This window comes from Capsicum annuum, chromosome 1 (genome assembly GCF_002878395.1).
Source record: "Capsicum annuum cultivar UCD-10X-F1 chromosome 1, UCD10Xv1.1, whole genome shotgun sequence".
Lineage (NCBI taxonomy): Eukaryota > Viridiplantae > Streptophyta > Magnoliopsida > Solanales > Solanaceae > Capsicum > Capsicum annuum.
The window spans coordinates 196166614-196220249 of NC_061111.1; the positions used below are offsets into that span (position 1 = coordinate 196166614).

Genomic DNA, 53636 nt, shown 5'->3' on the forward strand with positions numbered 1-53636 from the left:
CATTGTTCCAAGATTTCTTCTTCAACCATTGGTTACCCTAATTTCCACCTTGATGTTGATTGGTATTCTAATCTGCAAACCTAGCTCTTTTTTTCTACCTTTCTCTCTCCTCTACCCCATCCAGCCTCTTTCCTCTTCTACCTGCTACATATGAACCAATAATCTAGAAAAATCTATGTCTCTATTCAACATATACCCCTTGCATTCTAGAACCAAATCATCTGAGAGAATTTGCAAACTTCCTCATGCGAGCCCTCATGTTTCCCACTAACTCTGGAGCATAACGAGACAGTTGAGTGAACTTTAATGCATACTCCTTAACCCTCATCTTGCCTTGTTTCAGATTCATAAATTCTTCAGCCGTTGCCTCTCTCAGCTCCTGGAGAAAGAAATGGTCCAAAACATCTTCTACAAACTCACCCCAGATAGAAGGTTTATCATCACCATCCTTCAAATCCTCCCACTCATTATACCACTGGTTAGTTACATCCTTCAACTGATAAGCTGTCAACTCAACCCCTTCAACTTCATTAGCATGCATAACTCTAAAAGTTTTCATTTTATCAATGAACCCTTAAGGTTCCTCCTCAACATTTGCGCCAGTAAAGGTGTGTCATGACCCAACTTTTTAGTTCATGATGGCGCCTACCATAACCCACCAGTAGGCAAGCCAACTTGTAGTCTGGAATGACTAGTAACAGACTACTCAATAACATAAGGAAAAGAATACGGAATATATGAAATAAAGATCAAATACATAGACGAATCCCAAAACCTGGTGGTATCAGTACAAGAACTTCTAAACATAATAAGAGTACAAAAGTGATATATCAAAGAGAAATACACTGATTCAACTTACCTCTGGATACAACTTAGAGGCTAGTCTAATACATTGGAGAGAAATAAGTAATACTCTAAATGTCAGGATCTCACTCTAAGTCTCTGAATCAGGGCTACTCCACACGATGCACACATTAACGGTGATAACCCGTACTCTAATCTGCAGGCTGCAGAGGTGTAGTATGAGTACCAAACGAACGGTACTCAGTAGGCAACTGCCAATTGAGCTCCAAAGATAAAGTAAATATGTACAGCATATAAACAAAATGGAAACTACGACCAAGAGTCCATAAATCATGTAATAAGTCAATGAGAATAACAAGGGATAACTATCTTTTTCATTTCCAAGAGTCTAACATAATAAGACTAAGGAAGTATGAAGGTGAACTATCCTATTCCAGCTACATTCAATATATGCCAATGCTATACAGTATTTCCCAAGTCAATATACAAATAAAGAGCGAAAGAAAGATATATTGTAATATACAAGGCGAAGGAATGACTACATATTATGAACAATGAAGGAAGGGATATCCGATAGTACCATGGCTTCATATAGCTAGATATATATATAATACATGTAAACTGGGGGTCATCTCAAACATAACCTAGATCATCATGTTCTCATTTTAAGACCGCATTATAATACTATCAGGAATCAATAGTAACATACTCAGGATTTCTAATCCATATGGTTAGACATAGAATAATAGTGCATAGTAATTCAATCATAAGATAGCAAAGGCCGAAGACATACCTCAATCCCAATACCGGATCAATGACTAATCTATCATAGGATAGCCATAATAATAATCATAACAATATCAATAACATCATAAATAATCGGTTACTCCAGATAACCAAATACTTAGCCGAGCCTATGCGTACTCCCACTGCCCCAAACTTGGAAGGTTCAATCAGCATACAACAACACAAGGCATATTCTTCACCCATATATAAGCAACCTTCCCATACTGGCTAATAAATATAGGTGCATACTGGTGATAGGCAATGCACATATAGGAATGAATGCAAAGTGCACAATCAATATTGTAACTTATCATAATTATCCTCATTAGGACCATCATCATCATAATCAACCTCAGGCCTTGTCGGGTATCAACACATCAACAATAGTACCTCCAGCCTTGCCGGGTATCAACACATCATCAATCGTACCTCCATCCTTACCGGGTATCAATATCATCACAATAGTATCCCCCGACCTTGTCGCTATCAATCTCATCACAACAGTATCCTCCGACCTTTCCAGGTATCAATATCATAGCAATAGTATTCCCCGGCCTTGACGGGTATCAATATATCATCATAGTATCCTCCGACCTTGCTGGGTATTAATATATCATAAAAGTATCCTCCATCCTTGCCGGACATCAATATATCATTCTAGTCATCAATGCATAAATATAGGTATATAATAGGTGCGCAGACTCAAACCAATATCTCTTAACCATAATCATAATATCTCAAAGATAACTATCTTATCATTATATTCTATCTGCTCATTCTTAACTAGACAAGACTCATTATTATACCGCTAGTTTACTAGTTATCACATGATCTCTAGTTATCAATCTAACCGATTCTTCACATAATCATTAAGCATGGAATAACAACTAACCATTAATCAATAATTAGCCAAACATAACGTCTAGTCAAGGTTCACCATTAAACCATAATTGCCATCTATTCACTATTCATCATTTATCAACTAAACATCTTTTATTAACTAACACCAATCAATATCTAATATTGTTTACCAACTAATCCTTATTATTAACTATTCCTCGTTATTAGTTAGTCAGCATTATTAACTAGGCAACATTATCACTAGCATCCCTTAACACCTAGCAATGTTGACCACATTATCCTCACGTAATAACTAATCGGCATTATAACTTGTTATCAATAACCATATATCACTACCATCGATAAACCCAACTTTATAGCCATGTATCAACTCTAGTCATTAGCTACCATATTACTAAGAAAGGCTCATTGACTAATGTATTTAGAATTCTAAGCATCAAGAACTATAGTCACGTAATAGACAACTAGTTACCACGTAGCTTATACCATAATTAGGAAGGACAGTCATAAGATCGCATTCAGCTAAAATCACATTAATAACCGATATAATAATCATGAATGTATCAAATCTATGCATGCCATCACCAGTATTCAATCAGTGAAATCATAAGCGTCATACCAAACCTTTCTCCATCTTATACCGGAGAGATATGTATACGCACACACACATATATATATTCATGAACTGTAGCCGCATCCTAAACAAGGATAAACACTTTACAAATATCCAATCAATATCATCTATAGACCCTCGTCCCAATAATATATTCGGAATAAACACAATATCATTATCACGGCCTTCGGCCAATATACATATCTGGAACTCATCTCTATAATCATATTTCTATGTCATAGCATATCTCTCTAATTATCTTACATCTAGGAGGAATCTCACATAAATGAGGTATAATATCAATAAGCATATAATCATCTCTCACATAGGGGGCATAATATCAATAAGCATGACGCTACTATAAGTCATTTCCTATATAAAAGTCATTCATCATGACGCTGAGGAATATCACCTCTCTAGGCTAACTATCATATCTAAACAGAGGTAGCATCTCTATAGGCCCAACATTGCATCTAAGAGAAAAATCATCTCTAAGGACCCAATATCATGTCTAAGAGGAAACAACATCTCTATGGGCCAAATATCAAGCCTAAGAGGAAATGGCATCTCTATGGGCCAAGTATCAAGTCTTAGAGGAGATAACATCTTTATGGGCCAAGTATCAAGTCTAAGAGGAAATAACATCACTATACGCCCATTTTATCACATCATTTCTATAAGAAACAACATAGCTATAACTCATAAGTCACAATCCGAGGAACATCATTACAATATACCGAGTCACAAAGTAACCCTATACTAAGGTTTACTAGTCTCAACTATGTCTAACATCTGTAGCTAATTCCACAATGACTAACACAAGTCTAGGCCTAAGTGGGCCGGACAATCCCACTTCTAAACCTCAATTTCCTTAATTAGGTACACTATGCCCCAAATTAGGCTAAGATATCTAGTTCAACTTCTAGATGTCAGGTAATCCACATACAAACCTAAGATAGGAACTTCAACTAGAAATAAGGGCACTTAAGTCAATTCTATCCAAATTACGATTCCAAAAATACCACACTGGACCAATAAGATCAAATATACAAATCATACTTCCAATAATAAAACCACATCCATAATCTAGCAATGTATCAAATCCATGCTACAATTCAATATAAACTAGGGAGAAGGCAATAGGAGTCTACAAGGTTATAAACATACTATCTTACAGGTCCAAGACCACTATCTAATTTCCCAAAACATCAATAATAAAGGATAAGCTATCTTACTCATAATCAATCCTAACATTCATATCCACACGCAATACATATCATACATCATCTATGAAGGAAAGTGGACAGGAGCCTACCTCAAGGCTAAACCACAAAATCACACTTCAAGCACCACATGGAAGTCTTCACTTCACAATCCCCAATTGCCATCACACTATCAAAAATATAATCTACTCATCAATACGAGTCTAACGATACCCATATTGCACTATTGTGCTTCGAGTCCAAAAATGACACCAAAAACCTTAAGTGGGTCCCACGTACGAAAATCGCATTTTCGAGGTCAACCCAATGCTCATACATCACCAAGGAATCATAATCCTCAATTAATGGGTGAAAACAAATCAAATTTAGGACTAAAACAAGTCCTAAGCTAAATTGAGGTTTTGGGTCAAGAACTAAGAAATTCACCAATAAAGTGATAAAATCTTACCTTAATCCGGATGATAATCATGATAAAAGATGTTTACCAAGCTCCCTAGACACCCACAAGACTTAATTTTGAGTTATCATACCCATTTAGGTTTTAGGCTCTAAAAAATAAGTCAAAATGGTGAAAAACACGGCCTATAGGGTGCTTAAATGCCCCTACCAGCTTTGGAGATGCCGCAGTCGCTGTCTGGGCCACCAGCAAAGTCAAAAACTTATTTTTGACCCTTGGAACTCATTCGGAATCCAAAATAGATGATCCAATAGTAAAATTTGAGTGTAAACCATATTTCAAATTCATTGGAATCATCAAAATTTTCTTCTGAGATCGTTTAGGCAAAAAGTGAGGCCCAAACCTATAGTTTCATTTTTCATAAAATCCGCTCAATAGCCCAAAATAATTTCAGAAGCCTTGGGACCTAAAACAAGGGTCCCAATCCTAAAATCGATGTTTCATACACGATGAAGAAGTCGTATTTTTAATCTGAGGTCGTTTCGATCAAATGTGGGTCCCACACCCATATTTTGATTTTCCAACTTTCTGACCAATAGGTTGAAAAGAGCTCGAGTGCATTGGAACCCAAACCAAAGGTCTATCTAAATTAAATTTAATATTTAAAATCTGCTAGCACAGTCAAAATTCGCATCCGAGATCGTTTCACTAAAGTTTTCGCTCGGTGGATATTTGGTACTAGCGAAGACTTCAAAACAAAGAATTGTCTCTAAAAAACAAACTGCCAGTAATCGAACCGTCCGGTCCCAGCAAGTCATAAATAACTTGGGGCAGCTATGGAGAAGCTCAAACGGTCAAGATAAGCATAAATATGAAAAATGAGCTGAAGGGTCATTACAATATCCACTACTAAAAAGACTTTCATCCTCGAAAGTCAACGGATAAAAGAATTTCAAAAGCTCGACAAGATGAAGTACTGGGCCCACATGATCCAACCATGACTTCCCAGATAACCTCCGTAGGGAGAAGACACTTTTAAGGGATTTTGCCACAAGTATCCCTTTTTCAACAAGCACTCTCATTCTACTTCCAAAATAGCCAAAACTCAACCTAATCGCTAACTGGCCTCAAACTGAACCAAGAAGGCTGATGCACGCACATCTGAATCACAACACCCTGATACCATCTCTATACCCCCATAAATCAACAAAGTCTCATCCAAGACAAAATAAAACCAAGACATGAGTCATAAAACTGACTCCAAATCCCAAAAATAACCTTCCTTTACCATTTTACACATGCTACCTACTCCAAGCTAGGAGGAAAATCACGTGAGTCTTGTCCACAAGTTGCATCATAGAGAACTCAGAGAACTTAAATTGATCCGCTGAAAGTCCATACGAGAAACATGAGAATAAACTCATAAGATGCTATCTGGCACTCAAATGGAGATAATCAAGGAATGTAATCTATGTCAATACTACAATCAGTTAGAATGAAAATCAAACTAAAATCCAAAAGTCCAAGACTAAATATTTCACTCCAGGATGTCCCATCAATCGATAATAATACTAAATCCAAATCAAGTATATTACTCCCACCGAGTAAATCATACAAAATTCTTAAAGAAAACTGAAACTCAAGGTCAAAACTGAAATAACCAATATGGGGCCCATGGGCTATCATCTGAACACTTATCAACTATAATACAACCGACGTTAAGAAGACCGAATAGACAACCATAGAGTAGGCTCAACCAGCCTATAAATGAAATTTGAACAAGGATAAGTCTAAAACAAAAGCTGCACACAAGCTCTACAACACCAAGCTGAAATATCAATACCAGGGCTGAATCGATCGATCTCAAATATCTAAACAAAAACTAAGAATGGATATGCACTAATGATCCAAATTTATCATATTTCCAAATCGCCATTCCAAAGCGTCAGGTCAAAACTGAACCAATAAACCTATATCATTACCAACCATTTAAATTGACTTTAATATCCAAATCTAACCTATCCGAGATAAATCATACCAAGCCACAATATAGAAATCATGTAAAAGGGGAAATCATCGACTGAAAATGCAAATAACGCACCCATATCTGTTGGAGGGCATGAGCTATCAAAACATACTAAAAAAGAACTCCCCAAGACAGCAAACCATACCAGCAAGGGAAACAAATTCTAGCAACTTGGAGAAATGTAACTTAAGCTGGAACTAAATAGTTCAATACTCTATCTCAATAAAAAGTAGTCATAGGCACATATTATCAAGAAGAAACACTCCACCAGGCCTCATTAGGCCGAACAAACTCTAGAATGGGGATTTCCTGAATCCACCCAAGAATCATATCATCAAAGGAACAAAAAATATACCAATCCCAAAATCAAGGTCAAAGTTAAGACCACCACCAGAAAATCAACAATTCAAGATAACGAATTTCCAATTTGCCAACTTAAGAAGCTATCACAATAAAGCTCACCTGCCTCAAACTTTCCAACTCCACTTAAGACAAAACCGTATCACAACAAGAAGGGAGTATCTAATCCCTACACTAATAATAAGGGCAAACTATCATAAAGAAACGAACCCATCAAATCTAAGAGATGAATCCACGACACCTCAATATCGATGTCGAAGCCACTATCGGGCGATGAAATAGTCACAACCAAAGAATGGACCTCAAACTAATTAATCTCACAAATGGGTTATATTGGAAGGGATAGCCAAAACAAAAGCCTTCACAATCCAGGAAGCAAATCTAAGAATCTCAAACACAATAACAAGTAATATAACTAAATTGCCAACTTAAATACCACACAGAACCATGGAAGGTCAACTTTTCTTTTATACCACAATATACTCCGAAATCAGTCTAGCGCAGCTAACAAGAGGGAAAAAATCAACCTTACCGTGCTATGGAAAAAAAATCATCAAATCAAGTTATATCTGCTCAAACCACCAAATAAGATCACAAAATGAAATTCTAACTAGATAACATGAGTCTAAACAGCTACCCAGCAAGGATCAATTACTGCAAGCAATAATATCAATAATCTCACACAACAGTAGCAATAGCAACAACAATATTAATATCAATATCAATATACCAAATAGGCGATGCCAAAATAAACATCAATATCATGTACTACTCAAAGACCACAATAGGGCTAATGTGCCAAGATAAATAGGACTCGAACCCAAATGCTATACTCATAATGAGAAATTTTAGTACAGATCTACTTTATCCACAACTAAAAGAAATAAACCACGAGAGTAGTCATATAATCATGAATTCAATAACAAGGCACATAATAATCAATATGAACTCATCAAGGAATATAATCATCAATAGGTATGAAAAAATAATACACATAATAAAAGATAAATACGGAAAAAAAAGCACACCAATCATGGTGACATCTGCAATCACCTGCCTGACTAGCACAGGGAATATGAATCTAAATGGGTCCAACTCGAACCAACTGACTGAGGCACCACGCACACTATCTCTACTGAAGATTCCACAACATCACGGGGTTGATCTGAATAAGCTGAATGACTAGAATCTCATGTCAGGGACACTCCCTAGACTAGTAGTCAGTCTCTCTACAGTCGTAGCAACTCCTGAAGCATGAATATGGAGAGAACACAAACTGATCCTAAATGGCAGAACAACTAGCGCTAGGACAAATCTCTAGAATTACGTCCATTCTTCCACAACCATAGCCTATCTCAAGAACTCTAGGATGATGAGGAATATATGTTAACTCTGTCTGATCAACTATCACATAGTCCAAAATACTAACTGCGTGACTGAAATCTATCGGAAGGATCCTCACACCCGAATACAATACCAATAGCACTACACTAATAGCATGGCCTCTTGCCTCCACTTCCGAAAGCCTCAATACATGTGCTCTCTATGGTCCTCTCATAATTGACAACCTGAGGGAAGAAAGACTCAGCTGCTATCAAGTGCACCGATGCTAAATGGAGTGACAATACTAATCCTCTAATGCATCTATACACCAATGTCCGACTCAGAAAGATATAGCATATAAATAAGTCTGGCCCACTCTAGAAATCCAATCTCATACTCAAAAATGGTAAGAAACCCTAATGAACATAAATAGACCCAACTTTGGTCTAAGAACTTCTCGATGAATCGAATGTCATACATGACTGGGAGGAATTTACAATATGACTCCGATTCCCAATGCTGAACCTCAAAAACTGAAGTAGTCACGAGCTCAACTGGATCCTAAATTAGTCCTAAATCCTATGGCTGGTGCTAAAGATCTTTGACATCTATCTCTGAATCTCTAGTTCGATGTTGCGCTGAAACACTAGAAATATGTATTAAAGTTTCTTTCGCATCTGTTGACAATGTTGCATCGTCCTTCAGGGATAGAATAAGGTCAAAGAATATGTTTGAGGTTCATAGGAATGTGAGCACACAATGAGAAGTTAAGAAGTGAATTTCCTAAAATATCACTGTAGCCTCCAAAAGATAGGTTACAGATGTCTCCGCACCGATCTGCAGGACTCTACTAAACACTTAACTCTTGTACTGATATACCATTGAAACCTAGCTCTAATACCAATTTATCACGACCCAACTTTTCAGGTCATGATGACGCCTACCATAACCCACCAGTAGGCAAGCCAACTTGTAGTCTGGAACGGCTAGTAACAGACTACTCAATAACATAAGGATAAGAATGCGGAATATATGAAATAAAGATGAATACATAGATGAATCCCAAAATCTGGTGGTATTAGTACAAGAACTTCTAAACATAATAAGAGTACAAAAGTGATATATCTAGGATAAATACACTGATTCAACTTACCTCTGGATACAATTTAGAGGCTAGTCTAATACATAGGAGAGAAATGAGTAATACTCCAAACATCAGGAGCTCGCTTTAAGTCTCTGAATTATGGTTACTCCGCATGATGCACACATCAATGGTGATAACCCATACTATGATCTGCAGGCTGCAGAGATGTAGTATGAGTACCAAACGAATGGTACTCAGTAGAAAACTACCAACTAAGCTCCAAAGATAAAGTAGATATATACAGCATATAAACAGAATGGAAACTACAACCAAGAGTCCATAAATCATGTAATAAGTCAATGAGAATAACAAGGGACAAGTATCCTTTTCATGTCCAAAAGTCTAACATAATAAGACTAAGGAAGTATCAAGGTAAACTATCCTATTCCAGCTACATTCAATATATGCCAATGCTATACAGTATATCCCAGGTCAATATACAAATAAAGAGCAAAAGAAAGATATATTGTAATATACAAGGCGAAAGAATGACTATATATTATGAACAATGAAGGAAGGGATATCCGATAGTACCATGACTTCAAATAGCTAGATATATATATATATATAATATATATATATATAAATAAGAGGTCATCTCAAACATAACCTAGATCATCATATTCTCATTTTAAGACCTCATTATAATACTATCAGGATTCAATACTAACATACTCAGGATTTCTAATCCATATGGCTAGACATAGAATAATCGTGCATAGTAATGCAATCATAAGATAGCAAAGGCCGAAGACATACCTCAATCCCAATACCGGATCAATGATCAATCTGTCATAGGCTAGCCATAATAATGATCATAACAATGATTATAACAATATCAATAACATCATAAATAATCGGTTACTCCGGATAACCAAATACCTAGTCGAGCCTATGTGTACTCCCACCGCCCTAAACTCAGAAGGGTCAATTAATATACAACAACACAAGGCATATTTTTAACCCATATATATGCAAACGTCCCATATAGGTACATACTGGTGATAGGCGATGCATATGCAGGAATGAATGCAAAGTACACAATCAATATTGCAACTCATCATAATTGTCCTCATTAGGACCATTATCATCGTAATCAACCTCCATCCTTGTCGGGTATCAACACATCAACAATAGTACCTCCGGCCTTGTCGGGTATCAACACATCATCAATAGTAACTCCAGCCTTATCGGGTATCAATATCATCACAACAGTATTCTCCGACCTTGCCGAGTATCAACATTATCACAACACTATCCTTCGGCCTTGCCGGGTATCAATATCATAACAATAATATTCTCCGACCTTACCGGGTATTAATATCATAACAATAATATTCACCGGGCTTGCCGAGTATCAATATATAATCATAGTATCCTCTGGCCTTGTCGAGTATTAATATATCATAAAAGTATCCTCCGGCCTTGTCAGAAATCAATATATCATCCTAGTCATCAATGCATAAATATAGGTATATAACAGGTGCACAGTCTCAAGCCAATATACTCTCAACCATAATCATAATATCGCAAAGATGACTATCTTATCATTATATTTTATCTGGTCATTATTAACTAGCCAAGACTCATTACTGTACTTCTAGTTTACTAGTCATCACATGATCTCTAGTTATCAATCTAACCGATTCTTTACATAATCATTAATCATGGAATAACAACTAACCATTAATCAATAATTAGCAAAACCTAACGTCTAGTCAAGGTTCACCATTAAACCATAATCACCAACTATTCACTATTAATAATTTATCAACTAAATATCTTTTATTAACTAACACCAATCAATATCTAATACTATTTACCAACTAATCCTCATTATTAACTAGTTCTCATTATTAGCTAGTCAGCATCAATAACTAGGCATCATTATCACTAGCATCCCTTAACACCTAGCAAAGTTGACCACATTATCCTCACTTAACAACTAATCGGCATTATAACTTGTTATCAATAGCCACATATCACTACCATCGATAAACCCAACTTCATAGCCACGTATCAACCCTAGTCATTAGCTACCATATTACTAAGCAAGGCTCATCAACTAATGTATTTAGAATTCTAAGCATCAAGTACTATAGTCACCTAATAGGCAACTAGTTACCGCGTAGCTTATACCATAATTAGGAAGGACAGTCATAAGATCACATTCAGCTAGAGTCACATCAATAATCGATATAATAATCATGAATATATCAAAACTATGCATGCCATTATCAGTATTCAATCAGTAAAATCATAAGCGTCATGCTATATTTTCTCCGTCCCATACTGGAGAGATGTGTATATGCACACACACATATATATTCATGAATTGTTGTTGCATCCTCAACAAGGATAAACACTTCCTGGATGTCTAATCGATATCATATATAGACCCTCGATCCAATAATGTCTGGAATAATCATAATACCATCATTATGGCCTTCATCCCATATACATATTTGAAACTCATCTCTATAATCATATTTCTAAGTCATAGCATATTGATCTCAAATTATCTCACATCTAGGAGGCATCTCGTATATATGAGGCATAATATCAATAGGCATATAATCATCTCTCATATAGAGGGCATAATATCAATACGCAGGACGCGACTATAAGTCATTTCATATATAAAGGTCATTCATCATGACAATGAGGAATATCACCTCTCTAGGCCAACTATCAAATCTAAATAGAGGTAGCATCTCTATAGGCCCAATATTTCATCTGAGAGGAAAATCATCTCTAAGGACCCAACGTCATGTCTAAGACGAAACAACATCTCTATGGGCCAAATATCAAGTGTAAGAGGAAATAGCATCTCTATGGGCCAAGTATCAAGTCTTAGAGGAGATAATATCTCTATGGGCCAAGTATCAAGTCTAAGAGGAAATAACATCTCTATGGGCCCATTTTATCACATTATTTCTATAAGAAACAACATAGCTATAACTCATAATTCACAATTCGAGGAACATCATTATAATATACCGAGTCACAAAGTAACCTTATACTAAGGTTTACTAGTCTCAACTATGTCTAACATCTGTAGCTAATTCCATAATGACTAACACAAGTGTAGGCCTAAATGGGACGGACAATCCCACTTCTAAACCTCAATTTCCTTAATTAGGTACACTATGCCCCAAACTAGGTTAAGATATCTAGTTCAACTTCTAGATGTCAGGTAAGTCACATACAAGCCTAAGATAGAAACTTCAACTAGAAATAAGGGCACTTAAGTCAATTCTATCCAAATTATGATTCCAAGAATACCACACATACCAATAAGATAAAATATACTAATCATACTTCTAACACTGAAACCATATCAATAATCTAGCAATGTATCAAATCCATGCTACAATTCAATTTAAACTAGGGAGAAGGCAATAGGAGTCCACAAGGTTATAAAAATACTATCTTATGGGTCTAAGACCATCATCTAATTTCCCAAACACATCAATAAGGAAGGCTAAGTCATCTTACTCATAATCATTCCTAACATTCATATCCACCCACAATACATATCATACATCATCTATTAAGGAAAGTGGACAGGCGTCTACCTCAAGGCTAAACCGCAAAATCATACTTCAAGCACCATATGCTCGTCTTCACTTCACAATCCCCAAGATGCCATCACACTATCAAAAATATAATCTAATCATCAATACGAGTCTAATGATACACATATTGCGCTATTGTGTTTCGAGTTCAAAAATGACACCAAAAATCCTAAGTAGGTCCCACATACAAAAATCGTATTTTCGAGGTCAACCCAATGCTCATACATTACCAAGGAATCATAACCCTCAATTAATGGGTAAAAATAAACCAAATTTAGGGTTAAATCAAGAACTAAGCTAAATTGGGGTTTTGGGTCAAGAACTAAGAAATTCACCAATAAAGTGATAAAATCTTACCTTAATTCTGATAATAATCATGATAAAAGATGTTTACCAAGCTCCCTAGACACCCACAAGACTCAATTTTGAGTCCATTTAGATTTTATGCTCTCAAAAATGAGTCAAAAATAGTGAAAAACGCAGCCTATAGGGTGCTTAAATACCCCTACCAGCTTTGGAGATGTCGCAGTCGTTGTCTGGGCCACCAGCAAAGTCTAAAGCTTATTTTTGACCCTCAAAACTATTCAAAATCAAAAATATATGATCCAATAGTAAAATTTGAGTGTAAGCCACATTTCAAATTCATTGGAATCATCAAAACTATCATCCAAGATTGTTTAGCTAAAAAATGGGGCCCACACCTATAGTTTTATTTTTATAAAATCTGCTTAATATCACAAAATAAGTTCGGAAGCCTTGGGACCTAAACCAAGGGTCGCCCATCCTAAAATCAATGTTCCAGACGCGAAGGAGAAGTCAAATTTTTAATCTGAGGTCGTTTCAATCAAATATGGGTCCCACACCCATATTTCAATTTTCTAACTTTCTGACCAATAGTTCGAAAGGAGCTCAAGTGTATTGAAACCTAAACCAAAGGTCTATCTAGATTAAATTTTATATTTAGAATTTGTTGACACAGTCGTAATTCACATCCGAGATCGTTTCACTGAAGTTTTTGCTCGGAGGACATTTGAAACTAGCGAAGACTTCAAAACAGGAAATTGGCTCTAAAAATCAAACAAACTGCCCGGTAACCAAATCGTTGGTCCTAGCAAGTTATAAATGACTTGGGGTAACTATGGAAAAGCTCAAACGGTAAAGATAAACATAAATATGAAAATGACCTGAAGGGTCATTACAAGGTGGGTGGGTTTAGCCTTATGAATTGGCCAACCCAAGTAAGTTCAAATGATCCAGACACAAAACCAACATCTTCATACCTACAAGTCTGAGAGGACGATAGCTGAGCAATCATAAGAATGGATTGTCAGAACTCGGCATTCGAAACTTCTCTCTGGGGAGGCTTAGGACGGTTAACACTAGTCCACGAAGCTCGAGGTGGACTAGTCAGGGATGGAGAAACTCCAAGAGTGGCAACAAACTCTGGAGTTCAAGCTCTATTATGGGTTCGCATCCCATGAGTAAGGCGGACATCCTCAGCTTGGGCATTCTGTTCGTTGGATCTAAGAGGATGCATGATCAATTTTTGAAATATAGGAAATCATTGATTAGAGAATATTCAGAATCTGTTGTACGAACTAAATTATAAAAGAAAGAAAGACATTCCAAGACACCTAGTAGCTTCCTAATTATAAGTGTGGAGCGCTACACACCCATAACTAATACACACCCATAACCAAGACTCTACCCGACATGAATTCGCAAACACCCTGGACCATGAACCATGCTCTGATACCAAGTTTTTCATGACCCAAATCGAAGCCCTTGTTGCGATGGGGATCCCAAACTATGAAGGCCTAAGCGCCTCATTCTAACTGGTAATCATATACACAATTCATATACTAAGAGGAAATATGGAAATACATAACAAAACGGAATCATGGTCAACTTTTATTTCAAATTACCCAATACTGAAATGAGTTCATAAAGATCAAAAATATTTCACACTAGTCTGTGAAATCTCTAACCATATTGAAATCAACATCTGTTTGAAGACTGGGAAAAGGCCCCCGGCCAGACGATTAACTAAAGACCAAATGAAACATCACTTGAGACAAGGCCTACTGAAACAAGGGAGCTCACCAACTTCAAACATCTGAGAATGATCTACTACTTAGCAGGATCCCAGGACTGAGCCTCAGATCCTGAAATATAGGGGGTCAATACAAAATGTACTAGTACGCAAATAATCCAAAAACAAAAATATAATTTTTATACAACATAGGTGAGAGAATTTCATAAACCATGTCAGTATAACACATTTTAAATACATGGGCAGTTTCAATAGAGTTCAAAACACTTATGTAAAACTCAACTCTTTATCTTACTTCTAAGCTAGGTGGTACACCTTACAATTCTACAATCCCACGGGCTATATGGAATTCGCCCTTGACTCGAGGGCCAAGCCCCCAACCTAAGTTTTCCGCAAGGGTTGGAGTTTTTGATTGTAATACGCCACAAGGCACTATGCCTCCGTATAATCCCTCTTTGAGACATAAGAAACCCATATCGACAAAACACAGTTTCGGGCAATGAGTTACCTGAACTCGTGCCTTCTTCGAGTAACCACCTAACTCTCTTTAAGCCCATTTTTAGTCTTTTCTAAACATGCATCTTTCTAAACTTTAATTCTGAAAATCTGAGTAAAAATTTGTATGTTGTTCTATTCTGAGACTATCATGGCATTTTTTATTTCGGTATCGTCATCCCAAGACTTGAAAGTCATACGTCTAAGCTATGTAATGTTCTGCTATAGATTTTTCAATAGATTTTTCAATCAACTCAATCATTTGACCACTAAAAATATTTAAATAATGCAAGGGAGTCCTTATTTCAAAACATGTGCAAACTTAGGCAAAGATTCTCCCTTTTCAATAATTCAACACGTGATGGTTAATTTCTCAAAACAATTCATGCAATTCTTTTGATTAACTCATTGAATATTTATAAACAAGGACACACCCTCTCTTCAATTAATAACAAGTATCAACTTCGAAAATAATCTAAAAACCTTTATCTCGTGTTTATAAACATGCCATTACATAATCCACAACATGTGAAATAAGAGGACATCATAACGAGAGAGGGGAATTAAATTGTTCATGCTCTCAATTCAACTTTACAAACTGAAAATACCTACATGCAAGCTAACATAATTCAATTCCTTCGCAAATACATGATTTCATAGTTTTAAAACTTTCTAAAAATGATTTCAATATGCCCAAGAAGTTTAGGATAGCCCTACGTACCTCAGATTACTTAGTTCAAAGAATAGAACTCGAATCTTGACTCGTTTCTTGGAAATCTTGGACTTAAAGGTTGAAGTTATAATCCTTGGGGGAGGGTTAGCATTTTGTTTATAAGAAAAACTGATTAATTTTGAGCATATAACGCCTCGTAGATGTTTTAATCTTCTGTTATCACGACTTAGGGCTATAGAAAAAAGATGACACTGCCCTTTGAAATTAAAAATCACAGATATATCCCACTTGGAAGGAACACCACGTCGCGATGGATATCTCATCGCTATAGTCACCACAACACGGTGCAATCGCGGTGACATTCTATTTTTGAAATCCAAACACATCCTGAACCTCGTTCGAAAAATCCAAAACTTCCCTGAGACATCTCCCTTAAATCCCTGAACATGAATCAACCCAAAAAATCTACGTCTCAGGGTCGGGAAGATCGATTTAAAAATCGTTGAAGTTTAGGAGCTCAAAATATGGCTAAGTCTTATTAACTCTTAGAATAATTTTAGGTTGTAAGTCCTCTTACATGCTACTAAGGGCAGTATCAAGTCGAGAATGCTACGGGGTGTTACATAAAAAATCTTATCAGTCGGAGTAGACATATAAAACAAAGAATTATCCATCATACCCCGAGAATCCTAGTGAAGTGAGAGAATCAGTAAGTCATTTATTCCACATCCGAGGAGCTTGTTTGAAACCATACAAGGATCTTTTGAGAATATACACATTATTTACGTGACAGGGATCTACAAAACCAGGAGGTTGAGACATATAAACAACTCTATCCAAGTTACCATAAAGAAAAGCATTGGAGATGTCCAACTTTATGATATGTCAACCATTAGTCACGGCCAAGGATAACAATAACCAAATCATGGATGGCTTAACTACAGGACTAAATGTATCCACAAAATTAATCCCAAGTCGTTATGATACCCTTTGGTGACAAGTTGTGCCTTGTAATGTTATAAAGAACCATCGGCCTTCATTTTTGTCTTAAACTGCCGTCAACAACCAATGATATTTTGAGTTGGGGATGAAGGAACAAACTGTCAAGTTCCATTGCGTATTAACGCATTGTATTTTTCAGTCATAGCACGATGCCAATGCTCATGCTTAACAGCCCGAGAGTAGAAAAAAGGTTCCGTAAAGGCTGGAGTAACAACAGACATAGAAAATGGTTGCTTGGGCTTAAGGCTGGGCATATTTTTGTTTAAACCGAAAAAATAAAAAAACTAAACCGAAATTTAATTTTGGTTTGGTTTTTTATTTTTTTGAATTAATTTCGGTTTCAAATTTTAGAAATTTTGTTAAACAGTTTGATTTCGAATTTTAAAAAAAATCAGATAAACCGAAAAACCAAAATTATATAAATAATATATTATAATTTTTATATATATATTTTATTATAGATGTAAATATACTAAAAATATAATATAATCTGATATAACATATAAATATATAAATTACAATCATGTAGTAACCCTAAATCCTAATATTCTTCTTTGTTTTAAACCATACCATTAACGTGAAGGCTGCGGCAGAGCTCAACCATCCTCACTTTGTTGGTTCATTTAAAATTTCAACATCGCCAACGATAGTCCGTAGTCGTTTGCTCAGTTTGTCACTATCGTCGGCAGTCGCTGCCGACTGCGGCCACTGCCATCACGCCAACAGTGAGGTCGATATTTTTGGTTATTTCATGTGTGTTGAATTAATTATATTTGGAAATGAAAAATAAGTTTGGAAAAAAGGTTATTTTTCTAGAAAAATCACCAATTTTAAATGGTCACTACTCTAATCTTTAAAACCAAAATAAAAATTTGAAATAACCAAATCGAATTTGTAAAAACCGAACCAAACCGAAATAATTTTAATTTGATTATGGTTTTCATTTTCGTCAATTCAAAAATCAAAAAACCGAACCGATATTCAACTCAGGTGATGAGTGTGGCAACTCAGGTGGTGGTGACTCATGTGGTCGACCAAATTTAAAGGCGGAACATCAACAGGAAAAGGATGTGAAGGTGTCAGGGATACAGGCAGCTCGGCTACTGGCGATGTAAGGGACTAATCTGGTTCTGACTGATCTGGTAAAAGGACTGGTCTGGAAGGTTTAGAAAGAGAATTATTTGGAGATAGAGGTATTGTAGGAGAAAGAGACACTTGTAGCGTGAGAGGATCTGTGGTATTATTGGTTGATTTCATAGGCACAACATATCTTGTGAAGAAAATGGAAACACATATTCATCAAAACTACATGACGTGATACAAAAAATTTTGAAGAAAAAGGAACATAACATTTATATTCTTTATGAATTTTACTGTATCCCAAGAACACACATGGTTTAGGTCGAGGTGATAATTTGTTCTTGGTGTAGGGACGAAGCCAAGGGAAACACATTCAACCAAAAACATACAATAAAGAATAATCTGGATCCTTTTGAAAAAGTGCATTAAAAGGTTATCTATTTTTCAACCGTGGTGTGGGTAATCTGTTAATAGTATACACGATAGTTTCAAATGCATTTGTCAAAAAATGAGAAGGAACATTAGCATGGCAAAATAATGCTCTACCAGTCTAGACAATATGCCTATGTTTGCATTCTGCACAACCATTTTGTTCGAAAGTGTAAGGACAGGAAACACGTTGTGTAATTCCATTAGTATGTAAATAATTGGTCAATGCTTGAAACTCCCCTACCCAGTCAGCTTGAAAATATTTAATAAGGCGACCAAAGTATTTTTCAACTAGAGTGCGAAACTGAATAAAAACGAACAAAACTTCAGATTTAAAGCGAAGAAAATAAAACCAAGTATATTTACTAAAATGATCAAAAAAAGATCCCATAATAACGATAACATCATTAGAAACAACTGGGACAGGTCCCCAAACATTCGAACAAATTAAATCAAGAGAGCTAGAAGCCTAAAAACTAGATTCACTAAAAGAAATCTTATGAGTTTTGCTAACAACACAAGTAGTGGACAAACTAGGGAATTTACTAGAATGGAAAACAGTAGATGGTAATGCTTAACGGACGGTGGGATAAGATGCATTCGCTAGACGAGCATGCCAAATATCAAGAGAAGCTGCAAAGGAAGCTAGAGAAGATAGTCTTGTCACAGGAAGCAAGTATAGTCCTTTGTGTAGTGGTACCCTCATTACTAAATCCTTAATCAAAAAATGGTTAGGAAAAAATTCAATAGAAACATTATTAGATGTAGTAAAAGAACTAATGGAAATTAAATTTTGAGTAGCAGTAGGAATATGAAGAATATCGTCAAGTTTGTACTTTTTGTTAGAAGTAACAATAGAGCTTGCACCTATATTAGAGATCGGTAATATAATTTCTAGTCATTACCTAGAGTTACTTCCTCAGGGGCTTGATATTCAGAGTGAATGCCAAGGTTATCAAGATCAAATGTAGATGATGTGTGGCGCCACTATCTATTAACCAATTTTGAGTATGTGAATTTTGGGTAGTTTCCAGGTTAGAAATGGGTCATCCAGACACCCGAGTCCTATTTGATGTCTTAGATGATGGGCAAACTCGTGTGATATGGCCTTTTTCTTTACAATTATGATAAATAATTTTTTACATATCGAAAGTTGAAGACGGGTTATTGAAGGATTGAGTGGTGCTCTGAAAATCATGTTGTTGATTCATTGGAGAAAAACCATGATTTTGAGAACGTTGAGTGTAGTGTAGTGTGTTGTGGGTGATATAACATTAAGATCCTCATCTCTCTTTAATTTTCGTTCTTCATTCAATAATAGTCCATATAAAGCATCAAATGATATATTCTTTTAACGCGATTCAAGCAATATTGTAAAGGGACGATAGGCTGGTCCCAATCTAGCAAGGATGAATTTGACTAAATCGTCACTATCAATAGGATGCTGCAATGCAGCCAACTTGTCTGCAATTCCTTTCACCTTTTGCACATAGGACTTTATACTGGCACTGGCACTCTGCATTGTGTGTAGTTGTGTTTTCAACTCATGAATTTGAGGTTTTGAACCTGAAGCATAGGAAGAAACCAATTTGTTCTAAGCTATTTGGGTCATCTCAACACCAACTAGTTGGGGTAATATTCCTTCAGATACGAAAGCAACGATCCAACTTAACACAAGTTGATCTTTTCTAACTCTAACCCAAATAAGATAGGCTGGGTTCGGTTGGTTATCGGACAGAAACTGATCCGGAATCACCTGACTACCATCAATATGATTGCCAAGTCCACAACCTCGAACCATCAGAAGAAACTGTGTCTTCCCCAATAAAACAATTGACGATATAAGTTTTAGAGGTAATTGATGAGCAAGACTAGGTGATGGTAAAGTGGTGGTTATGGAAGCCTGGGTTCCAACGGGTGTTCCTGTCAAGGAGGAACTTGATGAGATGGTTTTGCCCGCCATTGAAGCTATTGTAAAACCTCTGGTCGTAGGAAGAGTTTGGGTTGTTTTAACCTCTTAGGTGTTGGGTTCGAAATCGAGAGGGCGTCATACAAAAGCTTAAAGTTTGCAAACCAAGACGATGATAATTCAGATGACAAATAAAAATATAATAAAAATATATATATTATTAATATATTTGGTCAAACAACCTACATATTAAAAAACTAATATTGAAAAACACAAAACTTATTGGGAGAAATCTCCCTTAAACAAAAATCTTAAGCGACTAAATTGTGGATCCAATTATGTTATGGTATGAGAAGGGGGTCTTCTATTTATAGAGTTCCAAAACCTTTCCTCTTAAAAAGAGGTTAGCCAAATATGGAAAAGTTTTATATTTTTCTTTTAGGAAAAGTAAAAGTAATTATGGTTACTTTTATTTTCTTTCTAAGAAAAAAGTAAAACTTAATTTTGGTAAGAAAATCAGGGTAAAAACCCTAACAAATCTCCCTTTTTTGGCTTGATTTTCTTCACTTGATCCGGCTTCTTCACATCACATGCATGCATGAACTTCATTCTTGATATAATCTTCATAATTTTTGCTTGCCATGGTTAAAAATAAAGTTTAAATATAATGATTAAAAATGGGTTAAAAATTAATATTTTATTTTTATTTTTAAAGATGAAGCAACAGAAATGTTGAAAATATGGTTGAAACTTGTTCTCCACGTGTAGTTGGACAAAAATCTTCATTATCATCCAAATTGTTGCAGCTTAATTTTGAAACCGCTTTGAACCTGTTTAATCTCGTCTTACTACATCATTGGACCTTTGAACCATAGGCTCAGATACCATTTGTTGGGTTTGTAATCGAGAGGGCATCATGCGGAAGCTTAAAGTTTGCAAATCAAGACGATGATAATTCAGATGACAAATAAAATATACTAAAAACATATATATTATTAATATATTTGGTCAAACGACTTACATATTAAAAAACTAATATTGAAAAACACAAAACCTATTAGGAGAAATCTCCCCCAAACAAAACTCATAAACTACTACATTGTGGATGCAATTGTGTTATGGTATGAGAAGGGGAGTCTTCTATTTATAGAGTTTCAAAACTTTTCCTCTTGAGGTTAGCCAAAAATGAAAAAGTTTTATATTTTTCTTTTAGAAAAAGTAAAAGTAATTATGGTTACTTTTATTTTTATTTTTCAAAAAAAAGTAAAACTTAATTTTGGTAAGAAAATCAGAGCAAAAACCCTTTAATATTAGGGCCCTGATACAAGAAAGGATTTTCAATCATATTATATTAAAAATACATTGTCATATTTATATATACAGATTACATAAGTGTCCTAAACTAAAGCATTCACAGAGAGTCCTGCACTAAGTTATCTTCGGAGAATAGCAATCCTATGTAAACGATGCCAACGTTATCCTTCTTCAGTCAGCAGATTATGATGATGAATGATCAAGACTCAAGTGAGTGGGAAAAAGTGATAACGAGTTGAACATGCAAGTCTAAATTAATTTGTGTTAATCAGCAATATGATAACGATTAATGAATGATTTAGTCAAAGGGAAATTTGCTTAGAGCAAAAAATCTGGGAAGTGCTACCGTAACTTCCATGAATCTTAATTGACAGTTGACTTCCCAAGTACTTATCAATTGTCCAAATTTGCGGTGGATTTGACTTCCTATTTATATATACTTTACACACGAGACCACCTATGAAGTCAGATGCAGCTAATTGTCTTTTGTATTATTAATGTGGTGATAATGTTACTTATACTTTATACGTAAAGCTTGTGGTGATGAGCACCAGGCCTTTATCTATGAGTAAAATGTTGATACATCTAATAAGCTTTGGTGAAATATAATTAAGTTTGTTTGCTAAAGATAAATTTGATAATAAACTTTAACTTGTATGCAATGCATTGAAGGTGTATACACAAATTATTTATAGGATCATCATTTATATATATAATATAAACTATAATATGGGATATTTACATGTAAATATGGATTCTTAATGAGCAAAATGAAAGTCGACGAGCAGAATGTCGACGTCATGTCCATATCGCTGGCATTGAAAAATGCAAAGATGTTTCCCATAATTCATTTTGTTTGACCCTGCACTCTTGCCTTAAGAAAATATTTAATTTTATCCATCCCAAATTGGGATGTCAAATAATATTATCCCAAATTGGAATATCACAGTTATTAAGAAAACAATGATTGATAATATAACTTTATCATTTTGCCCCTCTTAATTGTGTCTAGTTGTTAGTTTCAATATTGATGAATGACCAATACCAAAACACCATTTATATTCTTAATGGTGTACTCTTAATGGCACTCCTCTTTATAATATTTTTCAATTACACTAAGGGTATAATAGAAAAAAAATTGTCATATCTTGATAAGTAAAATGGAACACCAAATTAGGAAATTTGAGACGGGTAAAATGGGACGGAGGGAGTATCATTTAATGATAGGAATAGAAGAAAATGTTATATTTTTTTTATTTCATAAATTAGAAAAGTACTTCCCCGGTTTCATATTAGTTTACCTCTATTGACTTGGCACACCCATTAAGAAAATATTAATTAAGAATTTATTTTATCAAATTAGCCCTATTAATTGTGCCTTGAAAATATAAATTTGAGTAAATACACTTTGTTTAGTTATTTAATATTAATGGTAGTATTGAAAAATAAAATAAAATACTCTTGATTTCATCAAAGAGACAATTAAATTGAAACAAATATTTTAAAAAAGAGGACCAACTAAAACGAAAGGAGGGAGTAATTTGAAAAATGAGATGGACAAAATACAAACGTTTGAAATCACAATTGGCTAAGTAGTTGCTACAGACGATTTACAAATTAGAAAAACCAAAGTCGTTGACGGAAATAAAGTCATTGCCAACTTTGATGAGAGGAATAAGGTGAGATATTTTAGTGGAATAAGGTGAGATATTTCAAGATTAACTTTGGGATTAAATCTCTTCGTATGGTTAACCAAATATAGTATAAATCTAATCTCAACTTTATCCTGAATATTTCATCAAACTTTGGATTATTTTATTCCACCTTCTAGTTGAGATAAATTAATTACAGGATTACAATCTCAAAATAATAATCTCGGGATAATTTAGTCAGCCAGCCAAAAGATTCACAGTACTTCCATATAGATAGAGTAGCTATAAATACGACCATACGAATAAGCAGTGTTATCATTCCCCTTCTTACGGAACACTACAACTTACAATTGAAAGTTACGGGGAAAATGGGAAGGGAGAAACATACTGCATGTGAAAGTAAACAACACTTTAGCCACCCCCACATCTTGAAACTTATCAATCCAGCTGAAAGTGCAACTCTCACTTGCAATGCTTGTGAGAAAACAAACATTACTAATAAGCCTAATTTCTATGGCTGCAATAGTTGCCAATATTTCCTTCACGAGAACTGCCTCAACGCTCCTCGTTTTGTCGATCATTCATCTCACCCTTCCCACCACTTGACCCTTCTCCCAGTTCCAACTTACTCGAGTCGTTCCTACACTTGCAATGGTTGTGGCTGTGACGGCAATGGCTTTAGCTTTAGCTGTGCCCGCTGCGACTTTGATATCCACATGCACTGTGCCCTTATCCCCCAAACTGTCCTCCTATCCAAGCAACATCATCATGAACTTAAGCTCATTTTTGAATCCCCTTTTGATAATAAAAACACTGTTTTTGTTTGTGATATCTGTGACGACAATGTAGATCTTAATTGCTGGTTCTACTATTGTGCTGGTTGTGATTTCGGGATGCACTTGCACTGTGCATCTCCTGAAGCGGATGTTTTCCCGAAATCACAGCAGCATCGCAATAATATAAATGCAAATTCAGCAGTGGAGATGATAAATTCAGTTAATGATGATCATGACCGGCTTGTAGCAGCTCAAATTAGTGCACAGATTGATGCACGAGGAAGACAGAATATACTGGATTCGATCGATGGACCATCACGAAGATACTATTACTACTAATTGCTATCATGCATTATGTTATTCGCGTTGAATTCATGTTGATTTTCTGCAAATTACATGCTTTGCAGCTGTTATGTCATTTCCTTTTGGAGTACAATTCTGTTTCTACTCTTGTATTTCTATTGTTCGTTTTGATGGACATGTGTTTGATACTACTCATTCTATTTTATTTTGCTTGATTCACTTACTAAAAAGAATTAATTTAGTTTACTTATCCAATTGATAAATCAAGAGAAAAATCATATATGTCTTTCCGTTTCTACCTTCAATATTAAAAACATAGTAAAAAAATATTAATTACTATTGATAAAAGTTTGGTTAGGTGACTGTTAGTAGGCAAACTAAATTGTAAATGACAATTTATTATTTATGAGAAATAAATATATTCTATTCATAAAAGTCTAAAACTTGTCCCCTAAGAAACATCAACTCTAAATATGGAAAAGATCCTTTCCAACAAGGAAATGTTTCCATGAAGTAAAACCCTTTTTGAAATAAAACATAATTATATTAAAATCCAAATAAGATAGGAGTATGAAAAGAGTTGTTATAAATACGACCATACGAATTAGCGAGTGCGAGCGATCATTCCCCATCTCATTGATTACCAACTTAAAAAGGGAAAAAAAAAATAATGGGAAGATGTCAAGGTAAACAACACTTCAGCCATCCCCATATGTTGAAACTAATTGTCGATCCACCGGAAACACTCACTTGCAATGCTTGTGACAAATCAAACATTAGCAGTAATTTCTATGGCTGCAATAGCTGTCAATATTTCCTTCATGAAAACTGCCTCAATGCCCCGCGTTTTCTCGATCAATCATATCATACTTCCCACCACTTGACCCTTCTTCCACTTCCAACTTACTCGAGTCGTTCCTATACTTGCGATGCTTGTGGCACTGCTGGCAATGGCTTTAGCTTTAACTGTGCCCCTTGCGAATTCGACATCCATATGCAATGTGCCCTTTTGCCCCAAATTGTGTGCCTGTGCAAGCACCATCATCATGAACTTCAGCTCATTTTTGAATCCCCTTTCGATGATGAAAACACAATTTTTGTTTGTGATATCTGTCAAGACAATGTAGATCTTAGTTACTGGTTCTATTATTGTGTGCATTGTGATTTTGGCACGCATCTCGAATGTGCCATTTCCAAATCTGTCATCCAACAAGAAGGGAAACTTGCAAGTCAAATGGATGTAGTGGATTAATTCGATGTGCAGAAAAGAGGGCATAAGCAAAGGAGATGGTCGTCAATTCAATGATCCCAAGCCTCTAAACTTCCCAGTTCTTTTTTTTTTTTCCCTCGTTAGTTTTTAATGTGTACATTCGAAATAGTGAATTCATATGTTTATTCCTTTGACAATTTAGCTTATGATAAGAAAAAAGTAATTTAGCTATAAAGTATTATCTGACATAATATATTTTGTTGCTAAATTACAATGTGCTTAATAGAAGTAATTATCCTATATTATTATTTAGTTTTCAATTGGTGTAAAGCAAAATAAAAAAGAGTTAGAATTGCGTAAGGAGTATTCTAATTTGTTATGGAGAAGAGTTTGGGATGACTTCTACTTTATATCACTCTTTTGTTTGGACTCAAATAGAAGAAAACCGACATACACATGTAAAAAGAGTCCACCGCCTATGTTGAACTATAATAGTTAACATCTTTTGAAGAAGCAAGGTCAACACATTGTCCAAAATTGTTTTGTGGTTTTTCAAGCTAAGGGTACTTTGGAAATTTGTTAGGAACCTTGTAAGGGTTTAGGGTTAGGTCTTTTGCTTTGCTAGGAAATTTTGGCTCGATGTTATTAGTGAAGTTGAGGTGAATAAGGGCGGAGGTCAATTTTTACAATCATTGAGTTGATCGTTTTCCAAATATAAATCTTTTGTGCTTTAAATTTGCTCTTTAATTTTAGACCAGCTAATGAGAAGCGATCTGTGGAACAGAGCTCATCATTGTTCTGTTAAAATCAAAAGAGTTTAGTTAGGCAAATTTAATTTGTTCTACGCCCAATGCGCCCCCCCCCCCCCCTCCTCTAATGTCTATTTATGAAGTCATTTCTATCTGTTTTGCAAAACTTCAACGTTGATACAAATTTTAACGCGTCTAAATGAATTATTAGTCAGCAGATTATGATAATGAACGATCAAAATCAAGTGCCAACGAATTGATAAGAGCAAACTAAAAGTCAACCGTGGAACTTTGCATGAACCTTAAGACAGTTAACTTCCCATGTTATCGATTTGTCGAAATTGGTGATTTAAGTTTCGCACAATCAGGGCGGCTTAGTATTTTTGGTGGCCTAAAGTAGCACTTCCACGAGAAGCTTTTAATATTTTTCTTGAAATTTATTTTTCTAACATCTTAAGATGCAAAGTAGAGAAGCTTTTAATATTTTTCTTAACATCTTAAGATGCAAAGTTATGACTAATAGGGTAATTCTTTTTCAATTGATAATATACCTAATTCATTTAATCTTTTTTTAAGAGTTATTGATCTTAAGTAAGATTTTCTAGTTAATATAATCGACTTGAGTAGGTGGATTCATATTTAAAAATAGTATGTACATTGTCACCTCTTCACAAATTTTGAGCCTAGTTCTTGGTCAAATTAAAATTTAAAATTACTTTACTTTTATAGTATTGAATGTTTTAAATTTTTTTATTTATTTATTTTTTTTTTTATTTTTTTTATTTTTTTTTACAAAAGCTACGTAATTATATTTATACAAAATGAGACCCCCCAAAAAGTTGGCATCCTAGGAAGGTGCTTGGATTAGCTTTTTTTCAAGTGACTTAAAAGTTAAAAGCAGGCATCCTAGGAAGGTGCTTGGATTAGCTTTTTTTCAAGTGACTTAAAAGTTAAAAGCAGGTAGCAATCAACTTTTGAACTTTTTTTTTTTTAACTTTTTATGCCCAAAGTAAAGTGTTTAAAAGCATTTTGTATCATTGTCAAACACTTCAAAAAATTAAAAAATAATTAAAAGCTAAAAACACCATAAAACAAATCAATTCAAACACCCTTTAAAGACTAGGTTGTAGAGGCTTTATCGCAAAGGCTGCGCTGCACGCTTTGGATGTACTATGTACGGACGACGGAGTTTTAAAAAGCTAAATATTTTTTCTCTTTTTTGTTGAAATATAACTAAATTTTTCGTTGAAGTAGTGATGGCGAACGTTTATTAGAAGAATGAAGTTTTATATCAAGTGGATAGAAAAAAGTATGACCCTAATGTATACATCGGAGACCAAGGGATGGGAGTGCTAGTTGTATCACATCATTTCAACCACACGCGCGGATCTCAATTATCCCGACTCTATCAAGCTTATATATTTAAAGTTTAAATAATATTTATCATGAGTATAAATTATTTTTACACCATCAGAGAATTATATATACTATCTAGAATGCAGATCAAGCTTTCAAGCTTTAAATTCAAAATAAAAAAATCAAACATGGTGAAAATTTAAGCCCAAGTCAAAAGTCAAATACAACTTGTTAGAATAAACTTTTGCATGGATATTGGCCAAATTTTGATCGGAGACAACTAAGGAAATCAAGACGAAAAATATGAAAGCAAGTCGTAAAAGGAAACATCGATACATTTAACATTCCCTAGTTATTACTATCATCTTTAAATTGCTATAAATACATTTACAAATATTAATGCAAATCACTGAATTTGCTCGCTCTAACAAAATTACAAGAAATAATCGATGGGAAGAAAGAACAGAACTAATACAGCGTCGTCCCAAGGGACGACATCGTATCAAGATAATCAAGTACACTTCAGCCACGCCCACATCTTGAAACTGATCAATAGTCCATCTGAAAATACTCTCAATTGCAATGCTTGTGAGCAACAGAACATTAGTAACAAGCCTTTCTACGGCTGCAACAGTTGCCAATATTTCCTCCACGAAAACTGCCTCAACGCTCCTCGTTTTCTCGATCACTCATCTCATCCTTCCCACCCATTAACCCTTCACCCAATTCCAACTTATCCGACTCATACCTATCTTTGCGATGCTTGTGGCTCCACTGGCAACGGATTCAGCTTTAGTTGTGCCCGTTGCCAGTTTGATATCCACTTGCAATGTGCTTCTTGTCCGAGTTCATTACTCGTTGAGAAGCACCCACATCAATTGGAGCTGATATTCGGTTCTCCTTACGAAGATAAGGATGTCGAATATGTTTGTGATGTCTGTGATGCAGTAATGAACAAGGACAATTGGTTGTACTATTGTGCTGATTGTGATTTCGGGGCACACTTGCAGTGTGCTAGCCCTGAACTTGTTGTTTACCCGAGAAGCCGACTAATTAATTCAAATTCAAATTCAAATCCAAATCCAAATGCAAATTCAGCACTGGAGATGATAAATGCAGTTAATGAGACTAGTGATCATTTTTTTGAATATCAACTTGCTAGTCGGATGGCAGCACAATTAGGAGAAGAAATGCTGGACTCAGGCAGGCCAAGACGAAGATACATTTACTACTGACTCTATTTATCTAATAATGCATGATGCATCCACTTTGATATTTTCATCTTTTCTGCAAAATAAATGCTTAATTTGCTGTTACGTTGTACACCTATCCCTTTTATGCTCATTATGTCTATTGTCGTTGATGGACATATGTTTCTCCAATGCTTAATTAAGTTGCTTGAGATGATTCGATAATATCCTGAGTTGAACTCGCCCAAGGTGAGCAACCATGTGATTGAAGACGATAGGGAAGGAGCATATTAACTTTTTACTGATAATTCAAATAAAATATGGGTCAAAATGAAACTTTAAATCATAAAGTGAAAGGAACAAAAATAAAATAGAACATTTCAACTTCGGGATATATAGAATAATAAGATTAATTCATGAACTACGTATGCATCATTTCGAAAATAAGTTCACCCAATACTCATCTCAACAGTGTTCCATCAGTAATTTTTGCGCAACAATTGAGAACCAGACTAATAAATTCACTAGCCCTATAACACAATATTTAGGTGCCGTTTGGTTGGAAAGAGTTATCCCGGAAAAATTAATTTTGGGATTAGTTATCTCACCATATATATGAGATAACTTATCCCATCACTATGATATAAATGGTGGGATAAATAATTTCGGGACTAAGTTATACCTACAATCAAACACAGGATTAAATAATCCTACATTTTATCTCGAGACTATTATATCTTATACCTCAAATCGAATGACACCTTTTACGTTAATTCGATGCCTAAAAGGGAGAAAATCAGAGCTAACACGACGGATGATGCTCATTATGTCATTCATCCCTAGCCTAAAAAGTATATAAAGAATTCAAGGCTCTATAGCAGACGAAAAGGTGCCTTAGAGATTTTTTAAAATATTTAATTTAAGAATTCTAGCTTAGTATTTAAGAAAATAAAATATATTATCCATGGCCTTGGTCAATGGAGTGGTTTGAAAACTATATGAGGTCTCATATTAAAATTTCAACAGAGACAAAAGCATTAATTGATTTCTTTTCATTTGTCGTAACTTTGATTTTTGTTGGTCTGGCAAGTTAATTAGAATTAAGTCGCTCCAATAATCAAACTCCAATGTCTAATACAAATTAGAACTAACAAGCTGAACTAGGATCGTTTGGTAGAGTGTATAAGAATAATGCAAATATGGTGTATTAGTAATGCTTGTACTAGCTATGCTTGCATTAGTTATGCTTGTATTTTTTTTATGCAGTGTTTGGTTTGATGTATTAAAAATAACATGAATTACATAATTTCTAAAAAAAAATTACAGAATAAATGTTGGAAAGGATGCGAAATTTTTTTTTGATGGATAATAGTGTCTTTAATCATGTTAATGCAAGCATTGGATCCATTTCATTGCTAATACCATGGATTTTGAGGTATTAATAATACACTCCTCAATACAAAATAAAGTATATAACTAATGCAAGCATCAGTTATATATAAGGTAAAAAATATTTCAAACAAGGTATTAAATGTACTCATTAAATTAATACATGCATTAACTTTTCAATACACTCTGCCAAACTGCCCCTTAGTCGACCAGCACTACGCATCAAAATGATTGATGAAATGCCAACTAATACCAAGAGCAAAAGGTTTACCAAAACTTCCATGAAACTCACATATAGTTGACTTGTGAATACATCCTTCACAAATCACGCTTATTCAAGCATTAATTTCAAAAACAAACAAGAAGCCAACGGGTTTTGTGAAAGTCAAAAATAGGAAGATGCTGGTAGCTATTTTAGTATCCAATGGACAACAGCTAGTCAGTCAATATGCTACAGATGTTAGAATATACTTTTGCATACCAATTGGCCAAATTGTTGTCAGAGACGACTTAGTAAATGAAAAAATAAATTGAAGCAAAGTCGTCGAATAAAAATAAAGTGGCCAAGTTAATTATCATCGTTAAATTGATATCTATATGTATCACTGAACTATAGTCATGCACACCCCTCATTGATTACTTATTCAACAACAAAATTGCAAAAGAAAATAATCAATGGGAAGGCAGAATAGAAGTTCATCAAATGCGGCATCTGAAGGCAAACAACACTTCAGCCATCTACATATCTTGAAATTAATTGTCAATCCACCTGAAAGTGAAACTCTCACTTGCAATGCTTGTGAGCAACCAAACATTGGTAACAAGCCTTTCTATGGCTGCAATAGCTGCCAGTATTTCCTCCACGAAAACTGCTTCAACGCTCCGCGTTTTCTCAATCACTCATCTCATCCTTCCCACCCCTTGACCCTTCTCCCGATTCCAACTTACTCGAGTCGCTCTTATACTTGCAAGGCATGTGGCTCTGCTGGCAGTGGATTTTGCTTCAGCTGTGCTTGTTGTGAATTTGATATTCACTTACATTGTGCGTCCTGTCCTAGCTCGATACTTGTTGATGAACATCCGCATCAATTGGGGCTCCAATTCGGTTCTCCTTACGAAGATAAGAGTATCGACTATGTTTGTGATGTCTGCAATGTGAAAATGAACAAGGACGATTGGTTGTACTATTGTGCTGATTGTGATTTCGGGTCACACTTGCAGTGTGCGGTAACTAATCCTGAAGTTGGTGTTTTCCCCAAGCAACAACGTCCAGTTCCAAATCCAAATCCAGTCCCAAATAGGAATCCAAATGCAACACTGGAGATGATAAATGCAGCAAATGAAGCTCATGAACAGATACTTGCAGCTCAAATTAGTGCGCAGATTGCGGCACGAGGAAGAGAGGCTTGTCTGGACTTGATTGGGCCATCACGAAGATACAGTTACTATTAACTGAATCCTGATTAAAAGAAAATCTGAATTTTACTTTTGGTACCTTATGCCTTATATTGTGATGTTCAGTTTTTATTGCAAAATAAATGCTTTAGTGTGTTATTTCTACTTCACATCATTCTCTTCAAAATCAATGTATTTTAGTAATTACCATTACAGACTATGGTCCAATAAGTTAACAATGTTTTTATTATGTTCACTCTAATTAATATCATGTTACATTGTTTCTGATAATTCAAACAAAATATTATGTCAACCAAACATAGGCGGATCTAGGAATCCACTAACCATTTGAGTAATTGGGTTCAAAATTTATTGAGTTTGTCCGACATCCGTTATGAAAATGGAGATTTTACTTGTCTGTTGAGTTAGTTTTTGAGTTGAGTTATACCCAAAATCAATTTCTGATTGAAATCTAATATTGTACATATTTAGTAGATCGATTGACATGCATATAGGATTTCAACCAAATTAAAGCTACTGCATTAGCCGAACACGAAGCTAGTACTATGGATCTGCCTGTATCAATAAATGATTTTATTTTAGACTACAAAGTAAGTGTAATATGAAGTAAAAGAATTGAGGGTTGGTTTAGCAGGAAGGATTGGAAGAACAAACACTATATAAACTTTGGCATAAGATTTATGCAATATATGTGTTATTTTATGCCGGATATCATATGAAATTAAAATATGTGTATTAGCTATATAAGAATTAACTTACTTCAAGAAAAAACTCCCTGAACATAAATGAAGCATCCAGAATCTACTATGTGCTCTTCCACATAAACCTAACATTAATCACAAACTTATAGTAGATAGAAATAGTTTATTAGTTCGATCAATTTTAGTTAAAGAAAGGAAGACTAGCTACTTTTCAGATTTCATACACTAAAAGTTAGATGAAAAATTAGTGATGTTGTTAAAAAGATAGTATTTCAAACTCTCCCTGGAGCTAAAAGAAATCAGGATCTGTTTTAGTCTCTAGCAAAAGGTGTAAAGAGGCAAATCTTTATATGAGTTGATCAAGGTCTGTATCTTATAGTAGTGACAGTTGGTAATTGATTCGATCGAAAGTAAAACATGTGTGTAATCTTATAGGTGAAGTGAGATCCAACTTGAGAGTATCCATAACACTAGCAAGGCAAACAATCAACCGGGAAAACATGCATATTTTGTTAATTATCATTCAGAGGCAGACATGACTTGTTCGTCTCATTAGTTAATGTTGAGACGTTGCAACTCTGAAGTTTAGAAGATGAATACAAGCTAGCACAAAGGCTAAATTAATTATTATTTGCCAGCTGATCCAGGATAATGAAATCAAATGGCAACTCCCTAGAGGAAAAAGTTAACAGTGGACTTTAGAAAACAAACAAGAAGGCAATGTGCCAATGTTTAGTCTAAGTCAAATTTATGAAGATGCTCTGTATATATTTTAGTAGCCATCAGTTAACAGCGCTAATTAAGTCGGTCAATATTCTTACAGACATTTAAATATACTTCTGAATATCAACTGGCCAAATTGTTGCCTGGAACGACTTAATTGAAGAAACCGTGATGCAGAGTCGTCGAAGGAAACAGCGTGGCCAAGTTATTAACTTATTATCATAGCTAAATTGGTATCTGCAAAAAAGATTACAAGTTAATCAGTGTAATCACTGAACAAATTAACTTGCCAGCTCTCTTATGTATACTTTTATTGATTACTGAACTCAACTAAATTTACAACGAACATCAATGGGAAGACAATAAAAGTACAAATTTGACATGTCAAGGTAAACAACACTTCAGACATCTAGCTGAAAGTGAAACTCTCACTTGCAATGTTTGTGACTACAAAGTACTTTCTGATTTTGGCGTTGTTTGTTCTGTTTTCATCAGTCGAAAGTTTAATGCCTTTGGCAGAATGATAACCATATCAGTCCTCTCACTGTAAGATTTAAATTCTAAAAAGAAAAGTGGAAGAAGCTTGAAAATTTTATCCTTTGAATATTAATTCTATTCACATGAAGGGACTAATACTTTAACTCAAGAGTTGATTTTTCATTGGTCACTCAACTAATTGTTATTATTTTCGAAAATTACTTTTTTTGTTGAATGAAAATTGAATCAAGAAGAAATGTTACTTTGCAACCCCACCCCCAATCCTCATCCCTCTCCCACCCTACCTCCACAGTTTAGTATTTTTTCCACAATTATATACAAAAGTTTTGGAAATAATATTTTGTTTATTTATTAAATACTAAAAGTAAGTAAGAAAATCACATTTTCTGGAAAAAAAAAAAAAAGTGTTCTCCTTCGTACCAAACACACTCCAAGAAAGAAAAATCTTGTAGCTTTGTAGGAACTTGAAAACTTATGACCGAGAGAGTTTTGGCTTTTCAGTGCTAGGCCAAGTGATGGAGGTTTTGACAACTCAAGATTCATATTAAGGAAAGAAGAGTGAGGGGAGGAGGGAGCAACCTCGGGTTGATTATCCAATTTTTGCTCTACCGAAGTAGACAGATATGGTTTTGTAGTCAAAGCAACAGCATCACTTTTCAATTCTCGCTAGTTGTTTTTTGTAAAAAAGATAATTTTTTCCCTCTTTCTTAGTGTTTGGTTAAAAAGCACTAAGATAGCTTATCATGGTTTACATCATTCCTTTCTATTTTTATGTAATGTCATTTCTTGAGAATCTTTTAAAGTCAGAAGTTGACTTTAAGAATAAGAAATACCAAGTAAACCTTGATGGTGGATGTATTAAATTCACATAAATCATTTTCAAGAAATCGCTATAAACCATGTTCATCTCACACAAAAAGAAATCACACATTGAAAACACAGAGACTAAGCAAATTGAGAGACATGAAATACCAAGATAATCAACATTTCAGCCACCACCATATTTTGAAATCGCTTGTTCTTGATGAAAATGAGGGACTTCAATGTCAGGCCTGTGAGAAGCCCATTTTTGAGCCCTTTCATGGTTGCATCTCTTGCAACTTCTACCTCCATGATAATTGCCTCAACGCGCCTCGTTCTCTAGTGCACCCTTCTCATCCTTCTCACCCTTTAACCCTTCTTCCAACTCCCACTTATTCGAGCCGATCTTTTACCTGTAATGCCTGTGGATCTGAAGGAAGGTTATGTAGCCTAAGTTGTGCTCATTGCGAGTTTGATCTGCACGTGCAATGTGCCCTTTTGCCCCAATCTGTCTTGCTTGCCCAACATCATCATCATGAGCTCAAACTTACATTTGATTCCTCTGTTGCTGATGAGGACGAAAGCACCATTTTTGTTTGTGATCTCTGTCATGGCAAGACAGATGAGAATTATTGGTTGTATTACTGTGCCGAATGTGATTTTGGCACACATGTTGAATGTGGCATTCCCAAAAATGTCAACAAACCGAAAGAAAATGCAGTGACGAGTACGAAACCAAAGGAACAACCGGTCATTAGTAGACCAACAAAAAGCCCTGGTAAGAAAACAGAGAAAAAAGCGGCCAAGAATCCCAAAATGAAGCCGGTAGTTGAATCTCCAGGCCGAAAACCAGCACACAAATTACCACAAGAAATAGAAGGAGAAGGAAATGCAATGATTGTGAAACCGAAGCTGGAAGAACCAATCAGTGAACCAGTCATCAGTACACCAACAAAAAGTCCAGTCAGGAAAACAGAGAAAAGATCAGCCAAGAATCCAGCAGAAGATTCAGTAGACAAACCAGAAGAAAATCATGAAGAAAATGCAGAGATCATGAAACCAAAGGAAGTACCAATCAAGAAATCAAAAAGTCCAACTAGGAAAACAAAGAAAAAATCAGCCAAGAATCCAGGAGAAAATCCCAAAAGGAAGCCAGTATCTGAATCAGCGCTGGACAAAAATGCAGCAGACAAATTACCAGAAGGAGGAGAAGAAGAGGAGTCGTCACATTTAACACATTATGATGCTCAGCGCAGATTGAAAGAACAACATATGAAGAACATGATCGTGCTTCAAGCTCTGGACAATGCTGCAAGCTATGTTGGGCCCTCGCGGGGTTATTACTATTATTGACCTTCTATCAACATCCAACAATATTATCACAGTGGTGAAGATGAACATTCAGTAATATAATTTTAATCATGCACGCACATTCACTTGTATTCAAATATTTCACATTGTTCGACTCTTGGTATTACATGTTGTTTTGAAGTATTATCTAATTCCTATGTTTGACAGATTTTATGTTTGTTAGTGTTCATGGTATTTTTAGTATTGCTGCGAGCTGTTAAGAGAATTAACTTGAAGATTTACGCTAATTGATTGTGGTTTCTTATACAAGATTATTGCATAAACGTGTATAGGTAAAGAAATTTAAAGATTCAGACACACACATTCTAGTATAACTTGACACTCCATCGAATAATTCTTTCTCCCTTCAAAAATCGAAACTTGTAAGGAAAAATAGTTTAATGGAGGTTCATCTTTTCCTTGGTAATTTATTCTTCGAGGGGATGCATTTGCCGTTGAACATGGATTAGTTTAGAACACACAAATTTGGCAAGTATCCTGATCAAATTATCACTGCCAAAAATACTTTTCCTTCTGGATTATTTGAATTGTTTTGCTCCCGCTATTGAAAATAGAGAATCTATTGAAAACAAACTCTCCGAGATAAGAATGGTATGCAATATATACTCTCCGGACCTCATTCCGTGCTACTAAGCTACAATGGTATGCAATATACACTCTCCGGACCTCATTCCGTGGTACTACACTACATTGTGTATGTTGTTGTTATTGAAACGAAGCATATATTACATGGCCTTGTTCAAGACTGGTACTTGCAATCAAACTAAGCATGTTATTAACCAAAATATTCAGCTTAATTGAGCAATTAAAGTTGATCCTACTCCACAAGTTTTATCAGTCAGATCAAAGTAAAGATTACTACTACAACTACTTTCTACACCTCAAAAGTTGACAACAACAAAAAAAAGAAGATTAATAACTAAGATCTACACTAAAGACTTCACCACCTAAAAGCATATAACAAAACTAAATACAGAGGCAGAAGAAAACCAAACAGCTTCCGCGAAGAGGGCCAAACCACAAGGGTTCACTACACACAGCGTTAGCTTCTCAAAGAGGCTGTTTCAATGTTTAATCCGTAAACTCCTGGTCAGATGGCCGCAACTTTACCAACTACTCCTCCAAGGCTACCCTTCTTCATGGCCACCTCAATCTCCTATGCTTTTGTCAGAAACAGCTTCATTATCCGACCCATTTTCATCTCCACCTTCCAAATACCGAACCCTTTTACGCAATTCCTCTAACTCCCTCTCCATTACATACATTTTCTCCTTCAGCTCCATGTTTTCCTCCTCCAATCTCTCTATATGTTCCTCCACATCATCAACTCTGTAACCAAAATCATACCCATCTCGACCCGACCCGCCATTTCTCGGGTCATATATCATCTCAAAGCGGCTCAAATCATGGCTTAATCTCTTCTCAACTTCCTCAACATCACTGTTCCATGATACAATAACCCCTTCACCTTCATCCTCTTCTTCTCCCGGTTCATTCTCGGGTAATCGGACCCGGATCAACCCGTTCATCGACCCGTACCCGTCTACACCCCACTCTTCCTTCGCTACATCAGCTAAAATCTCCCTCGCTGGAGAAAACTTCGGCGTCGGTAGAACCGCCGGAGTCATCGGACAAGGTGATACCAATGAAGCAATCCCGCCGGACTTTTTCGCCCGGATTAGAAACGACGTAGTGTTGTGAGGAGTTAAAGGAGTAAAACGGTAATTTTCTCTCTGTTTCTTCTTCTGATGAAAAAACCGGCGCTGTTTGTTCGACCGGTGAGGTTTCCAATCACTCCGGTTTAAGCAAGGCCTTTGGTAAGTTTGTTGATTTTCGGGTAGTATCGTTGCGGACCCGGGTCGTGGTGGCAAAGGTGGTGGCCAGGGGTGGTAACTCCGGTTCAGTAGCTGAGACTGGTTCATGATGGTAGGTGACGTGAAAAAAAAAACCCGGTAAAATGCAGTGGGAAATGGATTAGTGTAATGTGAAGTGAATTAGACTGAATTGGGGTTATGTGGAGAGAGAAAAAGAGAAAGGAGGAGGGCACGTGTAAATCACGTGGATGACGCTAAAGCATGAGATAAGTATGGAAGCATACGACCATAAGTGGTCGCATCAACTGGGTCCCAAAATGTAATTAATACATATATTCGGATTACAGGATAAATTAAACAAAATGTCTAAGTGAGAAAAATTTCTTACCCAAAAATAAACCTTATTCATTAATTATTGGAAATAGTCATCGTACGAACTCACGCAGAAATTTTGGTATATTAGGCTTGAAAATAGTCATTTGATCACTTTTAATTTCAAACAAGGTACATTTCTTCTTCAAAATTTTGTCCGGTCCAAAATTGTTTAATTGTTTTACAAAATTATAGACCTCCGTAGAAAAACATGAGATATGGGAAAGTTTTGGTGATATTTGCAAAGAGTTACTCCCTCCGTTTCGAAATAAGAGAACTGTTGAAGTATTTATTGGTGTTTCAAAATAAGTGAATCATTGAATTTTTTTTCAAATTTACCCTTATGATTTGACAACCAATTAATTTTTGAAAAGGTATTACAAGGTCAACTTTTTCTTTTTTTGGGGTAAAAATGAAAAGTTGTATTAAATTTATGTCTTTAACGTTTTTTCTTAATCTGTGTGTCAAAATTCAACAATTCATTTATTATGAAACGGAGGGAGTAATACATAAAAATGACCCTAAACTCAAAACTGCACAAACATGACCTCCAATCCTACGTGGCAAAGCGCGTGTTCAACACACAAAAATGGGCGCGTCCACCTTAAAATCTAATGGCATAATACATAAATATGACTTTAAACTTTGACAGTGCACAAATATGACCTTTAACTATTCAAAACTGCACAACTATGACCTTTAAATGACTCTTCACTATTATTTTTTCATTATTTTCGGCTCAAGATGAAAATGACATCTAATTTCTTTTGTCATTGCGGAAAAAGAGTAATATTGAAGATTTATTAATTTGGCGGGTCAGTCTCATATGAAAAAATCGAGCGGGTATGTATATATATTATAAAGCAGAGGACGAATTTAAGTTATATAATATATCTAAATATTATTTATTTAAATATTAAATTAAAGATGAAACTATACTATAGAACGTTATTAAATTAACGTTATTAAGGATAGTAGTAGTAGTATATTAAATTAACGTTATCAAATTAACGTAATTAAAATGTTATTAAATTAACGTTATTAAAACGTTATTAAATTAACGAGGGGCGAACCTACGTGGTTGTCATGGGGTTCACCCGAACCCCCTCGATAAAAAATATTGTATATATATAAGATAGAAAATGTATATTTATGTACGTATATTAATGTTGAACCACATGAAACAAGACGCTTAGATAGCCCAGTGGTGTTATTTACTCTTCTTGAGTGCTTCCTTCAGCCTACTGTGCGAGTTCGATCCCTGCTAGTGGTTGTTTTTTTAAAATTAAAAAAAAGTTAGGTGTTGCTGCTATAGAAATAAATAAAATAATAATAATTTTTTAAAATTAAAAAAAAAGTTAGATGTTGCTACTATAGAAACAAATAAAAAAATTATTATTATTATTATAATAACAATAATAATAATAATAAAAAAAAAAAAAACGACATCGTTTTAACACAAAAAGCAAAACTTTGACAGTGCACAAATATGACCTTTAACTATTCAAAACTGCACAAATATGACCTCTCTCCAAGTCAGCCCTTTTAACGACATGACACCGTGTGATTAGATTACCTTTTCACGTAGGTGCGAGTGAGACTCACGCATGGAGTTGCAAAATTGGAGGTCATATTTGTTCAGGTTTTAAATAGTTAAAGGTCCTATTTGTGCACTATCAAAGTTTAAGGTCAAAGTTATAATTTGATGTCAAATTTAGGGTCATTTTTATGTATTAACTCATTTGCAAATTGTGGAACTTTTATGTTTGTTCAAAAAATTAGTACTTAGAAATTGAAATAGTATGTGTTGAGATTAGTAAGACTAATTATTGTATTGTTGGTCCACTGTTAGTAGTGGAGTCAGTTAGTTAGTTACTTATGTGTCAGCTAATGTACAGTTAAGCAGTCACAGTCAGTTTGTTAAAGTAGATATTTTTGTTTGTTTCATCCATTTTATTCATCTATATGTAGGGTTGGGCATAAAATACCAAAAATTGAATTACCGAATCGAATCGAAAAAATTGATAATTGATATTCGGTAATTTGTTATTTGGTATGGAATTTGGGAGTAAAATTTTAATATTTCGATACTCGAAATTGAGTTTGGTACAAGATATTAATACGGTTTGGTATTCAGTATTTACCGTATACCGAATTATTTAATATATAGATGTGTGTGTGTATGTATATAATACAATATGTCTAACTAACCCAATAGACAATATTATTAGTCATTCAAAGAATCTCATGGACCTTGGTAATATATTCAGAAAAAGCACAAAAAAGAATATTAAATAGGATTTTTCTTAAATATACTTTTTGATGTTTAAATGTAATTTGCAAACCTCCAACTTTAATATGGTATTACCAAATACTGTACCGAACCGAATCTTAATTTACCAATTACCGAGCCGATGTTTTAAAGTATGGTATATGGTATCTACTCTCAAATACCGATTACCAAATTACCAAATTAGAACTTCAAAAATATTGAACCGAATACCGAACGTCCATCCCTATATATATGTACTAATCATTCACACAGGAGTAAAGACAATTGTTTTCAGTCTCTCTATCTCATTCTCTAGAATGTTCTTCTTGTTTGGTCCTCTGTGAGCTCTCCAGCAATGTCTTCCATAACTCCATTATTGAGACTCGAGAATCATAAACTGTAATCTTAATATGGTATCAGAGCCAGGTTAGTTCGAATCATGGTCGACTGATTCACATCAATAATTTCAAAAATTGTTCGGTGTTCTTCCCAATTCCAGAAATCGTTCATCATCTTCATATTTTTTCCAGAAATTGTTCGTTATTTCTTCCCCACTTCCAGAAGTTGTTAGCTAATTTTACTCTTTTACCCCTAATTCGTCTTCAAATTTCAGTTTTTAACCCTATGTTTTCAATCCTTAACTCAATTGCTCTATTGTCTCCACCTTGAAATTTCAACTTTTATTCTGATTTCAAACTTTTTTTATGGCAATCAAAATCGATAGTCCGTCTACGCCCAATGTTGAACGAGCTGATCAATTAAACTTTGATAATTTCTCTGCTTCTCTACTCTATATGCATCCATCAAATAATCCGGGAGCCATGCTAATACCAGTAGCTTTCAATGGAGCAGGATACAAATCTTGGAGAAGAGGTGTTATGAGGTCACTTTCCATCAAGAATAGTTGGGTTTTATCAATGGTGGGGTGAAGAAACTAGGTCTGGGGTCACCTGCATATCGTCAATAGAAAAGGTGAGACGATATGGTAACATCATGGATTTTGAACTCTTTGTCGAAGGAAATTGCAAATAGTGTGGAATACGTAAGCAATTCAGCAGAATTGTGGACAGAACTTGAAGATCATTATGATCAAACTAATGGTGCAAAACTCTATCAGATACAAAGGGAAACAAATAACCTGTCACAAGGAACAATGTCACCACCTATTACACAAAAATGAAAAAATTATGGGAAGAATTAAGCACACTACACATACATACTCAGTGTCATTGCAACTGCACTTGTGGTGCTAAGGAAAACTCACATAAGGTTGAGCAAGACAGAAGATTGATACAGTTTCTTATGGGAATGAATGAAATATATACTGCAATTTGAGGCAACATACTTATGATGAATCCCTTACCATATATTGCACAGGTATTCTCTCTTCTGATTCAAGAGGAGAAACAGAGAGAAATTAAGCCTAACATCCAACCATTTGCTAAATTTATAGTCCTTAGTACTTCATCTTTCTCGAGTTATAATGGGAAAGGAAATTTTCAAACAAATTATTCAATTGGAACTAAGGGAAACATAGATAGCAGTAGCTATAGTGTAGGCAGTAATCATAATAATCGTGGAGAATACAATGGGAGTGGCAATCACAATAACTACAGTCACAATGGAAATACTAGGAATCGACCTACTTGTGAATACTACAATTGAGTTGGACATGCCAAGGACAAATGCTACAAACTTCATGTCTACCCACAAAATCTACCATCTCACACTCAGAACCACCAACAATACACCAGTCAGAACAGGTTTGACAAGGGAAAGAGAATAATGGCTAGTGTACTAGGACTAGGAACAAACTATGATATGGTTTTTACTAATGGTGTTGAACAGCCACATCAATATGGTGATCCTAATATGAATCTCATTAAAGAGCAGTATGATCAAGGTGGCAGCCACATCAATATTGTTATCCTAACATAAATCTCACTAAAGAGCGGTATGATCAAGTTGTTAGCCTACTGCAATATTTTTAGACTCAAGGTGAACATAGAAAAGACAATCTCAGTACCTCAGGACTGCCAATGGAACAGTGAACTTTGCAGGTATAATAGTATGCACTTATTCCATTAATTTTGGTAATCTATCTTGCAAATGCTTTCATAATAGAACTGACGCTTAGATTCTGGATTCAAGAGTATCTAACCATATGGAATTTAATAAATCCTTACTTACCAACATTATTACCTTGTTGCAACCCCTGCTAGTTATTCTCCCAAAAAGATAAGGTAAAAGTAACTCAAATTGGTAGTATAACACTAGCTCCTAACATTGTCTTGCATAGAGTATTTTTTGTTCCTTCTTTAAAATATAACCTAATCTCTATTCACTCTTTATCCTCCCATTCTAATAGCGTTGTTGCTTTTTTGAACTATTCTTGTTTACTATAAGCCCCTTCAATGAACAAGCCTCTAGAGATTGGTAGAGCCAAAAATGGCATTTATCTTCTATGTCTTATATGCTTGAAGAACAACAACTCACTCTTATCTGGACACACAACTCACATTACTTTTGTCTCCTCTTGCTGCACACATAGACCAGATTGCAGGCTTCATTCTAACAAAACTTGTAGTTCATCTGTTCAGCATAGTATTTCTCTTCATTTTAATACTGCTTCATCAGTTCAAAATAAATGTTTTCCTGCCACTGAATATGGTTCTAAAGTTGTTTTAAATAAAGATGTTGTTTATGATGAAACTTAATCTGCCTTTTTAAATACATACTTGTCTGATGGGAATGATGTTAATGTCTTGTGGCATAATAGGCTTGGGCATATTCCTTTTGGAAAAATAAAAGAAATCCATAACTTACCAGATAATTTTTCCCCTAAACAACCATTTCTTTATTCTATATATCCCATGTCAAGACAAGAGAGACTCTTCTTTCCTTAAAGAACCACCAGTTCTACTGAAATATTCCAATTACTGCATGTAGATTTATAGGGCCCCTACCATACAATGACCCATAATAAGTTCAGATATTTTATCACCTTGGTAGATGATTACAGTAGGGCTACCTGGACACAACTCTTAACCTGCAAGGGTAATGCTCTGGAAGTCATTAAAGGTTTTACTATCATGGTTGAGAACCAATTCAAGACGACAATTAAGTCCATCAGATCTGATAATTGACTGGAGTTTGTCAATACAGAAGCAACATTGTTTTTTCAATCCAAGGGAACTATTCACCAAATAACTTGCCCATACACCCACAATAAAATGATGTAATGGAAAGAAAACACAAACATCTACTAGAAACTGCTAGAGCCCTCTTTTTCCAATCCAAACTTTCCATAAAATATTGGGGAGAATGTGTTTTATATGTCACTTATATCATCAATAGATTACCCTCTAGCCAGTTAAAGAACAAATGTCTATATGAAATCCTTTATAAAACAAAACCAACATATTCACATATGAAGAGTTTTGGTTGTTTGTGTTATCCTACAGTCCCTAAACCACACAGAGATAAACTAGAACCTAGAACTACCCCTCATGTTTTCATTGGGTATCCTCGTGGTATCAAAGATTATAAATTTCTTAGCCTAGACACTAGGCAGATTCACAATTCCATAGATGTTGTTTTTAAAGAAACAGTCCATAAATCCTAATCTTACTTCATTTCCTTCTATTCTAACCTCTATTCCATTTATTGTCTACATGCCTGATTTTATGCAACAAAATACATCTGATAACAAAGGTAGATGTTATGGGGAAGGTAGAATACCTCATACTACAGAACTTCATTCAGATTCTATTGTTTCCATTCCCCACATTTCTTTGACTAATAGTCTATGTGATGCTCCTAATCCACCTTCTCTACAAAGCAACACTAGACAACCAACCACAGCATCAAGAAAATCTCAAAGAGATGGTAAACCTCCTGGTTACTTACATGATTACATACATAAATTACCAAATCTCAAACCTACTTCAAATAGATCCACATCTTTTACTATTTTTTTCCATTGTAATCATATTTCTCCTGATGCCTTGAATCCTAAAAGCTTAAGTGTTGTGAATAACATTTGCACTGATAGTAAACCTAACCCATATGGAGAGGCATCTATGAACCTTGCATGGAAAACTGCCATGAATCAAGAATTTGAGGCACTGCACTTGAAGCACACTTGGGATCTAGTACCACTACCTCCAGGAAAGCAAATAATAGGGTGTAAGTGGGTCTATAAGGTTAAACACAAAGCTGGTGGAAGTGTTGAGAGTTTTAAAGCAAGACTGGTAGTTAAAGGGTACACTCAACAAGCTGGAATTGATTATACAGAAATCTTTTCACCAGTTGTAAAGATGAAAACTGCAAAAGCCTTGTTAGCCACTACTATTAAGAAATAATAGAGTATTTCCCAGTTAGATATCAATAATGCATTTCTACATAATGACTTGGATGAAGAGGTATACATGGCATTACCTCCTGGTTTAGCAGTAGAAGATCCCATATTAGTCTGCAAGCTAAACAAGTCATTATATGGGTTGAAACATGCTAGTAGGCAATGGTATTTCTAACTAACCCAAGCCTTGTATTCCAGAAGGTACACACATTCAATGTATTATTATTCATTATTTCATAAGAAAATAAGTGACTCAATAATTTATGTAGCTGTGTATGTAAATGATATTCTCCTAACAAAAACTGACCTCAAAGAGATTAAAGATTTGAGACAGTTTCTACACCAGACCTTTAGAATCAAAGACCTGGGCAAGTTGCACTATTTTTGGGGGATAGAGGTAGCATATATAGATGATGGCTTAATCATATCACAAAGAAAGATTTTGCTAGATCTTTTAAAGGAACATGGTTGTCTTGACAAGCCTAGTACTTCATCTCCATTGGATCCTCCAGTAAAGCTTAGAGCAAAAGAGGGTGCTAGTATCCAAAATCCTACTACTTACAGGAAATTGGTTGGAAAATTAATTTTTCTCACCAACACCAAGATGGACATATTGCATATAGTGTTCAACACTTAAGCCAATTTATGCAATACCCTAGAGAACCACATCTAAAAGCAGCTTTTCATCTCCTTTATTACCTCAAAAGTGATCCTACACTAGGCATCTTCATGTCCAAACAACCCAACTTTGATGTCAAAGCATACTGTGATTCAGATTGGGCCACCTGCCCAGACTCAAGGAAATCAGTCACTGGTTACCTTGTCTTGTTAGGAAACAGTCCTATAAGCTGGAAGTTAAATAAACGGGAAACTATTTTCTTGTCTTCTGCAGAAGTTGAGTACAGGGTTCTCAAAAAAGTTGTAGGTGAACTGGTGTGGTTGAGCAGGATATTTGATGATCTTACAGTACCATTTCCAGTTCTATTTGATGTGTATTGTGACAGCCAATCTGCACTTCACATAGCAAGGAACCTTGTATTCCATGAGAGGACCAAGCACATTGAGGTTGACTGTCATTTTGTGAGGAAACAGTTGGCTAAGGGACTTGTTATTCTACATCATATTTCCACAGAACATCAATTAGTAAATGTATTGACTAAAGCCTTAACTGGTGTTAAGACTCTGCTACTCTTGGCAAGTTGACTGTGTTTTCCACACCTCCAACTTGAGGGGGTGTTGAGATTAGTAAGACAAATTATTGTATTGTTGGTCCACTGTTAGTGGAGTCAGTTAGTTAGTTACTTATGTGTCAGTTAATGTACAGTTAAGCAGTCACAGTCGGTTAGTTGAAGTAGATATTTTTATTTATTTCTTCCATTTTATTCATCTATATGTACTGACCATTCACACAGGAGTAAAGACAATTATTTTCAGTCTCTCTATCTCATTCTCTAGAATGTTCTTCTTGTTTGCTCCTCTGTGAGCTCTCCAGCTATGTCTTCAATATAACTCCATTATTGAGTCTCAAGAATCATAAATTGTAATCTCAATAGTATGTTCAAATAAAATTTAAACTTCAAAGTAAAATAATTATGTAAAGACGTTGGAATGGTCCTAAATTTTTTATATATTTCTGGATTAATATAACATTGGTTGAATATAAGAGTGGTAGAAACAAGACTTTAAGATATAAAAGATATCGACCTTTGTTAAATTCCTTCACTACCGTAAATTCGCTATTTTCCGACAGCTCATGTAGTTGGAATGTAATCGAAAAATAGAGAGTTTCCGACTACTTTCTGACTGTTTGGTGGTAGTCGGAAAAAAACTTATCAAAAATATATTTCCGACTACTACTGTCGAAAATTTTCGACTACCCCAGTCGCAAAAATGAAATTATAGAATGATATGAAAAAAATAATATTCCGACTAGTGTAGTCGGAAGTTTAAGAAAATAATTAAAAATAATTATAAGGTTTCCGACTAATGTAGTCGGAATAGTAATTAATAATTATTTAACAAATAAAAAGTTTCTAACTACTTTAGTCTGAAGTTTAATAAATAATTATTATTATACTATCATTTTTCAACTAAATTAGTTGGAAAATATATTATTTTGAAATAGTAATTAATAATTATTTAATAAATAAAATTTTTTCGACTAAAATAGTCGAAAGTTTAATGATTAATTATTTAATATATTATTATTTCCGACTACTGTAGTCGGAAAAGGATACTATAATTATTTTCTTCGAAAGATGTAGTCGATAAATAATAAAATTATTTTTCTTTACTCCGACCATTGTAGTCGGAATATCTTCTCGTTTTACAACCAGTAACAGCATACCTAATGTATTTCTCAAAGTAAAATTTAAAAATTACATATACAATCAAAACTTAAAAATTCAACCACTTTGAAACATCCAAAATAAATGAGTTAAATAGTTTAAACATTTCAAGACAAGTTTAAGTCTAAACGTCACAATCCAAAATAAACATTAATTCTAATACTTTAAGTCTACACGTCACAATCATAAATAAGAATCAAAAGCTACAATCTAATCATTTGATTCATTATCTTCCTCATCCTCAAATACTTGAGGCATATACTTCTTGACTAATGCCTCAAATTTGGCAAATTTGGCATCACTAACTGCACACTGTTGCGTCAAATCTTCAATTTTATTTTTCATCGCTTCCATTTCTTTCGCATTTTGTGAAATAGAAGTGGAGTTGGGCAACATTGGAGAAGAACTACTCGAGGATCGGTTAACTCTAAGCTGTTAGGTTTTACCCTTCTTTGGACCACCTACCACAGTTGTCCATATTCTAGTCATATCAGTAGACGATGGTTGGACCGTGGTACCATCCTCTGAAACAGGTTGGGTTTGACGCCAATCTTCAATGCTTTTTTTAAATCCTTCCTGAAAGAAAAATAATGGTCATTATGTAAACAAGCTAAGTTGAATAATAAGAAAATAATATATATAAAAGTTAATATCTTACATATGCAGTATCTTACATATGCAGCCTTAGCACGCGGTTCGACCCAATATTCTCTTGTGTTATCCAGTTTTTTCTTCTTATGTGTCTCTTCGAAGGATTTAGGAAGAGGTACATCTACTCCCCCATTTAAGAATTTCTGCAAAATTTTACCCATGGTGAAATAAATTATTTTAAAAAATAGACCAACTTCAACTATATCATGAAACAGTAGAAGACATGTTTTATTTGAATAAGTTGTTTCTTTTGTGATTAATATTAAATGCATAAAAGTTAGTGGCATAGTATCATGGTTTTTGTTGGTGATCAATCACATCTTAGATGCAGGAGTTGGCCATTGCAATCTTGTACACAACACGTAAAAAGAAATAACTAGACTTGTATAACCATAAGAGTGAACACGTATTCATGGATTTATAAAAAATTTATCTTAAGTCTGCACAAGAATCAACATATAAAAGAACATCAGTGGGTAAAGGAACTATCAGAGCATCCTTCAAATAGAAGTACATCCTGCTGGTGCTTCTGTTTCTCTGCATCAGTTGCATAGAGATCTTCTGGCTGTTGAAGGTCTAAAGTCACCTGCAAATGCTCTACGTAGGGCTAGTTTGTGAAGTAGAAGATGGTCCCCTATTGTAAGGAGAAAAACTTGCTCACTGTTACAACCACATCCAAGTAATGACAAGCAGGGAAAGACAGAGAGATTCTGGAAAGACTGGGGGTGACAAAAGAGCCGCAAAATAGTCGAAGAGCTCATTGTATCTCCTCTTTTAGCCGATGAGTTATTTTGTGATTCAGTATTTTTGGATGATTTATTCATGATGTTTATAAAAAGTTTATCTTAAGTGGAAATTTGCCTGGTACTTCATACAGGACTCAATAACAAATTGCAGATCATAGTATCATCAGCCAGGTGACTTTTGGAACCCCTTCTCCTTTTTAGTGACTCAAAGCTGACTAATTCGCTTGTTTCAAACAGCAACACCTGCATAGCACTAACCATATATGTACAATCGATTATTGCTCATTTTGTTTTGGTTTTGAGTGCTCATTAACCATTTTTCTTTACTCTCCATCCTTCATCTCTTACAAATGAAGGTGTGACCCATAATGCATATGAACCTATCACCACAATCCCAAAGATATCTAGCCTACCTTGATATCCTGAACATTTCTATTGACGTGTAATAAAATAGTAAAAAATAAGGATAATCAAAACAAAGGTAGAACCAAAGATGTTGTATCAAAGACAGGTCACATTGTAAAACAGTAGAATTGCTTAACAATAATCATTTTAGGCATTCAACTATCAAGGTGAATCAAATTAGAGATCGTTTGCAAGTCACTCAACATCTCTTATCCACTTAATAATCAAATTTCTTAGCACCAAAGGAGAAAGACTTGTTGCTGAATTTGGAGAAGTTGAGTCACATTGAAGAGGGCATAGTTCAACAGAAGTCCAGAGCCCTATGGATTAAACTGGAGACTCATAAGCAAATACATTTTTGTTTCAATGAAATAAAGAAGGAGTGGGAAGAAAATAGTAGAATTTATTAAAAGTTATTTTAAGTTACTGCATGCTGCAATGTTCTGTATAAATGTATAAGCAAGATGATTTGCATGAGACTAAGAGGAACCATAAACCATCTGGTAGTAGACAACCAGGTGCATTTAGAGTTGCATTGGCTCAATGGGCAGGAGTGCAATGGCCACCAGGAGATACAAAATAGTTTGTCTGCAAACTAGTTTAATAAAAAGTCATAAAATGAGTTGATGGATACAATGAAAAAACTATCTTTAGGCAATGAGATTCATAGCTTATAAAACTGCTTATACCATAAACTGTTTCCACATAACAATTCTAATTTTGTATGGAATCTCTAACCAACTATTCCACGGCTCTTTGAAAAATAGTTTAATTGCTTCTATAACTATATGCCCGGCGGTATATGCTGGATTGAACCTGCAATAAAATTATATTAAACCATCATCTTAGCTTTTACAAATTAAGAAAAAACTTAATGGTTACTTACCCATCACAATAAAGGACGATTCGTAGACTCACAAACTTGTCATATTTTAATACCTCTTTAAATTGCAGATTCTAAAAAACAGTTGTTGTAGCATTAGACATTATAGCACTATCAATGGATGGCGATGTTGGTGTGTTAGGACCTTCAATTCTCAATCCAAAAAGGCTTGGTGTGGATGATATCAAAGGCACAGATGAAGAGCTACTATGCAGACTATTTTGGGATAAAGAGGTCTGTATCTGGTCAGACCGTGGAGGCATGAAAAATGTATTTGGTTGTGAAATAGTTGATCTAGGAGGGGGAGGAATATTTGTAGTAACTGGTTGAAGAGTTGTGGTAACAGGTTGTGGTGGTGGTGGATATATACCAGCAAGAAGATTATCAGGTCCTTTCTTACTTTTCTTATGTCGTCCATTAACATTACCTTTTGATGCCATTGATTTTCTTTACTAACCACCTGATGTTGACATCCAATTTTGACCTCCCAATACCCCTTTAGGCTGCTATTTTATCATGATTATTTTTTTTAAATATTAATATTTTTTACACATTTATTCTTATATCAAACAGATGTTGACGTGTCGCATTCATAATTTAAATATATACAAATTATTTTATTACTTTTATTATTATTTTTTCACTGTTTAAAATATTTTACATAATTATATTACTATTTATTAAACCATGTTTTTTCCATAAATATGCACTCACAATTTACAAATACATTATCTAATTATTATTATTGTTATGATTATCAACAATTTTATATAATAATTTACATAACATTAGTTTTACATACTTACTTTATTTTTTTTCGACGTCTTATTTAATTAACAACCTAATTTAAATTATTTTTTCTAATTTATTTAAATTCTAGCCTTTTTCATCCAATTTATTACAATCTTAGCCTAATTTTACACAATTTATTACAATTCTAGCCACATTTAATTCATTTAAAAATCCCATTTCTTTTTCTTAGCCTTTTAATCTCAGCCATGGATCAAGAATGATCCAACGGCTGAGATCAACCCACTCTATTCTTTCCTTTTTAAGCTTAACCCCTAACCCTAATTCATTCTCTCCAAAATAAGTTGCACCCTTTCTCCCCCCCCCCCCCCCGGCCTCTCTTTAAACCTAACTTCCACCAACCACTGTCGTTCACCACTCCAACCAATAAAACCACCAGCGCTGCCATTGTCCTCACCCCGAGGATGACCTCCTCCGCCTGGTCTCTCACCATCGCTGCTCCGAATGCCAATAGCCGCATCTCCTCCTGCCGCTATCGATCAATCCCCGTCCAGCCCAAGCCACCTACCGCCGCTGCAGCCAGTCATAAGACGATGAGTAAACTATCCGAGCTCCTTCGTCACCCTCTCCAGCGCTGCCCTTCACCACCCCCTCCTCTCATTCATCACATCCTCGTCGGAGTTGATGACCAGCGAAGTTTTCGAGGAACCTCACTGCGATTACGATTTGAGATTAATATTTTTTTAATCTTAAATTGCATGATTTTATTTTATTTATCCACAAATTATTTAAATACTCATATTTAAAATTTGTGAGGTTTGAGTTTGAATTTTGATTCAATGTCTTTAATTATGTGTTTATTTGCGTGTCTAGGCTAACATATATCAAAACCCCCAAATTTGTATGAGTTTTACTGTATTCCAATTTCTTTTGTGATATTTGATTTTAATTTTCAAACGAGGTGCTTGTTTTTTTTAATTGATCACTATCGATTGTATGTTTGCTTGATTTTTGACAAATATTAGTTCCTTGATTTTCGTTAGGTAAAAGGCTTGATTGATTCACCATAAGATGTTTACACCCTCTTGATTGATTTGTTTTGATATGTTATCTAGTCAATTTTGATTCCTGAATATTTGTAATTGATTTCTAATTGACTATTTCTCCATCTTTTAATTGTTACAGATTTGATACTTCTTTATTTATAGTAAAGATTTCGATCTATTTTGGCATATTCTATAATCTCCTTATTAATTGCTTAATTTTATTTGGTCTGGAGTGATTTTTATTTGTTTGATTATGATAATTTTGACATATTTTTCTGATTAATTAAATTATGTGTCTTGATTAAGGGAAGGAATCTCCTTGATTTATTTTTTCTCCTTATATTAATATTCCTCATACTAACTATTTAAAGGAGACCTCTCCTCATAATTTGGGGAACAAGGATACACTCTATAATATCTACAATCTCCCTACTCTCTATACGCTACCTCTTCTCTTAAAAATAAGTTATAACGAATACATATACTTTCTCTAACAAAAGCTTAAAACAAAAAAGAAAGAGACAATTTTACTTTATTATTTTGGCACTCATTTGTGGAGCATTAATCTTGACCTTTCGGTGGCAATTTGTTCTTGGATTTCGTGCTTCTTGATTTTCTTTTATTATCATTATCCGTTATCATCAACCGGTAAGTCACTAATCGATTCATTCTTTTCTTGTCCCGTAGTATTTGTGATAGCAAAACATAGAAAGCATGTCTATAGGAACTAATTTGAAATAATGCTTGTTTAATATGTCTTTGTTTTCTTTATTCCTCAATTTAAGACGATGTATTGTTTAAGATTATGTGTTGGTGTATTCAAGTTGCTCTTTTGATTTGTATCTAACAGGTATCATTAAGTTGTATTTTGGGAATCGCAAGTCGCCGGGGTGTTTACAATGGACTATATTAGTTCTTTCTATTTAGTTTTTATTGTTTATCATTTGGTTTGTAATATTATCATACAAACACTATTGATGTAATAATAAATTTTGCGGACTGCTTGGGGGGCGGGGATTTACATGCTCTATGAATAGTATAGATAGGCACAATTTAAGTTTTATGTTTATTACGTGTTACGTGAATCATTTAGGCACACAATCTTAGGACTTATTAACATATGAATCGCTTAGGCACGTAATCTATGGTTTATTAATTAATCCGCTTAGAATTCTTGAACTTAGGATATAACTGAATCCGACATTCTAAATTAGATTGACACTAAGCATATCAACATATTTTGAATGTCAGCATATTAAATTAGATTTAAGCATGTTAATGTATTTTCAGCATATTAAACATATTAAATTAAAATCCCAACCTATTTTTGACATTTTAAAATTAGATTTAAGCATAATTAATTGAATTTTCTGACACGTTTAATTAAATTTTCAGCATGTTTAATACAATTTTCAGCATGTTTAATATAATTTCTGCACGTTTAATATAATTTTTAGCATGTTTAATTGAGTTTTCAACATGTTTAATTGAATTTTCAGCATGTTTAATTGAATTTTCAACATGAATAATAATTACTAGTATGTTAAATACTAAATTTAGACATGTTCGCATTAAATTTCAGCATGTTCATATAAGAAATAAGTCCCCAACATGTTAGCCTATTAGTTTGAACGTCAGCATACTTTCCTTCATACTAATTTATTTATTTCAAGCATGAGATTTAAGCATGTCAATGCGTGTTTAGCATGTTCATGTTACAGTCTAGCATAATAACAAATTTTTGCATGTTAATTCACTCTCAAGCATTAAAAGATTGTATTTCC

At 34.7% G+C, this 53636-nt stretch overlaps 6 protein-coding genes across 6 annotated transcripts; 5 read left to right on the forward strand and 1 right to left on the reverse strand.

Annotated features, from left to right (window-relative positions):
• The first annotated feature begins 24028 nt into the window (after nucleotides 1-24028).
• Nucleotides 24029-24982, forward strand: LOC107857138. Its single transcript, XM_016702088.2, has one exon. The coding sequence runs from the start codon at nucleotides 24091-24093 to the stop codon at nucleotides 24835-24837; it is 747 nt and encodes a 248-aa protein (XP_016557574.1). The 5' UTR covers nucleotides 24029-24090; the 3' UTR covers nucleotides 24838-24982.
• Nucleotides 24983-25331: 349 nt separating this feature from the next.
• Nucleotides 25332-26225, forward strand: LOC107857139. Its single transcript, XM_016702089.2, has one exon. It carries the CDS (start codon nucleotides 25472-25474, stop codon nucleotides 26051-26053), a length of 582 nt encoding a protein of 193 aa, XP_016557575.1. The 5' UTR covers nucleotides 25332-25471; the 3' UTR covers nucleotides 26054-26225.
• Nucleotides 26226-28533: 2308 nt separating this feature from the next.
• Nucleotides 28534-29439, forward strand: LOC107859871. Its single transcript, XM_016705016.2, has one exon. It carries the CDS (start codon nucleotides 28566-28568, stop codon nucleotides 29349-29351), a length of 786 nt encoding a protein of 261 aa, XP_016560502.2. The 5' UTR covers nucleotides 28534-28565; the 3' UTR covers nucleotides 29352-29439.
• Nucleotides 29440-31195: 1756 nt separating this feature from the next.
• On the forward strand, nucleotides 31196-32340 carry LOC107842572. The gene has a single exon (XM_016686496.2). The coding sequence runs from the start codon at nucleotides 31371-31373 to the stop codon at nucleotides 32145-32147; it is 777 nt and encodes a 258-aa protein (XP_016541982.1). The 5' UTR covers nucleotides 31196-31370; the 3' UTR covers nucleotides 32148-32340.
• A 2116-nt stretch (nucleotides 32341-34456) lies between these two features.
• LOC124888597 lies at nucleotides 34457-36728 on the forward strand. The gene has a single exon (XM_047399338.1). It carries the CDS (start codon nucleotides 34880-34882, stop codon nucleotides 36185-36187), a length of 1308 nt encoding a protein of 435 aa, XP_047255294.1. The 5' UTR covers nucleotides 34457-34879; the 3' UTR covers nucleotides 36188-36728.
• Nucleotides 36729-36957: 229 nt separating this feature from the next.
• On the reverse strand, nucleotides 36958-38277 carry LOC107859861. Its single transcript, XM_016705003.2, has one exon. The coding sequence runs from the start codon at nucleotides 38125-38127 to the stop codon at nucleotides 37354-37356; it is 774 nt and encodes a 257-aa protein (XP_016560489.1). The 5' UTR covers nucleotides 38128-38277; the 3' UTR covers nucleotides 36958-37353.
• Between the last annotated feature and the right edge of the window lie 15359 nt (nucleotides 38278-53636).

Excerpts from the sequence above, each read along its gene's own strand:
- LOC107859871 (XM_016705016.2), top strand. The coding sequence starts at position 28,566 with ATGGGAAGAAAGAACAGAACTAATACAGCGTCGTCCCAAGGGACGACA.
- LOC107857139 (XM_016702089.2), top strand. The coding sequence starts at position 25,472 with ATGGGAAGATGTCAAGGTAAACAACACTTCAGCCATCCCCATATGTTG.
- LOC107842572 (XM_016686496.2), top strand. The coding sequence starts at position 31,371 with ATGGGAAGGCAGAATAGAAGTTCATCAAATGCGGCATCTGAAGGCAAA.
- LOC107857138 (XM_016702088.2), top strand. The coding sequence starts at position 24,091 with ATGGGAAGGGAGAAACATACTGCATGTGAAAGTAAACAACACTTTAGC.
- LOC107859861 (XM_016705003.2), bottom strand. The coding sequence starts at position 38,127 with ATGAACCAGTCTCAGCTACTGAACCGGAGTTACCACCCCTGGCCACCA.
- LOC124888597 (XM_047399338.1), top strand. The coding sequence starts at position 34,880 with ATGGTGGATGTATTAAATTCACATAAATCATTTTCAAGAAATCGCTAT.